Raw genomic sequence first — 72,089 nt, 5'->3', positions numbered from 1 at the left:
GCCTCCACATAGTCAGTTCCTTGTTATCATGGTACAGGCCATGAGCAGAATGTGAGGCCTTAGAAAGAACTAAATAGCTCACTTAAACAAGAGCGTTGTCTATTGATAATTGAAGGGGCCTAAAGGTAATGTTGAAAGTGTCCACATCTCAACTGAACTGATCACAGACCAGGGGAACGTATTATTTGAGTGAACTGGTCTTTCAGCTTTCCTTACTTGTTGTGGCATCTTTAATAACATCAAAGACAAAGAAAAATCTAAGTAGCAGAAAACTTCTGTTGAATAACAGGCTTTTTTTTCCAGATAATGAGAATGGATTGGCTGTTTCTCAAGAATTTTCAAGAAAACTTTGTCAGTGGGTCACTACAAAGGACATGAAATGTAGGAATCGAAAAGGCACAGTGGGAAAGAAAGTGCTTCTCTCTGTCTTAGTTGCACATATCGTCTGATTTCCCTGACTCAGAGCTTGCCTGCCAAGCCTGTGGGAGCCTTTTCTATATAGGTTGCCTGGGGACAAAGATCATGGCTAGTGACAGACTACTTGTGCCTAAGACATTTCCCAAGGAAGGACATGGGGATCATCCCACCTGCATTGTGCACTGCAGCAAGCAGCATGTCTCTATGACTTTCTACCTTGTGACTCAAATACCCAGTTCAGACTTGCCGTACGAGATCTGCTTCTTTTGCCTCTGTGATGCCTGGATCTGACACCCTGGGGGGGGCAGGAAACAGTGTGCTCCTAAAAAAGTTTTCATTATGTCACTGGCCACTGTTTTCATATGTTTACTATCCATCAGAAATTGCTGTCTTTCATCAGTGGAGTTTTATTCTCTGAGATACAAGCAAGACAAAGTGCTGTACTAACAGCCAGACAGCATTATTTTAAAGAGCAAAGGAAACATTAGGTCCAGGTGGTTCTTGTGCTGCTTGGGAAGCTGTACTAAAAGGGAACTAGCTTCCCTCACCAAACTCCTTTATATCATATCAGCAAGTGCACAGTAATTGCATGGTGCACGTTCTGGAGGTTGTGCTCTGTAAACCACAGATTAGAAATTTCATTGCAACTGCTAAGGATGAAGACCTATGCGTCGCATACATCTCTTGACCTGGTGAATGCTTGCTTCTATATGCATTTGGTCACATTCTGAATAGTACTTAAGGCTTGGATCTGTTCTTTCAGGTGAGAAGATGAGACAAATCTGTGGTGGGGAGAAAGGAGAAGAAAGGGCGTGAAGGAGGTTGGGACATAGGTCTGATGGGTACAGAGTGGGAAGGAAGAGACGTGGGGAGCTGGGTTCAGATCCAGATATTAAGATGGACAAGTTGGAAAGATAGTGGCAGAGGAGTTGTTTGGAAGCTTTCTGGAAAGGCAGTCAAGGTCCACTTCTTCCACTTAAAGCAATAGTTAGGAGTAAGCTTTTGAACTGTGCTTCAGGATCAGCAATATCTAAGGACACATCTGAGAAAGAAAAGAGATAAATAGCATGACGAATATTTATTATATTCAAGGTGGATAAGGTGCAGGAATTTGTGTCTACTCTTCTTGGCCTGGCAATAATAAGGAGCTAGAAGGTTTAGATGCCCTCTTCTTCTCCTCTTCTTCCTTACTGTTGAGAAGCGTAACTGGCCAGTGAGGCTGGATCAGGGAGCAGAGTTGGTAGTGCACACATGCATGTGTATGTGCACATGGGAACCAAGGAGGTGAGATGATCAGTGCTCAGCTATAATAATATATAAGCATTATTATATTAATTGTTGTTCAAAGTGGTGCCTGTGATGCCTAATGCAGAAAGAATTATTGTTTATACTGGATAGAAATTTAAAGCTATGTTGTCTCAAGGAGAAAGACAAACAAAAACCTGCAAATATAAATATTTTCCTACAGTGAGATCATTTTTCTTCTTCTTTCCATAAACATGTTATATAGGACTCCTCCTAGAATGTTTTTGTAAAGCATGACTTCAGGTTGTAGGTGGAGAGATAAAGTGCTTCAAAGACATTACAGCAATAGTATAGATTTTACTCTCACTTCTCTTCTATCTTCCACCCCTTGTGAATGATTAGTATAAGGGAATATAAGAGGAATAAGATCTCTCAAGGGTTCTCTGGATTACTGTTCAGGAGTCATGTTGGGCAGAAAGAGGTCTTCCTGTCTCAGGTAGATTTCTAAGGGTTCAAAATTTCTTTTCATCCTGAATCATGATGAAAAGTCAGTCTTGCTTAGTTGCTTAGTTTTTTTTTTTTTTTTTTTTTTTTAAGAGTAGTGATCTTTGGTAAAACAACGTTCACTGGTTTATTTCAGTAGTTGTAAAGTCCTTAGTTTATTAAAATATTTCTCCCACAAAAATATTCATATTCTGTTTTACATTCAGTTACATTTCTAAATGAAAACTCACAACAGAAATGCTGTGAAAACATAAGCTTTCTTTAACAACTGTAAAATCTGAAAAAAAGAGCAAGGTAATTTTAAAATCTGTTGAAATAAATCCTGTGAACAGACTGAGTCTTGGCCAAACAAGATTTCTCAGTCAGAACTATTTGCAGTCCAATTGACTGCATTTCCAACAAATATTAGTATGCTGGGAACAGAAAAAACTCCACCATTTTGAAGGTTAATTTTACGAATATTTATGTTAACACATCAGGTACAGTCCGTAGACCAAAATCAAACCAGGAAGTGTAATGACAGGATCTGCCTTACCTAGTGACCATCCATTTAACTCATTTCTATTGTAGTGGAATATAATTATTGCATTATTCAACTATTTCTTTTCTTTTTTCTTTTCTTTTCTTTTCTTTTCTTTTCTTTTCTTTTCTTTTCTTTTCTTTATTCTTTTATTTTCTTTTCTTTTTTCTTTTCTTTTCTTTTCTTTTCTTTTCTTTTCTTTTCTTTTCTTTTCTTTTCTTTTCTTTTCTTTTCTTTTCTATTTTCTCCTCTAAAATAGAGAAAAAACAATCCTTCATTAGAATACTTACTTTCTTAAGAAAATAGTCACTTGACATTCTAAGAAGAATAGATAAAATTATTATAACTGTCTAGTGTATACTTTAAGAAATTTCTACTGGTAGTAGAAAAGAAATCAACAGTAGCTAAAGAAACCAGTTTTGACATTTGAAATATGACACATAAAGCTGGCATATTTTTAGTATTGTGTTTGCTATTGCAGTAATATTTAACTCTTACTAATGGCTTGTAGTGTTCGGTACTTAGGATGTGCAGAAAAGGTTCCAAATAATATGTCACAGAGATATGAAGGAAGAAGCAGCTTTTAAAGGAAACTACTTTTTTTCTTTTTCACTGTGAGATTTCATGTGGGAGGGTTGCTTTTTTAAGTTCTCTAATGTGTGATGGGGGCTGATGGAACAACAGAAATGAAGCATAGTATATTTTGGGGCTGACAAAAATCTTTAATTTGACTTGTATTTCTTAGTAAATATATATTTTGTTTATGATTAATGTCTGCTTTCCACAAAGTTTTTTGACCCTTCCTTTAAAAAAATCAAAGAAAACTTGAAAGGAAAAAATTTAAATCCAGAAATGGGGATTAAATCTAGAAACATGAACATAGTTTTGATGTCTTCTGCTCCATTTCTCCTACTATCTGGCTGCTAAAGATACCATGTCTTTTAATTTGTCCTGTGACAAGGAAATGTTGCCGTTTTTTAGCAAAATAGGAGACGAGTTGGTCACATTTCCCAGGAGACAGAGCAGTGGGCACCGATGGTGTGATTTCTCTGGGGCATTTGTTTCCCAGTTCTATTTCTGGACGAGGTATGGAAAAATCCAATCCATGATAAAAATATACCAGGAAAAGATAATATGTAAATAAATGGAGAAGTAGGAAAATCAGAACCATAAGCCGTGGTACTGGCATCTTTTCTCTTCACTGACAAATGTTATTCCACATATATCAACTTTGCCTACTCTAAGAAAAGCTATACATATGTGTGTAATAACTTTCTGTAAATGCTGAGCTCTAGGTCTTCAGTGACGGAAAAAGGAAAATGGTGTTGCTATATAAAATAGTATCTATGGAGGAAAATGCAAAATCAAGGAGCCAAATAAAGAACAGATAGATGCATAGGAAAAAGTACATGTGAACAGACAAGTACATAAGTGTGTGCACATTTTCATTTCAAATGTAAAGAGGGATTAACTTCAGTTAACTCTGGACCACTAAGACATAAGAAACTATCTCAAAATTATTCACTGTAGACTGCTTTAATATATGACAGAGCAGGGAACTCCCACAGGGCAAGTAATTTCTTCTAAAACCAGAAGTTTAAGATGAATCTGTTAAACTGCCCTCCCTATCCTCTCTAGTCATTTCTATTTCTCTTTTCTACAACCTATAAAAGTCTCCTAATCTTTCCAGTTACCTCAGGAAAAGCAAACCCTAAAGGAATGATGTGCCATACCATCGGAGTTACAGAGGAAAAGTGCATGTAGCTCCTTTTCATAGTACAGGCCAGGATAAAGCCATATTAAGCCTTGTGGAATACATTTAATACTTAAAGACAGACTTTTTGCATAATATTTGCTCCTACTGTTTCTAAAAAATGAGCTGAATGTATAGTCTAATTGGCAGACTGAAATATTTGAATAAATTTTTGGCTGTATTAAAATATTTTGCTCTTATCAAAAGTTTTTTGTTACTGCCCTTAAAGTCTTCTACATATGTTAACTGAGAGTCATTTTCTACCCTGGAGATTAATTTATCAGTATCCAGAGAATAAATTTGCTTTTTTTTTCTTTTTTTTTTCTTGCATAACAATATTTCTTATAGTGAAAGACCTTCCAAGATCTCACATAATGGGAAAGATTGTACCTTCATTGTAGTTACTGCCATTCCTTAATTCTTGGGATGAATTTGTATTGGTGGCATGATAGTGTCCAGTAATCCACCAGATATATTAAATGAATTACTGCTGCATTCAGATAACGTGAGAGCTGTTCTGAAACAGCCCCAAATTAGCCTAAACTCAAATAAAAATTTTAGAAGAATCCAGTCTCTTTTAGCCAGCTTCTTCTTCATGAATATGTTCTCTGCATTTTCATTTTCCAGTAAAGATCACAGAAAAGCTATTTTTTGGTTTAGTGAGGGAGGAATTCTCAGAAATGGACAAGAGAACACTGGTTTTCTTAAGATTTGCAGCTCTCTGAACAGTTCTGTTCTCTGAATAGAATCACATAATCTTCAGGACGGGTGCTTATCCAAATCTATCTAGATAGCTGGAGATTTGCTCTGAGTTATTTTTTTCTCTGTTGGATTTATAGTTCTTTAAACTTTATTATTCTCTTAGTATCTCCATAAAAGCCAACTACACTTTGTTTTGCATTATACTTAAGCATATAGCCCTCCTATGAAAACACTTCTGCAGAGATTATTACAGATGTGTGATGCATGGTATGCCCTTATTCTGGTGTCTAACTGATGCCAATACTTCCTCTGATGTAGATGAGTATTGCCCGTTAAAAATGAGAGGAAGAAATGATATATGGATTTTAGATCTGAGGTGTTACCACTATTCAGTAGTGGAAGGCCTGCATTTCCAGATATTAAATTTTACTTTCTGAATGCAGTTACAAGGAATGTCACTTGTAATAGCAGTAATGGTATAACCATCCAACCGAAGTGTGCCTACAATTGTCATGAAGTGAGAAATTGCTTCCTTTACACTAAAGACAAGGTCCGTCTGGAAGCCAGGCCTTTTCATCTACATCCATGTTAAGATATTAAAAAGTACCATGGTCTATATTCCTTATAGCACTTAGTTATTAACACCATTTTGGCCTAAGCCAACTAGCAGTCTCCCAGGGACGTCAGTTCAGAAGGTAGCTCAGAGCTGGACCATTCCCAGTAGATAAGCTGGAGATGACTACCCTGTTTTGGAAGGTGAGACACTTTAATAGCATGCATGTGGCCATTCCCCCTCATGATAGCCGGACCTGGAAAGTGGGCCCTGACATGGTGTACTTTAATAGCGTAGATGAGGCTTTAGACTTTATGTAGTCTGTGACTATATAAAACACCAAAGAACAACACTGTAATGAAATAGAATACTGAATCTAAAACTTAAGGAATGTTTGGGGCTGTAAAAATAAAATTTTGGTGACAAAATGGAGACGGGAATTGTTAGCTTGTATTTGTACTTTCTATTCTTCTGCTCTAACTAGGAGCAGAAGGAAAAAGATTTGCAAGTCGCAATACTTAACCCATGATGAGGTCTCTGATGGGTTCTGGTTTAACCATACACAACCCTTTTGGCAAGGTTCATTTTGAAAGGAATCAGGAAGCCAAACCAAAGCCTTATTGGGGGGTATTTCTGCCCTTGCTGTAATGTGGTCTCATCATGTCGCTTAGGAATGAGGCACTTGCTGTTACATTAAACACAAAAATAACACAGGAAATTGATTTATGTTGGCACAGTTTTCTTATTTAAAATTATTTACCTGAAATCCAAACCAGAACTGCAGTTAAAGTACGGTTCAGAGCTCAGATTTCTTGGGCTCACATGTTAGAGAACTCAACATTTGTTCCAGATGGTCCATCTGCCTTAGATTACTATTTTCTGGTAAATAAAATGAAGAGGGTACGTAGATTCACTGCCATATTGGAAACAGATAAAATAATGTCAAGAGGTTTATAAAATAAATTAATGAAAGTAGCGAGGGAGTGAGAACAAATATTAGAAGGAAAATATGACTGCTTTAAGAATAGATCTTTAATATCCCCTTTTATCTGCTGATACTTGCGTTGGTATTTGGAGTCACGAGAAAACTGTGCAGAGACATTACTCATATTAGTGATAACAAATTCTACTGCGCAACAGTACAATTGCTGCAAATATGGACTGAAGTGAAAAATATTTTTTTCAATTATTAAGAATGTGCTTCACTGGAAGTAACAAAATAAAAACACCACATAGCGAAGAGGCAAGTGAAGGTCAGAGTGCACCTTACTTTTGAGGATGTCAAGATGGGGAACCTGTTAAGATGAGATAATATCACATTTTACTGAGTGTCTGCCAAACTGTGTTGCAAGTATTAGTAGAAGCTTTTTGAAATAGGAAGGATTTGGTTAACTTTATGATTATCGTTATTATTATTTTTTTCCTCATGCTTTTGCACTTTGGGTTCTAGCCAGAATCTGAAAAGGAAATACCTCTGTACCCTGAGAGAAACTGTTTGTGAAGAATTTCTGGCTTGACCTTAAACAGGAATTGTCTGAAATTACAGGAAAGACTTTTTACAAGATTTCCCTCCAAGCTTTGCAAATGCAGGCTGTTCAGACGCTTTGGGTGCTTATCAGCAGCCCCAGGAAGCATATAAGGTTTGTCCAGTTTATAGCTGTTAAAGAGAGGTCCTTGCAAAGAGCGAAGAATAGTGTCATTTTATATTAAAGTTATTAGCTTCCTGATTATGCCAAGGATTAGGACAGTTTAGAGATAGCAGTAAAGAAAGTACACAGGCAGAATATTTTAGTTTTCAACCTGGAGGTAGTTAGTGTGATCGTTCAGTGCTACTGTAGCCATGGTGTGGAAAGGACTGAAAAAGTTAAATATATGTGTGTTTTATTCAGCTAATACTAACTCTTTGCATTATAGTCCCAAATGGACTTTTCATACTGTGCGTGCAGAAGGTATTGCCTCTTCATAGCCAAACAACCTTACAGCAACTCTGTGTTAAGTGAAAAGGTTTATCTGGCAAAGCCTTCTGAAAAAGTAGAGAAACACCTCCATGAAGGAGAGGTTGCCAAATCCTCGGTTATAAATGCCCCAGCAATGAGCAAATAAGAGAAAAAATAAGACGCTCATCAGATGTATATGTAATTTGAAAACATTGCAGCAGAAGTGATGTGCTGACCTTAAAAGAACTATAGGAACATTGTGGTATGTCCCCACTTGTAATCTCATGCTTATCAGGAAGTTTCTGAAGCATTAGTATACCCATATGGCTGGGGCGTCCTGCACAGTCTGCCGGTGGCACTGCTCTTTGTTACTGAATATTTACTGTAGCTTTCTCTGAGGAGGGCTGTCTGCCATGTGATAAGAAGATGCTTTTACTGGATCAAGCTTTGGTCATTTCATCTGGACAAAAGTTGAAATGACTTGCTTCTTCAAATACATCAGCAGCAAGAGGAGGACTAGGGAAAATGTGGGCCTACTACTGAATGGGGCAGGGGCCCTGGTGACAAGGGATACAGAGAAGGCAGAATTACTGAACGCCTTCTTTGCTTGTCTTCACTGCTAAGGGCAGCTCCCAGGAATCCCAGAACCTGGGAGAAAGTCCAGAGAAAGGAAGATTTCCTTTGGTTGAGGAGGATAGGATTAGAGACCTTCTGGGCAGGCTTGACATCCACAAATCCATGGGCCCGGATGGGATGCACCCACGGGTACTGGGGGAGCTGGCAGATGTTGTTGCCAGGCAGCTCTCCATCATCTTTGAAAGGTCCTGGAGAACTGGAGGACCTTCGTGCCTGAGGACTGGAAGAAAGACAGTGTCACTCCAGTCTTCAAAAAGGGCAAGAAGGAGGACCTAGGCAACTATAGACTGATCAGCCTCACCTCCATCCCTGGAAAAGTGATGGAACAGCTCCTTCTGGATTTCATCTCCAGATATGTGGAGGAAAAGAAGATGATCAGGAGTAGCCAGAATGGATTCACCAAGGGGAAATCCGGCTTAACCAATCTGATAGCCTTCTCTGATGGAATGACTGGCTGGGTAGATGAGGGGAGAGCAGTCGACATTGTGTACCTTAACTTCAGCAAGGCTTTTGACACTGTATACCATAACATCCTCCTAGAGAAGCTCAGGAAGTATGGGTTAGATGAGTGGACAGTGAGGTGAATTGAGAACTGTCTGAAAGGCAGAGCTCAGAGGGTCATCATCAGTGGCATGGAGTCTAATTGGAGGCCTGTGGCTAGTGGAGTTCCGCAGGGCTCAGTCCTGGGTCCCATCCTGTTCAAGTTTTTCATCAATGACCTGGATGAGAGGACAGAGTGCCTCCTCAGCAAGTTTGCCGATGATACCAAACTGGGAGGACTGGTTGATACACCTGAGGGCTGTGCTGCCATTCAGAGAGACCTGGAGAGGCTGGAGAGCTGGGCGGAGAGTGACCTCCTGAGGTTCAACAAGAGCAAGTGCAGAGTCCTGCATCTAGGGAAAAACAACCCTTGGCACCAGTACAAGGAGGGGGCTGACCTTCTGGAGAGCAGCTCTGCAGAGAAGGGCCTGGGGGTGCTTGTAGATGACAGGCTGACCATGAGCCAGCAATGTGCCCTTGTAGCCAAGAACGCCAATGGTCTCCTGGGGTGCATTAGGTAGAGTGTTGCCAGCAGGTCGAGGGAGGTGATCCTGCCCCTCTACTCAGCCCTGGGGAGGCCTCATCTCGAGTCCTGTGTCCAGTTGTGGGCTCCCCAGGACAAGAGAGACATGGAGCTACTGGAGAGAGTCCAACGCAGGGCTACAAAGATGATCCGAGGGCTGGAGCATCTGCCCTGTGAGGAACGGCTGCGAGAGCTGGGCCTCTTCAGCCTGGGGAAGAGAAGACTGAGGAGGGATCTTATCAATGTGTACAAGTATCTGAAGGGAGGGTGTCAAGGGGACAGAGACAAACTCTTTTCAGTTGTCCCGTGTGACAGGACAAGAGGCAATGGGCAGAAATTGAAGCACAGGCAGTTCCGCCTGACCGAGAGGGGGAATTTCTTCCCTGTGAGAGTGATGGAGCACTGGCACAGGTTGCCCAGAGAGGTTTGGAGTCTCCTTCTCTGGAGATCTTCAAGGCCTGCCTGGATGCAACCCTGTCTAACATGCTCTGGGTGACCCTGCTGAGCAGGGAGGTTGGACTAGATGGTCTCCAGAGGTCCCTTCCAACCTTACTGATTCTATGATTCCATGACTTTCTCTGTTCGTTTTCACAAACTAAGCATTGTACTTCCCTAGGGAAGTCTCCAAATACTTCTCCGTTCTCCTTCAAGGACAGAGAACAGCCTTCCAGATTCAACTTTTTGGGAACCCATTTATTTCATATAATTTCAGGAGAGAGAAGGAGACATATCAGTTGTTTCTGATCAGGGACATGGAAGAAATGCATTCCTTCCTTTTCTTTTTATTTTTTTTAATGGGATGAATATTTGCTCTTGATAATTTATTGTTGGTAACTGCTGAAGTGAACTTACGTGTGTGCTACTGTGTTTTACTGGAAGTCTATTCATTTAAATCTAGATATTATGGGGAAACTCAGAATTTAACATATAAAAGCCAAAATAAATAAGTATTTAATGATTTTTCATCAGTTTGCTGGTTTTATGATTGCAGCTATCTGCAGGTCCTTTTCAGTTCCATCTGCTCTTCCTCTTTTGTCTTCAGATTAGTATTACTATGAACTAACTTTAATATTCATTATTCCTACTCATTCTCTGTTAAGTGCTAAGTGAATCCACAAGAGAAGTTTTTGCCCTGTGGAGGTTATAATGCAATTATCTCACATTCCAAGGAATCTACTATTATTTAATCACAGACTAAGATAATGCTAAACATGACTTTATTTCTGTTTCATTAATATAAGAATTGATTCTCCAAAGTTGACATGCAAAAGAATAAGCCATTTTTAGCAAATATTTATTCCTGAAAGTTAGGCCAGCTCTAGTTGATATCCTATTTTACTAAGGGGTTATACCACTAATGCAAACTAGGCCTAAGATGGGGGTAATGTTGCATTTTAAAGAAGCTAACAACTAATCTAAATGTTTAGACTACCCATAGGCACCATACTTATCTCTAATTCCCGCTAGAGTTTGTTTCCACCTTGGTAACATTGACTCATTTTTGACATTTTCTCTAGGTCCCTTCATTTTCTGAGAGCTCAGATCCTCCTGAAGGTCATCATCTTTTGATCGTCTGTGTGTTTGTCCTGTCCCCATAAGCATTTGTCATCGATTTATCCCACATTTGGGCTCTGAAACACTGAATTTTATTCAGCAGGGACTGTTCTCTCTGCTGTGCAGATCTATTCTGTTTTTGTTAGAGGAGCTTTAATACAAAACCGTATTTGGTAGACAGAAATGGGAAGGTGTCCCAGAGTGATAAAAGTGGAACGAATATGCAGGGACATTGCACTAGACAAAAAAAAAAAAAAAAAAGTGCTCTGTGTATGTTAGCTTCTGAAGCAGAAATAAACCAGACCAAACTATACACAGCTTTATTTGAAATAAATAGGAGCTCAGCTCCTACACTTGAAGACAGAGTATGGGCCAATGCTAACACCGTGTAGCTCTCTCACTGAGAAATCAATATTCCTAAAAATGAAGGAAAATCTATAGGCAGGACTATCGAGCACATTTACCAGAGGAGAAAAAGGACTTCCATCTTTTTCCCTTTTCCCACGGAGTTATTGTGTTACTCTGTTTGTGCCAGGAGGGGAGAGGGCAGCAGCCGCGTTGCACACCACGGTGCTACTGAGGCTGCAGGCGTTCACGAGCGTGTGACATCTCTGTCCACCTCACATGCACTCCAGCTGACACAAACACACTACAACAAGATCCTGTTTTTAACAACATCCTGACCTTATGTTAGCCTCATAAATGTATATATTTAAGTGATTAAAAATGGTTGATTTGAAGCACTGTTTCTTTAAGTACTAACCTGTAACATGCTGTAAAAGAGACTTTTTAGCAATTGATAGGTGACACCTCAGCCACTTGCTTGCTTGCCTTAAAGTATTTTCTTGCTTCTTTAGCTAAGCATTCAGTTTCCTACCCGGTGAAGAGAGATATTTTTAAACACACATTCAGAGCCAAATCCAGAATTTATGGACAGTAACTAAATGAACGCACTTTAATTAATTCTGTAGTAATTTTGTCTCAATGCTTTATATTTTTAAAACAAAATCTGTGAATAGCGGAAATGACTTCATTTTCGTATCTCAAGCAAGGCAATTAAAGTAATGATTTTTTTTTGTGGAAAAAATTAATGCCTTATTTGTTTCATGTGACTTTGAGTCTTCCACAGGCTCTGATTTCTGCTTCAGGAAAGTATGCGTTATCATCATTGTTCTGCTTTAGCAGAATCATACATTTGTACAGATTTGAATAAATTATGCCCCAGAAATCATTTTACACTTAATAACACAGCTGCATAAAATTTAATTATTTAAATCTACATAGCTTAAAAATACATAATATATAGTGAGGCAGAGTGGTCATCAGTCAAGTGATGACTTTTATATCTAATTGAATTGTAAGGTCTCAGAGTAAAGCCTATAGTAATGTAACATCTTTCCCAGCCCATGAAGAACAAGGCATTATATAAATCTTAGTCTTGCACCATACAAATGAAGCAAACACTCATGCTCACAACTGAAATAGAAACTCCCTGTCCCTTTAAATCTCCCAGAGGACTGGCAGGTATAATTCAGAGCCTATTATTTTGAATTTGTAAAACTTTTTTTTTCTTGGAAATACAATATAAAATGAGGACTTTTTCCCATGATGTTCACTGGAATTGTGTGTGTGTGCTTGTGTGTCTGTGCCTGTGCGTACGAGCATGCACTGTTTTGATTTCAGATTGTTTTGTTCTTCCTACTTTAAAAGGTTTGTGAAAGTCAGATATGATTCCTTCCATTCTGTTAGAGGATCTCCTAGACTACCATATACAATTTGTAGCTGAGATTCAGTTCTCAAAATATTCTAATAGCCTTTAATAAAAGTAAGGGAGTTTTTTGTCTTCTATGTGAAATTATGATGCCATAATTTCAGAAGTTCTCTGACTTCTCTAGAAGTTTCCAGTATAGTAGCTTAGAGCTTATGAGCTTAGTTTCTCATAGAAGGAAAACAAAGGAGAAATCAACTAATTATTTTATTTATCTGAATCTCTATGCAGTACGGGAAGGAAGAAAGGAAGGAAGGAAGGATCCAAATGTGTTTTTCTCCTCGGCTCACTTTAAGTACTTCATTTGAAAAAGAAGGTGCTTTTTAATGCTGTACTACAGCAGGATAAACAGCTGTATGAATATATAAGCCTGTATGACATTTTACACAACTTCATCTTTTAAGGGTTTAGCCTCTGAGGAAGACTATATCCTAACTTCATTATGCTAATCTTGCAGTTGCTCCTGTATCTATGAACAAGCTTGTAATCTATCAGCAATTGTCAGTAAAATGCTGCAACAAATAGGTATTCGTGGATTCACTACACTGGCTTATCTTGTACCTCATATGAAAACAATGGTTCACGTTGTGCAAATCTTCCTGAGTTATTCCTTAGTTATAGAGAACCGTAGAATTAACTATGAGTTATAAGACTTCTTTCCTTAATTTCATTGGAGAGATGATAACATTTCTTTGTGCTCCAAATACTACTCTGACCTGGGGAAACTGAAGAAAAGAGAAGGAAAGAAGAGAAGATTAATAGCAGCAGCAGCCCTGACTGAGAGCTGACTGGCATGGAAGTCTTTTGAGCAGAGATATGGTATGTCCACAGGAATATTTTACGTTGTACCTGCAGCAGGGTTTTGAGGGGAATCTCCTGATGATCCTTTTATTGTGCTTTGATTCACACAGTGCAGCTGTCCTGAGGCATGGAAACAGGATTTCTTTTGGACAGCACTCAACTGATACAAGTGCTGCAGTTGCTACTGAGCATTCAGTATGCAGGGCCACCTGCAGTGAATCCCACCAAAATATGCAGAGACTATGTCAAGTCATCAGCATTAGCTGCCTCCCTCTGCAGATCTGCTCCCATGGCACCGCACTACTTGCCAATGTGCATGTCTGCTCAGAAGAGCCTCTTTGAAGAGCTGAATTTTGGGAAATATCTTCCTTCTGAGGACCAAAGTGATGGTGTATGCTGCCAGCACCTGCAAGAAAAGGATGTCTGTATGCCTGAACTGCAGCATGAGGGAGGGAAACAATTGACTAGGCATCCACATGAATGCTTCTCTGAATGGGAGGCTGAAGGATATGACTGTAAGGCGAGAGGACATCATTCAGTGAGGAACAGAGGTCTTGGGAAAGGGCAAGAGGGAAAGACGAAGGTCTCTGTTGCAAGGAGTGCTGCTGGAGATTGCTGATGAGCCTCTAGCATGAAAGGAGAACAACGTGAGGCAGATGAGGCAGGTCCTTAGTCCGTCCTTTATATGGACTAGGGAAAAGATGTCTTAAAATTCACATGGGGACATAGATGATTGCAGAATTTCATTTATAAAGTGTGCTCTTGTACACAAACTCTACTGTGCTGATTAACACACATGAAAATGATGTGTCACTGGCAGAGTCCTGAGAAGAGAAGGTCAACTTCCCTCATAGAAGGAGTTTTTCCAGCTCGTTCCTTGTAAATCTTGAGTGAAAATTGCTCCAGCCTGCTGTACCGTGATGCTGACTGACAGAGAGCTTCTCCATGGCTGCTGCGCAGAGCAGGCTGCATACTGAGATGTAGTGACCACATTATTCTTGGCTTGCATCCCTGCAGTGGTCTTCTGTCAAAGACATTGGTGTTCACCTGGTTGGTTTTCAAAATCTTTAGTACTACAGGTCTTGCATGTATACAAGAGGTTTTCTGTCTAGTATCTCTGTTCTAGTAAGAACACTGGTGAGGTATTCCTCCATTTTTTCTGTATTACCAAGGAAGCCAAGATTTCCCATTATTGCCTACTGCCATCTAGACTTTTCCCTGTCTGGGCACCAGCTTCTAAATGAATATTCTCCATTTTTGACAAATTCTGAATGACATCTGTTAACTGAATTAATGGCATTTATATGGATACTATTTTGTCAATATATATTTTTATACAATCCATATTACCAAATAGCCATTTCAAAGTACCTCTGTCACTGGCAATGGTACAATGGTGCTGATGACAACTTCTTGATCTGTGCTAGTAACTAATACTTTGGAGTAGTATGTGTTCCACAGATTAAGAACTCCTGTATTATACCATATATTATATACATTGAAATATATACACACACACAGAAACACACACACATTAAATACATTTTATTCTATCATGTTAGAATTAAAATTTCTTCATCAGTTATATTTGAACACGGGCAAGCTACATAAACACCATGCTCTATGAAATGTATTAGCCAGAGGTAAAAGCTCAGACTGTGTATTCTGTGGGTATACATGATTTTAATTTTACTCACATGATCAAGCATATATCCTCATCCATAGATTCCAAATAAATTTTATAATCTTATTTTGTTTTCTTTCTCCTCCATGGATTCCACAGTCTTATTCCACTCACAGTAAAATTCATCTAATATTTCCATTAAAAGAATAATTTTTCCCCTACTAGATGATCCTCTGTTTTGAAATTTAACCTGCTTGAATGTGTAGGGAGAACATCGCAGTTTTCCAGCTCCGAAGTATGTACGTTTGTGCCAGAGTCAACAGGAAAAGAAGACTTACAGCATCCAACTGACTTAGTTTCATATTTCCCTGATGCCCAAATGACCGGAAAGCAGCAGGATCAAAACATTTCATAAATTTCTTCCTAGGTGGTGCAGACAGTGAGACAGGATGTCTTTGACCAATCCCTGCAGAAATATTACAGTACTGGGATATTTTGTGAATTCTACATACACATATGAGGTTCGTTTAAAACTTAGCTGGATGATGTATTAACAAGCATACTTTTGGGAACAGTCTTGACCTGCCATTCAATTGAATTACGTGACGTAGAGGACATTTACACTTTCTAATCTTGTTGTTGGATATATCGTTATTATGCAGTTCACTGGCCACACGGGTAGTGAATTTTTTCCCTCTACCAGTCTTTGCAGTTGCGTTACAGTATGAATCAGGTAACCCTGATTTCTTCCATCCCTTTCAATATGAGAATAATAAATGCTACAATAATAAAAGCTACTAAAATTTCTTAGCAAGTAAGAGAGGCAGTTAGTAGACAGAGAGGAAAAAAAAAAACCCACCAGTGGATGTTTTGTGCAGGTGTTCATCTGCACATCAGTGTCAGCAATTTCAATTCCACTTCTGAAGGAAGTTAGAGAAAAATTTATCTTGGTTTTGGTCTGGGTCTTGGTCAAGGTCATATATGTATGGTTAATAGAATTTTCATTTCTTTTTGTAATTACCAGCTATACAATACTCAGTGGTCTACTTCTGTTTTATACACTAAAAAGATCTTTCTTTAGTTGTTATTAAACCTTAAATTATTTTAGAGGCTTCTTTTTGCTAGGTATTATGCAGCACAATGTAAAAACACATTCTATCTTGAAGAGCTTGTGATCTAAGTGGCCAAGGTGAAACCAAAGACACAATGACTTTCCTGAAGTCACGCAACAAGCAGTGGCTAGAACCAGAAATGAAATTCAATCTTCTTGAATCTTAGTCTCCATGTTTGTTTCCTGAATTACACAAACTTTTTTTTTTTTTTTTGAAGTTATTTTTGGAATCTTATTTCTTTAGGTCTAAAAATAAATGCTGCATCATATCTTATTACTTTGTGCTGTTCATACCAGTGAGTCAAGGTGATTCTGCTCCTTTATTTATAAAGAGCCGTTTACTTTAGAAATAAAAACAGAAATGATTTTGCCTGGCATCAAAACCATATTTATTCTATCTGGAAATTCTCCACTAAAGAATATGTGTGAGGAAGGCTAAATTCCCAACATTTGAAATGTAATTCTGGGCAGTCCAGCTGGTGTCTCTTGAAAAAGACATCTGGCAATCTATTGATTTGAGATTCACTGAAAAGGCTTCCCTCTAAGCAAAACTACTTTGGATTTGTGGAAAAGAGCTGGCTGTCATGAAATATCCAAATGGGTGGAAACAGGGGACTCCTATATCCCACTTAATAAACTAAGAACAGTTTTGTCTAGCAGATCTGATTGCAGGCCAAGAGCTAACTTCTTAGCACATTTCTTTCTTTTTAGCTTTTGGGATAGATACATAAAAAGTGGGACTAATTGAAAAACAGGAGCTTAATGGAAGAACAAGATTTTACATTTTTAATGAGAAGTGACAATTTTCTGTGTAGAATTTCAGGTTTTTAATAAAAAATACAACTCCTCTTTTTTGCCATAAAATTTTTGCTGAGATCTGAGATTCGATGGTTTTTTTAATAAAGAAGATAAGTATTTTACCAAAATAAATTAATACTCACCTTAGTTACACTTTTGGTATGGAAAGAAAATAGCTTCTATCAGGCCAGATGACAAAATTTTTTTAAAAAGGAGAAGGGGATATTGTAGCATTATGAGGCACAGAAATTCTTTTATTATGCAAAAATCCTGATCAAATTGAGATTAGAAAATTTATTATAGTTCTCATGCGTTTTCAATTTGTATTATTTTTATGTAGAGTCATTAGCATGTTTTCTGTACAGATTGCTTAAAAGTATCATAACACATAGTCCAGTTGTTTATATATTGTACAGCCCAACAGAAGACGTTTATTACATAAGAACATTAAAAAACAGTCCATGGTTGCTTTGATTCATCTCTCTGAACTTTCACCATCTGCTTTCACCATCTGTTAGGTCTGCAGTCTAAGTTAGTCATTTAAGCAGTCTTCTTGGTCAACCAAGATTAGGCTCCTCCAGAGAACATGTTGCCTGAATTCCCTCCATAGACTTCTATCCTCTGTGGAGAGAATAAATCAATTAGCTCAGTCTAGATGACAATGTGAAGTTAGCTAAATTTAGTTGGGATTAATTCTTCCATGTGATAGGATAATGTCTTAACAATAATGACAAACAAGAACTGCAGTTCAGTGACCATATGGTAATCCATGACCATTCTCCATAAATTACTTTTAATTCTACCATAATGCCTTTAGTTTGACTGTGATATATGTCATTCTTCAGTGTATGTTAAAACTTCAAAATCTGTACAAATTCAGCTTTAAGCATTTAAATATGCCAAAAGGGCTCAGTTTAAGTTCCCTCAAGGAGGTCTGCTGAGTCAGGGCCCCTGTTCTTACCTGCGGAAGAAGACTATACTTTCACAGCAGTTTACTCTTCCTACTTTTCCTCCTTCTGTACTTAATATTTGTGAATATTGTACTGAATGAGTTTATTGACCATAGTTTTTGTGGGAATATTGAGTCTTAGGAGATATTAATTGAAAAATAGTTTTGGTTTAGTTAATGCTCCTCTTTAGAAGGAAATCTGGACTCTAAAAGCTATGTTCAAAAGCTGAGGAACAAAAGCAATGCTATGCAAACTCTGTCTCCCATCAGAAGTATCTAGAGTGGCTCAGATTTCATATATCTGGAAGGATCTTCTGGAGTGCAGTCTACAGACCACAGAGCATTTGCACAAAATAGGAAGCAATTTTGAATGACTAATATGTATGAGAAAATTGCAAACTGCTTATTGCAAAATCCTCAGAGAGGAAAAGGGGAACATTTATCAAATGACTTATTCAAATATTTCTATACATCCTCACTACTTCACACGTGAAGGGCAAGTGAGGACTAAAAATATTCCTTCTGAATTAAAAACTACCCAATGACAATTGACAATTGACTAAATGACAATCTCCTGTTTATATGTGTAAAACCAGCTGAAACCTTGGTTGTAAGCACTTGTGGAGTAGAGTAAATTATGTATGCATGAATGATGCTGGAATGTTAGGATTTCAGTTTAGAATAGCAAAATGAAGATTTATGAAGAGGGTTTTTTTTTGCAATGGGAAGTGACTGTACTATTCTGATGCTGAGGAAAAAATAGATATTGCAGTCCACAGGTGCTCAGAAATCATAAACTAAATTCCCAGCAATCTTGAGATTGGTTTAAATGTCAAGAAACATTTCAGACCATTCCCAAATATCACAAAATTTGTGATAAAATCTCACAAAGATGGCAACACGAAGTGTAAATTGGCCTTATTTTTTCTCTAACAACAAAAACACCTTTATTTTTTTGCTACAGATCAGTCCATACAGACTAGTGTGGTATTTCAGTGTCAAGCATTATGAAGATTTTACAGTGAATTCCTACTTCTATTATTTGAATATGTTCTCTAATTTTTTTCCCCATCAATTCATGGAAATGACCATCTTCATGAAGATTTTGACAAAAAAATTTATTTGGTTTCAGATCAGTTCAAATACCTAAAGATTTGTATTTGTCTTGATTACTTGGGTGAGCTTGAAATTGTCATTTCTAACCTATGGCAGAAGAGCAAAGCCTAGGTCATGTTTCGTATGGGCCCTTCTTTGTTCCTCCTGCGTGCTTTCCTAGATAAAACGCAGCTGATGGCACCAACACGAGACCTCTGTGGCTTTGTCACTATGGAGCAGTCAGCAGTGAGGTCTATAGGAAGTAAATGCATACAGAAATGTACTCGCATCGATCACTAACATTTTTCTTCTGTCAACAGCTGTATCCATTAGAAGCTGCTCTAACAGACTAGCTCCAAGCACTGTGATGGCTGTTAAATCGTGGTGATACTATCACAATCACACTGAAGAGGTGTAGCTATCTTCTCACACGCAGTTTTCTTTTCTAAATTGGAAAGTAAGCTCCCTCTGTTACGGCACATGCCAGCTCCAGAAGAAGACAGTGAATATGAGTTAGTAAAGCACATCAAAACTACCATAAGTGTTTTTGACAAAATACAATGCAAAACCGCAGGAGCAATTTTCTAGATGAAAAAGCAAAAAGTTCTTTTCCTGAAAATATAATCCTTGTTCATGGGTGGAAGGATAAATAGATTTCTTTACTAAATAAAAAAAGAAGAGATTAATAAAAACTAAGATGGTTGCTGTTAGTTCTGAAAAGCATGGGCTGATCTTTGATTCACTGACTAAAATGATTAAAAAAAAATCTTCTGGGTCAATCAAAACCAAAAGCATTTTCAATATCTTTGGTGAAATACAATTTTTTTTTTAAAAAATACAACCCATACTTGAGACTCACTTGAATGGATTAAAGCATTTCAATATGAAGAATGTTGTCATATTAGATTATCTGTGAACTTAAAATAATAAAAACTAGGCAAATGCAGAAAAAAAATAATCATTTCAAAACAGGAAAAATTTGAAATATTTTATTTTGAAAATGTTGAAATGAAATATATAAAGTTTTCAGCTTTTTGTTTATTAGCTTTATTTGACTTGCTTCCTTCCTGCATTTTCTCACTCTTCAGCAAATACTTGGCAATAGCTTAGGTCAGCTGAAGAATGCATTTTGGTTGAAGATGAAATTTAGCCCAGCAACAGTTTTCCTGTTTTGCTTTATACACCATTATTCCCAGCTATCATTTCTTCATAAAAACAAGAAATGCTATAAATCGATAATTGATGACAGATGAAGGAAATCGCTAAAACAAGTGTCACTGTAAGTCAAAAGAAACAGGAAGTGAGAAAAAAAAATCCTTGGAAGTTTTGTCTTTGTCATAAAGGCTTTTCTGCTAAGACTAATTAGGAAAAGAGGCACGAAGACTTCCTGCTTAGCACTTTGTTATAAAGGTATTATTATTTTCTCTTAAAAAATGTACTAAAAACAGTGCTTGTTAAATACTGTGAATATGATTTTAACATCAAGATATGTGTTTTGTCATGAAATTTGTTAGTAAAATATGCAGGCTTATATTCTTCTGGTATGGTATTCTGTTTTTTGTGAAGTCCAGTTGGAACAGATTAGATTACCTCTGTAGTGGTATGTGCACCAGAATACTGGAGTACGTACTCCAGAGTACATATGCTCATGCTGCTTAGCATGGTTAAACCAGCCCCTCATTCCTGATTTAGGATGAAACTTTGTCTCTCTTAATCTCAGTGGCAATATCACCACTGTCTTCACCAACGAGAGGGCATTTGCCTTTATTCTAGGATGCAGCTAAACTCCCTGGTCTTTCTAGGTCCCTTCTTAAATCAGAGAATGGCTAGAGATTAACAAAATCACATTTTAAATTCTTTCACATTTTAAAAATTAATGCTTCTAAACAAATTCCCAAATTGGAGAGTATGTTCAAATTATAAATAGAGTAGTGCGGTGGTTTCATTGGATGTATTTCTAAGCTCTGGCTTACCTTTTAATTCTCAGTGGAATCAGTATGACAAAAGTAACAGATGATAAGTCAATCAGTGAAAGGAATTGTAAAATACTATTAAAATATCTTGTCAATATAAAAACAGTTTTTTGGAGGGGAATGATAAAAGTACGTGTCTTTTTGGTACTGCAGCATTTCTTTTGGATCTCCGAATAGTAAAAAATACAGATTTGCAAATGTTGTTGGGTGTGATAGGCAATCTACTATGACAAAGGGAGTTACATTATTTGTTCTTAGGTAATGCATACGTAGCGGTTAATTAAATATTCAAGAATATTTTAGTGACTACTGAAGCTATAATGCATGTAACAACACAACAACAAGAATCATCCACAAATTTATGCCAGAACTATGCTATTCATTTTCTTACTATTGTATTTTTGGTGATCATGATTCTAGACTTACTATACCATTGCTTTAATTAGCTATTGCAATTTCTACATCTCTTGCAATTTCTAAGCTTATGATTACATTCCACTGAACACATAAAGGAATTATGATTGATTAAACAAGAGAATAAATGTTCTTTGGCAGAATTCTTTAACTGTCTTTAGTAGTGAAGTAGACCTGAGAAGGATCAAATTGCAGATCCATTTCATTTCTGCTGAAACAACTGTGACAGTTCATGCTGTGCTGGGGTCCTGGCATCATTTCCAATCTATTGGGTACTCAAAAAACATAGACTTTTTGATTTATGAGCAAAGAAAGGAATAGCTATAATGTCATCTGGGAAGCTCATAGTCAGAAGCAATAAGGAAAGTTGAAGAGAGTGATTGTCAGAAAGGCTATATATAAGTTGCAGCTTTCCTACTTGACTATCAGTATATCAATCTTAAGGTTTGGATCAGAATTTGATAGTTTGATAAAAGAAAAGAGTCATACTAGCTTTTTAAGCAAAATTTTTTTTTTTCACAGAAAGTAGGAAGAAATGTCACTATTTTCATAGGGAAAAATTTTCTTGGACTATCTTTGTTACAAGACAGAAGGAAAATAAGAAGTGCTAATTTTTACATGATTTTCTGTCTAGAGTGAATTATACTGTATTTGTAGTTTAATATAGCATTATTGTTAAGTACCAACATTAGTGGATGTCATTATTAGAATTACAAAATCAAATCTGAATTACAAATCAAATCAAAGTAACGGGTTTCAGCTTTGTGAAAACCATATACTTTGTTTATTAGCAAATTCAGAACAAAAGGACACAATGAAGAATCTATGCTAAGGCTTTCTAGTTACTAATTTTGCAATATTTCTTCTTTGCAATTATGTACCAAACATTTCATCTCCCTGAAGCTTGGTTTAGCAATATTATTGAATAATTATGTTACAGTTACATAGTCTGTCAGGAGAGAGAATATATTGCATTAGACTATCTGTTGAGCTTTCAAACACAGTCCTTTCATTAAGCCCAGTACAAGTTGCTACCTCCCCCTAACAAACTTGGAGATTGTATATTCCTAAACTAACAAACACCTTGTTTTTTTACAAGATTTAAATCCCACTATTAAAATCGTATGTTACAGTTGGAGGGGAAATTGAGAACTACTGTATACGTTACACAAATTTGAGTTAAGAAATCTAGGTTTTTAACCTGATTCAAGTAACGATGAGTAGCATGTTGCTCAGGAAGTCATCTTGTGTCTGTGTTATCTGTTTTTTTCATTTCACCTTTCATGTACATTGGTTATTTAAACTATAAGTTTGTGCGTGTCTGTATAATGCCACTCTCAAAGATCTATATGAGACTTGTTATAAGATATTTTAGTACTATGAATCTAAGTACCACAGTAATAGGGGACAGTCTGTCATCCAACCATTCTGAAATGAAATAACGATTTAAGGAATATTGAAATAATGATTTAAGGAATATATATATATATATGTATATATATGTGTACATATGTGTATATGTATAGGTATGTATATACACACACACACACACACAACATACATTTTTTATATAATATGTATAAAGTATATATATTATATAACACATAACTGTATTTGGAGTCCTTATATGAGAACGTTCAGGGCATTTAACGTACTTTTAGGTTTTGCAGGTAGATTTGGAGGTTTTTTGAGCATATTTCATCAGTGTTTTTGAAGATCCAGCGAACATTGGTAAACCAACAGAAGTCTTTCAACACTTTTCTGGTGAAAAGACTGCATTTTTTTTCTGAAATTTGGTGTTTTCCAGTGTTTGCGAACTGGATAAGCCCAGTATTCAAACTCCTATGCCATGCAGTGGAGACTGGCGCACTGACTGCCTGTGAACCCAGAGGGGGATGCATGCACTATCAGTGGAGCTTTCCCATGGGAGCTGCTAGGTCTTCTCCCTGTCTTCCATATGTTCCAAATCTATGATGAATGTTGTTCTCATCTTACAGATATGTGGAGCAGTCTGAGCAATTTCCAAGCATTTAACTTTTTGGAAAGAGCTGTACTGTTAAGTACTGTGTCAAGGACTCTGTAAAGTCAAATAGTACAAGATGGAAATTGTTTCCCTTTGAAGAAATGTCTTTTCAATGAAATTACTGGGAGGTGGAGTGGCAGAAGGAGGATTGTCCTGGGGTAACAGGCTGAACTAATGCTGCTTTTCATATTTCACTTAGTACAAAAAAATTAAAGGCTTAGTTGGGGTAGGGGTGGGGAAGGCTTTTTTTTTGTTAATGTTGTCCCAAAGTCAAGGTCACCCTGTATTCACACAACCAAGGTAGGATAAAAAATTGATTTTGTGATAACCATTCACACTGGATTTATATAACTATTCATACTTTCTACAGGCATTTAATCATTCAGGAATGAATTGCTTCTAATTAAAAAAGTATAGTTTTTTTTTTATTTAAGTCTATTTTTACCCCTGGTCTAAGGCTTAATCTTTCTTTTAAGTGCAGTCAGAGTATCCTTGCATGGAGGGTATCTGCTGAAGCCTTTGGGTTAGTCTCATTTCCATACTGAATGTGTGTAGTTAGACATCTTTCCACTTACTAGCCGTGTCAGTCTGAATCCACTTCTCAAGAAAATAGCCAATGTAAACTAATATCTGGTGATGTTGTGGGCATTTTTTCTCACAGTATATAACAGAACTATGCTTGCCGTTATTGACAGTTTTCTTCAATTGTTACTAAAAGCTATATGCATTTGGGCACAGATTTCCAGGAAAGACCAAATGTAATTGTATGATTTAAATAGCACATTTATTTCTGTGATTAATTTGTACACAAAGTTATCATAAACCTGAATGAACTTCCCACAGATGGATAGTATTTGGTAATTTTCATTAGAAAGTTCTGTGATATCTTGATTTTGGATTTTCCTCTTTTTTGTACACCTGCTTTCTGCTTAATTTAGTTGGGCATTTGATTATATTTCAGTAGAGATTGACAAAGGATGGGCATTCTGATCCAGTCCTAAACATCTCTGCAGTTAGAAAGTGTAAGATAGGGATTCCCAAATTGGAGATGGAACCCTGTGAGAATTATTTTACCACAGTAGCATCTCATGGAGAACAAGTACACTAAAATCTTTTTTTTTTTCTAAAAACTTATTTTAAAGTTCTTTTTAAAACACTATTTTTGCTATACTGCAGATTAGATGAAACTTTAGAAAAAGCTGGAGGTTATGATAAGTGCCTGTCTTTCAAGATAGCTACAGAAGCAGTTAAGCTTTTGTGGAATAGACAGCTGGAACAGTTCGAGTCACTGTCCAAAGCACGGTTTCTCTGAAACAGTGGTCAGAATTCAGATATACACTGTGTGAATTTCAGTAATCTGAATGCAAACTTGGTGAACTGAGTATTGGAAGACAGGAGTGTCTGTGTGAAGAAGTAGTGGAATCACTAAAGCAGCACTAGAGATGCACTGAAAGACATTTCTCTGCATCTAGGGGAAAACCAAAGAAAGAGGTCATGCAGGTCATTCAGGTCATACATTTGCTATTAAAAGTAATACCAACAGTACAGGTACTGTTGAAAGCCAGGGACTGCAGACAAATAAAGCACTGCTGGTGTTTGCTCTCTGTAGTGATCAGGGAATTAGAATTTTATGTGTATTGTTTGTATCCAGGATGCAATACAGAAATACATGAAAGATAGTTGATTCTATCATCACTTTTTTTCCTGATGAAAAAGAGAAACATCAAATACCTGAATACTAACTGCTGCTGTGGATCATAGTCTATCTTTGCCTTCCTACTATCTTTGGGAATAGTGAAAAAAATTTTGAAGATTCTTCCTCAAGAAGAAGAAAGAAACTAGATTAAGCAAAAATGGGAAGGCAGATGCTTTCAATCCAACACCAAAAGAAAGTTGCACCTACTTCTACTTCCTAATCATTAGCAGGCACTAAACAGAGTGAAAGCATCAGGTAAGCTAAAACTACTTTGAGTACAAACACAAATTTTATATTTGATATTAAAGCAAAACAGAATTTTGTAGCCTCTTTGATTGTGGACTCAGCCGTATGGGAAAAAACATCATTATTTCATCTGAAATCAGACTTCTGCTCCAAGAGCTCAACGAAAGGAATGTCGAGTCCCCTTTCTGAAGGAATTATAAAGCTTCTGCAGCTGTGCTATTCGGGCTCAAAGGGAAGCCCAGAGGCTGGAATCAGACTTTGATCATCTGTTTATACACTTTTTATACTTAAAACAAGAAAAAAAAATGGAAAAAAAAAAAGTGTGTATGTATTGGCCTACACAGCACAGAAAATACCTTCAAAGTTTAATAGGTTAGAGATCACAAACCTTTGGTAAAATGGAGAGAGAAGCCAAAAGGCTCTGTTTCTCATATAGTCCCATTTAATCCATATGGCTTTCACTGGGTAAAGTCAATTACTCTGAAGTATTTAGTGTTTTGGTTCTTCCTCAGCAGCAGCCTTTGGAGTTTGTCAATGCAAAGCTTTGTGGGAATAAATAGGGAGACAGAAAGGAAACTGGAAGATTGATCTTCTGCTAAAAAAGCTGAATAAATCAGTAATGGCTTGCAGATTTCATAGGGAGCACCAACATATTAAAGCTCTTACCGCATAGGTTTACATCCTGACCTTATGACAGCCTTTGTCCTGGCATTGGTAATTGTTTTGATGCAGGGGATCAGAGTAAGGTTATGTCATATGACTCCTCCTTTCGCAGCTGTTCAGATGGGTTAGCTAGGAGGGTCGCACAGATGCTCTTGACACTGAATTGTCTTGGGAGAGTGCCCGGCCTATGCAGGTCTAAATATCTCACAATCCAGATCCTCTTTCTCTTTCATTCCCTCTTTCTAAATATTCATTGTGAGAAAAGGGGGGAGAAGCTAGTCTTAAAATTTTTTCATGTATGTATGCTCTTACAAGCTACTGCTCTATACAGATCCTTTATCCTAAACTCCGTGGTAACCATCCACTCTATAGTGCCACTATGGTAAGACTAAACATTTCAAACTATTGCTTTAAGATCTCATAGTATTTTCTAAACATTAGACATATTAGTTAAAAAGATAGTCTTTTTTCAAATATACACAGCAGCCAATAGCCACCAGTAATTAATTAACACATAATTGAATCCTGATCTCAGGTCTCTCAACCTGTAAATACAGTCAGTAGTTGGTCTTTCATATTTACAATTTCTATTCATAGATTTATAAAATGCACTACTTTCACAGCTCTCAGAGCTGTAAAAAAATCTTCCAAGTAGTATGCAGCTGATAATTTAATTAAATTATTGTAATTTTTTAAACAGTTTGAAAGATATGTTACATATGTATATGCATGTGTATATTTATAAAATATATCTTTCAGTTATGTATTAAACTCAATAATAACTCTTTAATAATAATATATCCCCTTTATTAACCATCTTCTCTTCACAAATATGGAATATTAATGAAATGAGATATTTCTCTTTATAAATATGAAACGTAGTAATAGTCAATCACTATACTAATGGTTAATCCTCATTAAAAGACTGACCTTAGCAAGCTAAAGCTCATCACTGAGATCTGTATTAGGGCTGACCTTGTTCCCCAAATGGTTTCACTGATCTGAATATGGACAAGGTAATCAAACTTCAGCCATTAGTGTCCACTCGGAGATTGTTGTACTATGTGGTAGCTAGGGGCAACATTACACATTAGGATCCACCGTCAGACCCTCCTTTGGTCAAAGGGCCAAACAAAACAGTAGAACTGAAGGCTATTATGAAGGAGCACATCAGACTTGTTCCAGATGTTTAAGTTTTGGAAGTGTCAGTTAACTTGAGATGTTGCAGTAAGAGTAAGGAAAAATAAACTCTCAAGTAGGTGGGATGCAAATCTTTACAAGGATTTCATAAATAAGGTCAGCACCTTGCATGGCTCTCAGATCTTTATGGAAAATCAGTTGAGTTCTTGCTGAATGTAAGTATGCTCTCTGTAGCTAGCTCTGCCAAACAGTCTAGTTTTCATCAGCCACTAACATTGGTTAATTAAATATATGCACATGGAGGATGTTAAAAAAGAAGCAAAAGGTAGTATAAAGTACTATAAAAAGAATCAAAAAGTTAACAGGCTGAGTTTCTCTGTCTATTGTTCATTTTTGTTTCATGGAATAATCTAATTGAACTCAGTTGTTGCTGTCAGAAAAGTTCTTGAGTAGGGAGACCTGATTTTCGTCTCCCTTTTTCTTCTTTCAGGACTTCAAAAACATTTGTTAATTTATACCAAGTACCTTTAAGGCTCTTTATTCTTTTCAATATGAAAAAGAAAGTTTGGAAATTGGCTTTTCCCCTTTGCAGATGTGATTTGTAGTGTTATGCTTAAACAGGGGAGTGGAAAGTTCATCACATAATGGTAGCAAGTACGTGAAGAGGGGAATAGTTAATGTAGGTAAGGAAGGTGTCAGGCAGTCTGGGCAGATCTGTAGCCAGATGTAATCTGTGCAGAATTTAGGAAACAAAGTCCAAGTAGGTGATTCAGAAAGTACCCCTTTGAGATTACCTTGCCTTTTGTTGCTGATTTCCCAGGCATGACTATCACTAGTACATAGCACCCTGCTCATACCCATGCTCCACGGCAATGTGAGACAGGTCCCCAGCAGTGCCCTAACCTGACCTAATCAATTGCCCATGCCGTGGAGGAGCATGCTGAGTCGCTGAGCCAGTAAGCTAACTGTGTAGAGAACAAGTATGTTTAGTGGAAAGAGGGTACAGTTCTGAAAATATCACTCTATACCACACACACACACACACACACACACATATATATATATATATATATATATATATACACATATTTCTAAACCTGTTAATACCTCTATGCTATTTTATCCATTTCTAAAGGCTATTGTTGCCATACTTAACACGTAACTCACGGAAGCAGAAACCAATAATGAATAAAAAAATGCACATGACAGATGGAAATCTCCTTCAGAGCAAAAAATTCTCCAGGAAACAGTGCAGAAATTTGAAACAAGACATATGCATACTCTTATTAGTCTTCAGTGGTACCAAATAGTTCTTTCTGAGTTGCTGAATTCTCTAATGGAGAAACTGGTAAATAGTCAAAGCTGTCTACTAAGAAAAAGTATTTCTTAGTTTCAACTACATGTCAAATCTAGTCTCCTACCAGCCTCACATTGAACCTGATTTCAAGAAGAGTTAGGATATAAACATTTCGGAGTGTGTGCTCCTGTTTGTAATACTTGTGTGGAAGTAAAGTTGGAAGTAAAATAGCTTAGTCCATTTTGATTCTTTATTTTTTGTTCTAATTTGGATGATACTATGTATTTTTTATAGTTTCTTTTTCAAGATAAGACTATTTTATTCCTTTTTTTTTGAAAGTGCTGAAATAAGAACCTATGAAGTAAGAACAATTTATTGGTTTCATGACATTTAATGCAGACTTTTGAAAAAAGATTGTGTTTACCAACCCCTATCTCCTATCATTGTCACCATTTACTGTGTCCATTCATCTTGGAGCAACAGCCAGCAAAAAAGAAACGGATGCTTAAATACTTCATCTGTCACTGGAAAACCATGAAGTGTGAGACACAGTATATAAACTTCTGGATTCTCTCTCCTCTGAATTGTTTTCTTCATGCAGTACAAGGTGAAGCATAGCAGCTGCAAGAGAGATCAGTCTCAATGTTTGGGTTTCATCTGAACTCAGAACTCAAACTAAAGGTCAGGAGCCATGACCCTAAATAGATTAAACTAAATAGAAAGGTATAAAGAAACCCTGCCATACGAACTGTTAACCTTAAGGGAGGAATCACTTTGCATTCATCTCTGGACAGAGGTTAAACTGAGTTTGGAGACATGGTGATTAAGCTCCTCTCAGAATCAGCGAATATGCTGGCAAAAATGATTAAATGAGAAATAATAACATATGCGTCTTCATCTTTGGAATTAAAATATCCCTGAAACACAGCAGTTCTCACCACTTGTACTTACTTTTCTTTCCCTTCAACAGTCTCAGTAAGACAGTCTAGAGTCATTCCTCATTGAAAAGATTTTTCTTTGCAGACAGAAAGTTAGAATGAGATTACACAAAGCATTAGAATTCACCAAGCTTTGCAACTGGTTTTAGCTGGAGAATAACCGTTGCAGGCCCAAGGTTTTCTACTTCTTTTTTTTTCTTAAAGATTTTAAAAATTGCTTTTTAGATATAATGAAAGGTTGAATTTAGGGGGAATGGGGAAGACATTGGTTGATGGGCAGAAAATATTGTTACTTTATAGAAACTGGTTCTGTTTCAGTTTTGCCTTGACAGCTCTTCTTACAAAGGAAATCATGGTTGAAGTTGTTCCTCCATTGGGAACCTGACACTGTTAACAAATCGGTAAACACTGATTCTGAATTAAGAGCTTTGGCTTTTAATAAATACTTATTCCATGCAGTGCTAGCTATCATTTTTTATTCTACTTAGTTGCTTATTACTTGTCTTATATGAGACTGAGAAATAGTTTCAGTGGATGTATTTCAGGTATAAACGTTTCAGAAAGGTTGCTGAATAAATTATTGTTGTATCAATAGGTTTTATAGTAGCTCATTTGTCTTTAATTATCATGATAAATACATGCTGAAAATAAATAAATAAATTAGCTGCTGTGAGTATATCCTGCATCCTTGATTAATATACTAATACCACTAAGATGTAGCAAAGAGTTCTCAGTAGACCCTGATGAAGTTCTTCTTTTTTTGGGGGAAAGGGGAAACAGTCTTCCCCCCCCCCCCAAATTTACATTAATTCAGTTGTTTACAGCACCGTTTCTGGGCTCAGATATGTGAAAATCCTGCTGAACAGATTTTTTGAATGCATTTTTGAGTGTAGAGTTTCCTGTGCAGTCAGCTGTTCCATTGAGCTTTTATATGAAAATAACAATATTTGAAGCAAATTACAGCATTTGCCAGCTTTTCATATATTTGCACCATTGTATTCAATCATTACAACTTGGAAACAGCATGAATTGTGTGATCAATCACAGCAATAATATCATTCATATATTTAGCACTTTACACCCACAAAATTGATACTAGTCTGAAGACAGGAATAATTAAGATTTCTCCATTATACAAAGTGATGGTAGTGAATGGGAAAATAATTCATGTTTGTGACTAGATCTTCCTCAGGCTTTTCAAAAGGGACAAGATTTCTATTGAAAATTTTGAGTTGTGGATGTTTTGTAGATGCATATGTTGTGTGTACCAGATTTAGCAGAGAAGCTTTTTCAGGTTTTGTATGGAATTTCTGTTTAAAATCAGAGACATAGATATTGATAGGCGGGACTATTCATTTTAAATAACCAATAGCTCCAAGTAAGCCACATATCCATATCCATATGCAGGAGACTTTTCTGGAACTATTTTTTTATGTAGGATAGGGAAACCCTTTCCCATCCAACTCTATTTCTGACACCAAATTCTGAGCCCTCCCAGTCAAGCAGTATAATCTGAAGTTATGAGAATGATTTTTGGTAGCTAAAAATAATGATGTGAGATGAGCTTGTGGGGAGGGACAAGAAATTGTATCAGACCAAGTAGTAGAGTTGGAAAAAAATGAACACATTTTTGTGGAAAAAGCCCTCCTTGGTTTAAAATGTGATACATATGAACATCATTGAATCTGAACTCCGATAACTTAATTTCCAAACTAAAATGTTACACACATAACCAGCCTTTCAAATCTTTCATTACTGGGCACATGTACGTGTATCATTTGGTTTTCCAGTAAATTATGGGTCTTAGATAATCTGGGTTTTGAATGTTACTGACATTTTATCATACTTCTTATTAAAAGACAAGAAAAGTATGTATAAATTACTTCTTTTTCCTATTGATGTTACTTTGCAAATTAAATTCAGAAGGCAATTCCCCCTCCCCTCCCCTATTGGAAGTGTCTTGCCTGCAAGGGTAAAATTCCTGGCTGTTTTGAATTTGGAAGGCCTCCCATGATAATCGTATTCAGTATCAGAGTGTGGTCTGAATACTCAGTGTTGCCTTGTTTAGACCAGTCAGGCAGCGCTGACTAGCTGAACCCCGTTTAGCTTCCAGCAGCAGAAGAGTAACAGGAGCCTTGCACCACTCTATAAACCAGCAGGAACTCTGCAAGAAGCTCTTCCCGGATAAGCAAAAGAATCGTCCTACGGAGAGCTTGTCTCTGCTGAAAGACTGGAGACATGCATTGTTTTAATGAACTTGTTTTAAGCTGTTGAAATCATTTGAGGGAACAGCTTTGGGGGTTATGATTTTCCTAAATCTCTTTGATTTCAAAAATATGAAAAGTTTGATTTGTATCAAGATTATTTCTGTTCAACGCTTATTCTTACCACATGCATGTGCTCTGCAGGAGCGGCATATAGGAGTAAGGTTTTAAGCAGGCTTTTTACCACACTCAAGGGACTGGTACTGTGCCTAGTACTCCCACAGTACTCTTTGTCAGGCCACTGCTGATTTGATAAATCTGAAGATAGTTTGCTTTTTGCTGTTTGATAGCTATTTTTTGAAAAACGAGACTGCTTAGTGCAAGTGACCCAGCTGAAAAGGTACAAGTTTAGTATCAAAAAGCTATGAAGTAGGGAGGTGATGGCAGTCTGGTCGATGAGTTTACTAGCTCAGCCTTCTCACCACTGCATGGCATACTGTTCTGCTCTGCAAAGAAAGGGCAAAAGAAAGTAATTTTTTCCTGTGTCCTCACCTATTGACATATGGCTCAATATGTAAAAGAATCCTCATTTCTTAAAACCATGCCTATCAAGTCCACTTTGCTCAGCACCTCTCTCCTCTTCTCCTTCTTTAGGATGAAAGGCAAGTACTTCGGCAGGTTACAATCCAGACTTCATAACATTTAGAAAAAAAAAAATGATCTGATTTAGTGCTTTGTGATTAAAACCCCAGGTGTGCCCATGCAAAAGTTATCAAGTTCTGAGTGGTTTGAAGCTGAGATAGAGTCTCAGACAAGGCTTCTGCAATGAAAATTGACCTCAGGCCAAATTAAATGCTTGCTTCTCATGCTTATACCAAACCCACTCTGCACAGGCTGCCTATTCCTAATATAGATGCACATGAAATGTCCTCAAGATGCCCTCTGCACTTCCTAACACCTACTTCAATCTGGGGTACAGCTCTCAGATGGGGTAAGTCTGAAAAAGAACAAATAAATAAAACAAAAAAAACAAAAAAAAAAAAAAGAAAAAAACCCAAACCCTAAGGTGTTCCCGTCTCACAGACTGGCTATGGCTGCACAGTGGATTTAGCAACTGCTCTCAGAGTATGCCTAAGAGAACAGAGCCCGTAAAAAACTCAGAATACTCACTGCTTTGCTTGAATCCTTATAAACAATAAATTAATGCTATCATTCCAAAATTAATCATTTCCAAGGATATGCAAACTGGCCTGAAACTGGTTTCCTTAAAGAAGCCCTGTTGCATGGCAGAGCATTCTGCTTGCAGTGCTGCAACCCCTCTCACCATAGACATTTCTTTGGCACACAGTCATGCTCCAGGTCTGACTTTTGCTCTCTTACTCCTTGGTTATCCCTGAAAATAACTCCAGTCACAGGAGAGAGAGTAGCAGAAGCTTATTTCCCTCCTGTGCCCAAGGGGATTTGAACATCTCCCGCTGCCTATAAGGAGAATTCCCCAACATGTAAACTCAGGTGACTGTGTCTTGGGGGCTGAGGAGAGCTGAACTGACCCTTTTTCTCTATTATTGTTCTATTTGCAAAGTCATTGAGCTGGATAAAGGTGGAATTATGTCAAAACTCTTACCTGAGAAATTCATGGAGGCAGAGGGAAAGAGGAAATGATAGGGCATCCTGGTTCCTTGCTCATAGACTGTTCTTAACAAAATGAGATGATGGCACACTATCTATTTATACATATCCATTCACTGATAAAATATCTAGCTATACATTTAAATATGGATATTTATGTCTATATCATGTAACTATATAGTTGTAATAAAGATTATATAAATACATGTGTGTATCTATATCACAGTGTCCATTTATAGAGACTTCTACTCTGCCTGGCCAATTTAAGCCAAGTTTGAAAAGCAGAACTCTAAAAGACAACTTCCAACAAATTCCATAAAAATAAATGACTAAGCAGAAGACAGAGATGCAAATCAGTGATTGAATGATGGACAAGGCAGGCAGAGGTCAGGTGGTTTTATGTCTGGTTGAAGGTAGCTAGCTGGTTTACTGGCCAGTGCACACATAGTACATGTATATTACGTATTACAGATGATAGCTTTATCTTGCTAGGGGGGCTGAGAGAGGCAAGAAGCTTTGGGAACATGGGTGAGAGAGAAAGATATAAACTAGTAATAACATGGATTTATTATTTCCACCACTCAAGAATAATTTATACCAAAACAATCATTGTATAAAATACAATAGTTTCATCTAATGTGTATTACAGAGTAAATCTGTGGCTAGAAAGGAATTGTTATACATGGTATTTAAAGGCCATTATTCTCAGCCAGAAACTCCTGTATTAAACCTAATAACTTGAGTTCAGCAAAAAACATTTCTGTTTCATGTCTCAAAACTGTTATATACATATACTAGGAAAGGCTGAAGTGCCCTCACTGCCCAAAGCTCTGCAACAGCAGAAAAGTGATTAGATGAGGTATGCCCAGACTAGCCACACTTTATACAGCAAAGGCAAGCAAAACCCTGCAGAAAACTTCAAGGCTTATGATGATTTAAGGGGAAATCTGGTAATCAGCTTGACACACCAGACACATGAGAACAAGGTATCTACTTCCAACAGTGCTACTTGGGGGCTTCCTTGCCTAGTTCCCCTCCAACCCACTCCATGTTGCTGGTTCCCGAGGCTGTAGATTTCTATTTCAGGTGCCTTAGGGACCTTCTCTGGAGTCTCTTTCCCTTGACTATAAAAGGAATTTTTAGCTCCAAGCACAGGAGCTCTCGGTCTCAACCATAAACTTAAGACAGCTTTAAAATAGAGCGACTAGTCCCCTTGACTTAATGTAAAGTTGTAAATGTTATGAAAACTCCCAGGGCAATGCAGACTGTCCTGATCTCTCTAAGAACAGTGAAAAAAAAATTAAGTAGTGGGAGTCACAGCATCACAGATGTAGACTTTGTGGTCAGAAGTTAGTATTGACCTCTGATAATGTTCCTGTGTCTGAAAATTACTGAATAAATTGTTATCAGTGAGGCTTTAGTAGACACAGCACTGTAACAGACTTACTCTAGCTGCATGATTACAGGGACTTGTGTCTTCAGTCCTAAAAAATTTCTTTCCTGTTGAAGGAAAAAGAAATATGATACTGAGAATGCTGAAGGAAGATTACTTTACCATATCCTTTGCTATTTCTTTTGTACAGATAAGCCAGGTTTCATCTGCCAGAGTTGTCATTCCAGCACCTTTTCGAGAGCTACATTTACTATAAAAATGAAAATAAAATAAAAAGCGTTGGGGAAAATTGTATTATTGCCAAATACAGTATGTACAGGAAAACCTAGACACATATTAACAGGGTGGAAATGAACTTTAAAGCACGATAGGGATATATGGATATTAGCCCACTTACACTATGGAAAAAATTAAAGTAGCTGATCATGCCCTAAGCAGGAGATATGAAAAACAGATGGCTCTTAAAACTGAGTGGAAATCCACAGCATGTGTAACAAGAGCAACTGGTGAACTATGGAAACAAGAGTCATTGCAAAGCTTAATTAGCTCTGTTATATTTGATCCAGGATAAAACATTCTGGTAGATCCTTTGTGGAGGCCTCCTTCTTGTAAAGTAGACTCCTTCCTTGTTATTGCTGCAAAGGTCTCCTCTAGGTTTAATAACACTGGAAACTGAGATGAGAACTCAGCCAAATAGTTGTACTGAATATAGCTAAACTATAAGAAACCTACAGAAAGGAAAGACTTATCCAATCCATTTGCAAGCAATGTATTTTGCAAACAGTTAGAAATTATACTAGCTAATGTATAAAAATACAGGCTGTGCGAACAGGGAGATGAAAATTTATCAGCCTTACCATTCACACATGCTCCTGAACATGTAAACAGTAATCAGAAAAGTCTGTCTGGGTGGAAAACAATGTCAAGTACACAGCTGCAACCAGTAGCACTGGGATGAACAACAGACTGGTGACACTGGGATGATGAATATACCAAGATGAGAACTGAAACATGTTTCTTTGATACATACGTTCTGAATTACAGAATTCATATGACAGTTTTTCAACCAGCTTATTAAAATACATAGCTACCCTTTTTGTCATTTACAACCGGATTTAACTGGATACTTAAACCTCATTATTCTAAATGGATTTTTGTTATCAAATCTTTAGGTTCTGCTTCATAAATGTAGGAAGGACTTTCTGGAATATGGCCTCAAATGTGGTGCTGTCCCACAGAATTGTGAACAGTCATTTTATAGAAATTTTTCTCTACTTCAGCTACTTAAATAACACCCATACACTCAAAGCAACTGCAAAGGTTGCAAAGTCAAATAGCCCCGGAGAGGAAATATCAAAATGAGGGTTGCCCATGCAACCTGGAACAGCCTTCTTTGTGTGCATGCATCTGGGCACATAAATTATTTTTGGTATTATCTTTTCCAGAGGACGCTTGCCCCAGTCACTGCCCAGCATGACTGGGTCTCATTTAATGAGCAGCAATTCAGTGTTCTCTTTCCTCCTTGTTGTTGGATGTCAGGTCTAATGCCCAAGTTACTGAATGTTTTTGAAACTCTGCTTTGGAGACAGAATTAATGATTTCTTCCAAGCCTTTTATTTTTATAGCACTCATCACTGAATATCTAAGTGCTTTGTGAACAGGAATTACTTTATTTTCACAAAAATACTACTCAGAGGGGATAGGTTTTTTTGTTGTTTTTTTTTTTTTTTTTTAATTTTAGAGAAAACAGACAGAGGGGAAGAATTAGTGTCAAAACTTCTGAACAGATTATTTGTGTACAGCCTGAGACAGAGATGACCTTGATTTTTCAGCTTTCTTAGCAGTGTTTAACACTTTGTAAGTTCAAATCCCACTCCTCTCAGCTTCCATTACTGTCATGATTTCTTAAAATTTCTACAAATCAGAAGCAAACTCTCAGCTAGGGGTAACCAGTAAATGAGGAATACACTACTTAATGAAACCTTTTAAAATCTGGATTAAGTGACTCAACTGAGTACTGCACAGGGATTCCTGGCAACTCCTAATTATGATGTACATATGCATGAGGGCTGATGTAAGGCAGAGGACAGAGCAGAAGAGCCTAATGCTGCTATGCCGTAAGTGCTCTGATGCACATTCACCAGGGAAATATATGCATTAATTTTTAAAAAATTACCCTCCACAACTGTTGGTTACTGCTCCACTGTCAAATGTTACCATCAGAATTAGTAAAGTAAATTTTTTAGTATTGCTTTGGCTTCCTCATTTTCCAGGTTGACATGGTAGCGATGTTAGCACAAATCTACTTTATTCAGCATGATATCTGAGATAGCATTCTAGAAATGTGTTGAAAGACTTAAAAGTTTGACTTAGTGGTTTAATTATTAAGAGGATATTCTGAATCACCGGAAAAAAACCCCACACTAATCAGTACCTTACAATTGCATTATACTGTGATAGGTAGTTATTCTAAAAAGGTTTCCAAGAAAATTTTACATAAATGCTAAATTTAAAATTGAACATTGTAACCATAGAATAAATATTAAGCCAGTCAGTCAGTATAAAATTAAAAAGTACATTATAGTTCTGGCATTGCCCTTTTACTTGTGTATTCTACTGTGATATCCTTAACAGTGGCTCCAGCTATAGATTCTTTGGTTTCGTTCAAGTTTGTCAAGACAAGTAAGTCCAGTCAGTTGTATCCACACTGTAATTTGGTAGCAGAGAGCTGGGGCTAGCTTGCTACACTGTGCCTCTCTGCCTTCCATGATGACAGGTCTCCTTATGCTTGAACCAACTCATCTGCACCACAATATCCTGTGATATTCTGCTAATATCACAAATAAAGGAGGTTCCTCATTTTCTGGGTACTTCAGTTGGGAATCTGGTTGCTGCAGCTAGCGGATTCTTAGTATTAAATAAGGCATATATTATGTAGATTCTATGAGCCTTAATGCTCAAAGTCTGCTTCCCCACTCACCAACAAAACGGGTTTGCTTATTGAAGATCTTCTCCTGAGCTGGGGCGAAAAACTCTCAGAAATGTTTTCTTCCCACTACTCTATGCCAGCAGCATGTGTTGTTCCTACAGGACTCATGCTCTTGATCCTGCACTTCTAAAATGGTATTTACCTCACCCACCTGTCCAAAAAAGACACTAAGCATAGCAAATCCTAGAGAGTTCCCCAAAGTCTCCAGACTTTTGAAGTCTGAACTGAACCAGTGAATATTGGCTTTGAGTCTAGCTTTGAAGAGTGCTCTTCCCTCATATCCTCATGCTCTGAAACATCTGTGGTCCCTGACACCTGGGCTTCTCCTGGCACTCGTTGAGTGATAGCTAGTCCCTTGACCTGTGGTGCCTGGGAAGCACATGGAAACTTTGTAGCAAGTTCCCTGACCTATATTTCATATGTGTCCCAGTTTAAGGAATAGAAGAGCAGCAGAGATAATCTTGGGTCTTGATACACTCCGTCTTGAGTTTTTAAAACATATTCTGATACTTTTTCTGTTTTCACATATACCTATCTGATCTATGCCTGGTGGGATACTTTCTACTGCACACTAGAGCTGTCCTTTCCAGCAATGGATAAGTTTCCCCAAAGCCAGAGTTAGACCCTGCTTGGGGTGCAGACAGAGATCCCCGAGGGACTTCCTTGTAAAAAGAGGATTTTATGCCTGCACAGTAGCGGGAAACCAATTGGCATGAGGGCATTTGAGTCTGAAGTATGCGAGCATGCTAAGGTGCCAGGCAGGTTGGACAGCTGGGGGTTTGTGGTACACAATGCGTCAGCTTGGAGGGGAGGCTGAATGGGGAGTAGAGATACCTGTGCTTGGAGGTACTGGTATCATTGTATATGTTTTCTGCATGCTCCAGCATCCCTCCGCTGCCATTTGGTTATTCCCTGGCTGTAATGGTGGTGGTCCAGCCACATTTGATAGAAGGAACTACTAAAATTATATGTAGAACAAGCTTCATTCCTGGCTTATCCTGTTCCTCGCATGACAAATGAATTATGCTTGATTTATCCATGGCAAAAAACAACTTGATCATAAAGCTATTCCTAAGATGTGGGGGAAGTAGTTGTCACCATTTCCCTTTTTTTTTACTTCTACAATGACAGAAATTGAAAAATAAAAAGAGACTATAACAGAACATGTGCTTCAGTGCAGAAAAAAAAGGTGTGATTTCAGGCATAAATATTTTTGGGTCACAGATATGAAAAATCACCATTTTAAGTAGTTTAGAGAGTATTGTGGTCTACAAAAGGACACATACGCAACCTAGTAAGCATTACTTTACCACCATTGCTGCCCAGCTTATCACAGCTGAATTGTAAGGAAATCATTACACAGATGATAATCTAGGCTTGTCTATGAAATGAAATGTAACACGGTATCCCACGCCAATTGCGATAGTGTTGCTCTTTATACGAAGTGACAGTTCCAGTCAGTGCACATAATATATGAGTCCATGCGCTTATTTAAAGCCTTCTGTGGTGCTTATTACATTTGATATAAGAAGACTTTTTCAGGGTAAAGAAATGCCGCTTTGAGCATGCAGTAATTATGCTGATATACCATGGCATAAAGTACTATGAGGGTCACATTTAGTGTTCCCCTACAATCTTCTCTTTAGAAATACTCACAACAATCTGAAAAAATCTTAAAACATCAGGAAAGTTCTAGTTATTGTTACCAAAGATGGAGCAAACTCCATCTATTCAAATTTAAGGTGAAGAAAGTAGGAAACAAGAGAAAGGAAAGGATTATTCCACATAGATCTGGGATAAGTTAGTCTACTAATAGCCTAAGTAATAGATCATTTATAGGGTGCTTGTTCTTGGAATTGGTGACGAAGTACTGCACAGACACAGTTCAGAATTTCAAGAAGACTGTTCAAGAAGTTCGAGGAGACTGTATATATGTTTTCTGTCAAGGAGATTTCCTTGTGCTCAATATAGATGTTTTGAAAACTAAGAAGTTTAATTATTATAGTTTGTAATTAAATCAGTTAATTAGTAATTAAGGTCATGTTTACAAATTGCTTTAGAAATGTAACATCATAAATTCTAATTTCAAAGGTAAAGCACTCATTCATTTTCAAAGAACTGAGAAAATGCATATATGAACAATTTTCTAGTAATTCGTGCTTAGTAAAAAAAATCACCTAATCCGAGAGGTTCCTTTTTCTTAAGTGGCTATGTTATGTCTGATCTTAAGTATTAGCATTAAATGGGAGGGTGCTGAAATAATTAGTCCTCAAGCTATGGTTCTATGCACAGTTAGCAAATCATTGAATTACACCTAGAAATGAATAATTATTTTATAATTAATAAAAGAATTAATATATCATTAATTAATAAAAATAGAAACGAATGAAGAAAATTATCACATGAACCATAAAAAGCCTGAATCATAGTAACTACAATGCTGTGCAGTACTTTGATTTGTTTTCCAGTAGTGCCAAGTAATAAAGCAAACATGTTGATCATATTTGGAAATATGTCAAAAACTTGACTTCACATGTGGTTCTCTGTTCTCTAGTCAATGGCATGAAATCAGTCTTGTGGAAAGATGCAACTACATCAAATTTCGTTGTAATGTTCAACAAGAAGAGATTTTCTGCACCACGGAAAGCACATTCTCTATGCTCTGGCAGAACACACCTGACTTAAAAAAAAGACTTAAAGGTATGTTTGACTTTATAGAACTGCTTTATTTGGAATTGTAGGAAAGGATCTTATTTAGGATGAACCTGGTGAGTTGCTGCTGCTAAGAGAGGTATCTCTTCAGCAGCGGATCTTGGTACAACTGTGGCTGGCACCTTGCTTCCCTGAATGTCATTGCCAGGCCATTGCTATTGCTGGTGCCAGGCTAACTATCTTTACCCAGGCAGGATGGGAATGCCCTTCATGGCAGGTAACAGTTGAAGCATTTCTGCTATGCTGAGGGTGTAAGGGTAAGGCGGGCCACATTCAAACTCAAAATAAATTGCATTTGTAAAATACAGGGTACATTATGCTGTGCCATTTAAAAAGGAAAAATAAGTGACTATGGCCTATTTTTCCAGCTAAGCCTGAGAGTCTTCAGCAGCCTTCCTTCATTCTGCGAGCTCTGGCAACTTTCTGAGTTAAGGAACAGTGGGACAAAAACACAGGAGATAGCTATATATTTTCTCGGTGTACAAAGTAGTTGGTGACATGTTTGTAAAAAGGCGTGTGGAGCTGTGGACAGAAACCAGTAGCGCTAATGCATATCATCCTGACTCTAGCTGACTCCCTCCGGGAGATAAGGACAGCAGCAAGCAGCCTAACCCCCGTCTGCTCCCTGCCCGGGGCGCTGCCCAGCCGACGGCGGCGGCGAAGCCCCTTCCTCGGCTTTCCCGAGACACGAGGCAACTCAGTGTGGGAAGTGAGGGGGTGCAGCACCCCAGCATTTCAGACCAGTGGGGGAACATGAAGTGTCCCACATGGTGTTGCTTACATGCACAGCAGAGCAGGATGCAGCCTCATTCAAGCATCTTTTATAAATTATATGGGCCTGTATATTTGAATAAAAGTCGTTTTCTTTCTAATATGCCCCATTGTTCTGTTTTCCATTCAACACCCCGCACTACTTTTCAACCTTGAGCTCTTTACTAGCTGTCTGATAATAACGTCAAATGTTAGTCTCCTGCTGAGAGAAGCAGACATTTTCTCTGACTTTGTTTTGAAAATAATTCCTGTTACCTCAAAAGCAGCAATAGGAAAAGGTTTGACATAACTTGACCTAGTGAGAAAAAAAATATATGGTCTTGCAAACAAAAGCTGGAATTTCCTTGCAAGGAAAACTCCATGCACAGGAGAAACCTTATGTTCTGGTTTATGTTACTTTGAGCTTGTTTATACTAGCATTAAAAGGCAAGCTCTAAGAAGGAGATAAGTTTACACAATGTGGAATACGTATGGATTTTGCCTGCATGATGGAAACACCACCTGCTTAAAACTTTAATGCTTGCATATATTTTCCATGCAAAACTGTGCACTTACCTTGCTCCATCATCACAACTATTTTATTCATCACTTGCTCTACTTTGTTTCTGCGAACGAGGATTAAACGCACAGGTTGCCAATGGAAAATACAGTCTCCAAGTGTCTCCTATGTAAACATGAACTTTTAGCATTTACCCTAGGTAGACTTTTCAAATAAATACCATCTGAGGGCAGATTTTACTCAGCTTGTGTAAAGCTGGAGTCATTCCGTTATATATCCCCATCGTTAAGGACAATTAGTTCTGAGTGACTGCATTTGCTGATTACAAAATTTTATGTGAACAAACATCCTTCCTCTCTTTCTAGACCCCAAGCTTTCTTGTCCCTGAGTATATTATGATATCGGAGATGACATCTCACCTACTCAGAATAATCTCATTCAACCAGGAGAAGAAAGTTTTTTTTTTTTTGTTGTTTTGTTTTTTTTTTAAAAAGAAATATATATTATTACCCAAGCAAGTGAGCGGGAATCCCCAAGACTGATGCAGTTAGTTGTTCAAATTAAAGTTTCTTTGGACTGCATAATATTACACACCCCCCTTTTTATTCCTGTGGGCCGCCTGAATTACAGGCCAGTGTGAAAGTGGAGATTAGCTGCCACCGTTTTCCTAGCAGAAACTCTTAAAACTGGACTTTACCCTCTTAAAAATTGTAAAGTATGGCAAAGGACATGCTCAGAGCAGCAGACGCACAGAGCAGTTGCAGGAGGGAGGATCAGTCTTTAAAATGTCGCTTCGTCTTCAGTTCGGCTTGTCCCAGTCACTTAACCTTAACCTTGCCCCTTTTTATGTAATTAAAGGAGGTGTGGAAGTCAGTGATCTACAAAGATGCTTAAATTGCACAGAAATCCTGACCCATTAGTAATCATAGAAGGTCTTTTAAAGGTATTTCATAGTGGAGAAACTTTTCAGATATGTTATCACAGGTAGTTTGCTCCATGTCAGTGAATGTGCTGTGACCCCATAAACCCAAATGTATCGTGCGCTTGTGGGTTTTTTGCTGTTCTGTTAGTGAATAGGATTCATGTTTATATGCAAGAAGTGAATTTGACCTAGATTGCTGCCTTGCATACCTTCCTTCTCATGTTTGCACAGAGGAAGCAACTATTAATTTAGCAATGGAAAGACAATAGAAAAAAACATAGAATTATGTTTCAATTCAGACCTATGGGGAATATTCTTGAACTGATATTTGATACAAATTCAGATGTAACTGTCAATGCTTGACCTATTCATCTTCACAAACAACAGCAAAATAGCGAAGGAACTCACAGAGAATTTATTATTTCTTTGAAGATTACTTGGAAGATAAAAAAGATGCTAACAGAATAAGAAGCCGTAGACAAAGGAATAACTTTACTTACTGAAGTAAAATAGTATTATTTTAGTAAAGTATTCCTTCAGTAAAACAATACACTCTGTACAACCCTTAGTACAATTAACAACTTTTACTCAGTGATTCAGACATTTTTCAAGGTTTGCTGACCCTTGCTCCCCCAAAAAAGAAAGAGACTGGTTGTTTAAATTCAGATTAGTTTGGCATCTGATTAGGTATGTTAAAAGTCAGATGCTGACCAACTGAAGCCTTTTTATTTTGTTCTTACATACAGGTCCTGTTTGTAGATGGAGCCATTAGCATTTTGTTATAAATAGTGACCTGTCTGCAAGGCTTTGGAAACATGATCAAACACTAGTGGTTAAAATTCAATTATATTCAATTGTGTGTTCATGCCCTATGACTCAGGCCTGTAAAAATGAATTACTGATTTAGCTAAATTTCACAAAGTGACAAGAGGTTTAGTTATCTCAACGGTTTCACATAGCATTTCTATGACTTGAGAGGAATTTTTTCCTACTATTTGTTTTGACAAACTGATGGGATTTTTTTTTGCAATGCAGTGTATAAGGAAGATAGCCAGTGTATGTAACAAAACACAAAGGTCTGTGACACATTTCAGTGGAAGAATGATGCCTACAAAAAAATGAACCTATATAATCTCTCTCTATATAAAGGCATAGTTATATACATACATAGTTATTCCTGTAATTTAAGTAGTAAAAAATTTGAACATCCACTGACTACTGATCATCTGATGAGGTATTTCTAATCCCTTTGCCTTTCCCTTTGTCTCTGAGCAGAGCTTGCAGCATTTTGCCTGAGGGTGGGCTCTTCCTCATCAGACCCATCAGTCATTCCTTCTGTAAAAGATTAAGTTTTATTTGTTTTTCTAATTCTTAATTGGATTTAAAGTCCATAACACAGGGTTGATGATTGGCTCATCCTCTGACATCTCCTGGTAGGGCTAGCTGCTTTACTTCTACCTTATTCCAGGGTGTGGGTATTTCTATCTAATTTGGATCTTAATCTTAAATTAGAGTGGCCGGACAACTGCAGCATGAAGCTTCATACCTGCCATTCAGGATTTCTCCTTCCTAAAGCATTATCTTATTTATTTATTTATTTTTGCAATCCCAAAACATCAGTTTTCTCTAGGAAATTGAAAGGGTGCAGGCACTGAACTCTTATGGTGAGTAGGAGCTTTGGGACTAAAGTACTTATTCAGGCTTGCATTGTGCTGTATGTTAACACTACGATTTCCCTTAAACAGAAATGTAACAGTGAAAAAGGCAAGCATAAAACCCAAACCATTTCAAGCCTTGTTTGGGACTGTGACTGCAAATTTGTATTGCTGAAACACTGCAGTTTGGATTCTGATCAGAACTTAAATACCATGGTAATGAGCAATGTGAAAGCATGGAGATCTTGGTCACCAACAGCTTGCTGTTTCTGTTTGTTTGCTTTTGTAAAATTTGCCTTGAAAATCTGTTCAAAACTATTAACAGCAATGGGACTGAGTGGCTTTCACTGAGGCCATAATTTAAATACTATGGGTTTATTCAGATGTAGCAGTGGCCTAATTTGTTTGGAGACCCTGTATTGTTAGTGATGCAAGGAAAGAAAAGAGCTCAGAGTGCACATTGAGTCTGTTGATGGTAATTAGGAAAACAAAATCTTACCCTTTATAAAGAGAACATATGTGCCACAGAATCACTGAAAGAAAGTAAACACTGAATCTCATGGTGTTTTTAGATAAAGCATCTCATTTCAGTGAGGTATTAAGCTTCAAAATGTTTTTTTTCTCTCTTAGAAGATACAGACATCGTAAATACATTTTGACAGACAAAACTCCATTGCGTTTGGACCAAACCATGTAGCTCTAACCAGACCTAACATCTTTGATATGGTGCTGTTACAGCATGAGAAAAATTGAAATAGTAGGTGTAATAACCACTCTGTTGTGCAGATAAATGTGAAAAAGGTCAACAATTAAGCTCCTTCATAAAAACCAGATGGCTGAAGCAATAGCAACCTCCGCACAAAATTTGGGCACACATCTTCATCCAGAATCAAATGATATGTAGATCCCTGTGGTTGTAAGACTTTTGTTGCATTCTAGCTAAATCTATGTAAAAAAGTTCAGTAGCTTGCTTGAAGACAAGGGTTGTTCAAGATGAAGTAAAAGCAATTTTTCTAATGTTTCTCCTTTAAACAAAGGTCAAACAAATTCCCTGTCTTCAGCAAAAAACCACTGTTCAACCTGAAGGAAAGCACTTTTGGTACTTGCAAGAAAAACAAACAAAAGATTCACAAAATCTCAAAAGAGAGGCTATTTATACACCACACAATATGGTCAGACCACTCACCTGGGATGCATGAGAGCTGGGCTTAATTCTATGTGTGTTCCTGCAGAACGTAGAAAAGCCAACCCTACTTTCTGCAATGAAATATCTAAAACTACTAAATAAGAAAACTATTCTCACTCTTTTGCTCCCTGGTCAGAAAATTGTTACTGAAAAAAGGCCAAAAAGTGGGGAAAAAAAGTAAAATAAATAACTACAAGAATTGAAAACATCTCATCTAAACTATCTCAGGCAGCCAAGAATTTTTTTTCTTAGAAATACAAGATTTAAGTTCAGATTTGCTTTTTGTCTCATACAAGGTAGGCATCTGACTTAGACTTTCTGACTTTTGGCTGAAACGTAACACTTCTTCCAGAGATCTTGGTACTCTAATTTTATCCACCTAAAACTATTCCACCTTCTTGGTCTGTATCCTAACATTCAGTGAAAATGATCTTCTGACTTGCAGGCTAGAACACTTTTCTCAAGTGTAGCATAAGAGATTTTTAGGCAATTATTAAACTAATTACAGATAATTATACAAGCACAATGCAACAGCATCGCAGAGTGCTGTCTTACCCATATGCCTGGTGTTCAGGTACTCTCCTCAGAGGTGTCTGAACCCCCTGATAGACCGTGAGAGTCTCTGGGTGCTACATCTTTGCTGAGAGCCCTAAGTACGGATGCTCACTGTGAAAGGGGATTGACATTCTTCCTATTCAACTAACCCTTCTCCAGGTGAAAGCAATTCACAGGGATCAATCTGAAGTCAGGATATCTATTTTTGGTTGTCAAAACCAAATTCTTTGGTGAGTTTACTCTTTTTCTTTTTTTCAGTGAGTTTACCACAATTCCCCTTGGAATATCCTTGACCCTTCAGTCTCATCTTCCACTCTGAAGTGGGCCAGACTAGGACCTCTACTTGAGGGAATGAATTATCTTTGCCATACTATCTTGCAAAAAGAAAGAGCATTTAGGTCAGAGGAGGCTTTGCGCTACTCTAATTTGCTGTTAGGGATCAGACAAAAATTCGGAAGCCTGAGAGCACAGAGGATAAATTAAGCTATGTGTCACACTTAGGCTAAGTGCTTCTGGGTCATAGCTGAAGACCTGCCCTGTGGACTAAGCAGACTGAGCAAGGTAAATGTATTCTGCACCAAGCTATGGAAAAGAGGTAACACTATGTAATGCATGTGACTGAGCATGTATAGAGCAGCTTCAGCATGCACACACACACGCACACACACACACACACACACACACACACACACACACTAAAAATAGTATTTTTAATGGAAAATTTAAGTGAGATACTACTAAAACTGAAGTGATTTTCTCCTAAAGATAAAGAAATCATGAGAAGAAAGGCTTAGCAAGGCGGAATTGATGCTTATTGAAGGGATGCACCCATGGGTACTGAGGGAGCAGGTGGATGTTGCTGCCAGGCAGCTCTCCATCATCTTTGAAAGGTCCTGGAGAACTGGAGAGGTGCCTGAGGACTGGAAGAAAGACAGTGTCACTCCAGTCTTCAAAAAGGGCAAGAAGGAGGACCCAGGCAACCATAGGCTGGTCAGCCTCACCTCCATCCCTGGAAAAGTGATGGAACAGCTCCTTCTGGATTTCATCTCCAGACATGTGGAGGAAAAGAAAGTGATCAGGAGTAGCCAGCATGGATTTACCAAGGGGAAATCCGGCTTAACCAATCTGATAGCCTTCTCTGATGGAATGACTGGCTGGGTAGATGAGGGGAGAGCAGTGAACGTTGCGTACCTTAACTTCAGCAAGGCTTTTGACACTGTATACCATAACATCCTCCTAGAGAAGCTCAGGAAGTATGTGTTAGACTAGTGGACAGTGAGGTGAATTTAGAACTGGCTGAAAGGCAGAGCTCAGAGGGTCATCATCATGGCGTGGAGTCTAGCTGGAGGCCTGTGGCTAGTGGTATCCCCCAGGGCTCAGTACTTGGGGGTCCCATCCTGTTCAACTTCTTCATCAATGACCTGGATGAGGGGACAGAGTGCCTCCTCAGCAAGTTTGCCGATGATACCAAGCTGGGAGGAGTGGCTGATATACCACTGGCTGAGCCACCACCATGGCTGTGCTGTCATTCAGAGAGACCTGGACAGGTTGGAGAGCTGGGCAGAGAGGAACCTCATGAGATTTAACAAGGGCAAGTGCAAAGTCTTGCACCTAGGGAAAAATAATCCTGGGCACCAGTACAAGGAGGGGGCTGACCTTCTGGAGAGCAGCTCTGCAGAGAAGGGCCTGGGAGTGCTGATGGATGACAAGTTGACCATGAGCCAGCAATGTGCCCTTGTAGCCAAGAACGCCAAGGGTCTCCTGGGGTGCATTGGGAAGAGTGTTGCCAGCAGGTCGAGGGAGGTGATCCTGCCCCTCTACTCAGCCCTGGGGAGGCCTCATCTTGAGTCCTGCATCCAGTTCTGGGCTCCCCAGGACAAGAGAGACATGGAGCTACTGGAGAGAGTCCAACGCAGGGCTACAAAGATGATCCGAGGGCTGGAGCATCTGCCCTGTGAGGAACGGCTGTGAGAGCTGGGCCTCTTCAGCCTGGGGAAGAGAAGACTGAGGGGGGATCTGATCAATGTGTACAAGTACCTGAAGGGAGGGTGTCAAGGGGACGGGGACAAACTCTTTTCAGTTGTCCCGTGTGACAGGACAAAAGGCAATGGGCAGAAATTGAAGCACAGGCAGTTCCGCCTGACCGAGAGGGGGAATTTCTTCCCTGTGAGAGTGATGGAGCACTGGCACAGGTTGCCCAGAGAGGTTGTGGAGTCTCCTTCTCTGGAAATCTTCAAGGCCTGCCTGTATGCAGCCCTGTCTAACATGCTCTGGGTGACCCTGCTGAGCAGGGAGGTTGGACTAGGTGATCTCCAGAGGCCCCTTCCAACCTTACCCATTCTATTATGATTCCATGATTCTTATTTACCATGGCTGTTTAAACAGGTAAGTATGTTGAATGTGACTCTAATAAAGTTTTCATGTCTTGATATGGAAAACCAATTCTTAATTGGCTTATTTTATATGAGAAACATTTTTCTATGGACACAGAAAAGTTTAATTTCTTATTTTGGTGAAGACATATAGTAAAACCTTAAGGAAAAAGATGTATATGGAGGTACCTTGTTGTTATTGCAGTTTAAAGACTCAAGTTACAATATATAAGCAGTGCTAACAGCTTTCAGTATCATAAGCATCCATTTGAAATGATCCCATTAGAAAGCAGGATGTCCAGTTGGAAACTTTTGTAAGACTGAATCTTAATATAGACACTGTAGTCAGCAGGTTATGTACTCATGGCTGAGCATCTGTAAATATTCATTAATGACACCAAAAATACATGGAAAATGACTGATGTAAGAGGTATTAATTTAAAATCAGATGCATTCCTTATTTTAATCAGAGATCAAACTGTCTGCTAGTGCAAAACTTCATGCAATCAGGCATAATGTATTGAGAGTTTTTTCCCTTTAAATTGTAATGGAACGATGGAGCAAAGCAAGAATTTTCTTACTTTTAATTATTCTACAGCCCTGTCATCCTGTCTGAGAAAGCTTGGGCACCAGCAACATGTCTGAGGCAATTCTGAATTAGTACCTTGTCTGCTGTTAATGAAGATATTAGCCTTTGGTCTGAATAATTACTGAAAGATCATTTCCTTTCTAGTTTTCTAGTGATTTGAACTCTACATGTAATTGAAACCATCAAGTCTTTTTATAATTAAAACACAGAGTGATTTTTCCCTGTGTTTTTAAATATAGTGTGAATTTGAAGTCATTATATGAGGAACATCTTTTGCATCTCGTATGATGTGTAACCCAGCCTGTTATAATATCAAGGCAACATTGTTGCCTTTCTTATTTAGCAAATAGGCTTTTTTCCCCTTACGTTACTTATAATTGCTTCTAATACTTATTACAGAAAGATCCAATAAAGGAGAATCTCTCTGCAATTACTCAAACAGAAGACTAATTTTCTAATTAACAACAAAAGTCATGATATCATAATTGTCCCAATTCCATAGCACATAAGCTATGCACAAAAAGAAGTCCTGAAGATATAATTGCTTCACATATGTTTTATAGTGCCATGAATGAATTTCTTTTCTACTATCAATTTAAAAAGTTCTATATAATTAGAAGTTATTTCCTTCTTCCTTTTTCATATTCATATAATTAGAAAACAGAAAATATATTATTGAGAAAATAATAAAAAAGCTCTCTCTACGTTCTTATACACTGCATAATATATCTCAAGTTGGAAACCTTTCAACTAAAACACCCATGATATTAAAGAATAATCAAAAATCTAATTTAACTTCTTTTTAATGACATTTTACCAGGATTTTTTATTAAATTGGAAATTTTAATGAGGAGTGGGTTTACATTATATAGATATTCATATGCAAGTGCACACACACATGCATAAATACACATTTTTATAGACATACAAGCATGCAGTGAATGGCTAATAAAGTAGAAAACTGAAAAATATATTGTTTATCCAGTAATTTTTCATAGATCTGTTGTTAACAAATTTCTTAAAAATCTGAAAGATATGTGTGAGGACAAAACTAGTCTTTTCCTTTGTTCCTAATGTCTCCCATGAGAAATGCATATGTTTTCCTGATGAATAAGAATTGTAAGTCCTATTCTCAAGGACACAGGAATAAACTGTTACTAATAAGCTCAAAGTCTGTATAATATCAGAGATACAGAAGTCCTAACATGCCTCTATTTTCCTAGGGAAAAGGTCATATGGGGTGTCGGGTGCAGACCGCACGCCTGGCTATTTTAAAGATACCGTGACTAGGAGGTCTGGGTTAAGCCCCTATGCAACACCCGCTTCGGCAGGATGAGGGCCTTCTCTGCTGTCCACGTTGCCCCTGCAAGGGTACAGCTGTGCACATCACGAGGAGCCACGGCCGTGCGCTCCCAGGCAGGCTCCCCGCTTTCCTCACCCTGTTCAGAAGGTATCGCAGTTCTCTGCGTGGAGGAGCATGCTGCTGATGGATGCCCATCCCCAGGCTGGAGCTGGGGTGGCTGTGAAGGTGCTTGTGCTCTGCTGGGCCAGACCACCACTGGGGCTCCCCAGAGCTCTTTTCCAGGAAAGCCTGGTGTCGTCAAGAGAAGGAGCAGTTTTTACCCTGATCAGGGAATGTGAGAGTGGTGGAGGAAGGGAAGAGAAGTCATAGTATGCTTGTTATTTTGTATTTCGCCTTTGAGGCAACAGGATTCAATTCTGCTTACACAGCCTAAAACAGATTCCAGCTCTGCTTTTGTTAACATAGCAGTGCCAAGTTGTTCACAGTGGCTGGATTTGCTGAACTTGGGATAAATATTTTGATGCACAGTATAGAAGATTCTCAAGCAAAATTAATTGCTATTTTTACAGGGAAGAATAGAGAATAGACAGTTTCTTCAGGAAGAGTCTCTTCAGAATGACATCTCTAAGGTACTGCTTGCTGGCCTTTAGGAACAGACTATCAGCACAGTTTGTTCACCTCCAGTGGGAAACACTGGCAGGGGTTTGGTCAACTTCCTCTCTCATGCACAGTTCAACATAGAAACTGCAGAAAGAGCGTTAGTCAGCTGTTTCCACTTCCACAGAATCATAGACTCACAGAATCAGTAAGGTTGGAAGGGGCCTCTGGAGATCATCTAGTCCAAACTCCCTGCTCAGCATGGTTAGACATGTTAGACAGGGTTGCATCCAGGCGGGCCTTGAATATCGCCAGAGAAGGAGACTCCACAACCTCTCTGGGCAACCTGTGCCGGTGCTCCGTCACTCTCACAGGGAAGAAATTCCCCCTCACGGTCAGGCGGAACTTCCTGTGCTTCAATTTCTGCCCATAGCCTCTTGTCCTGTCACACAGGACAACTGAAAAGAGTTTGTTACCATCCCATTTTTGTTACTATGTGAAGGTCATGTGCTTCAGTACCCCCAAAAGTCCTTTCCCCAGCATCTGGAGCCCCATTTGCTTCATGGAGGAACAACAGAGAAGTTAGGGAAGGCTTTGGGAAGTTGTACTGAATGAGGCGAAGCTGGAGTCTTCCCAGCTGCAGCCTCCTTTGCTCTGTGGCCACCCACTGCAGTGTTTGTAATATACAGCAGACAGATCCTGCAGCAACTAACAGGATTCCTCCTTCCTTTCGTGTTTTATGGTCAGGGATGCCCATAAATGAAAGATGCCAACATACAGGACAACTGAAATCTTCTGGTGCTGCAGTATGTATACCTGGTGTGTGGGTGTAACCTGCTGCTGAGTCATTTTGGGAGTGCACAAGCTGGAGCAGAGCCTCAGTCAGATGCAGGAATGGTGACTTAGAGGCAAAGCCACTTTTGACTTGTGGTGCTCCTTGAAAAGATACAGCTCATTCCACACTGCCAAACTTGTGCCTGGTCCTCTGCCTGTCTTGAAGCATAGGGCAGGGAAGCCCACGAAGTTTCACTTCTTTTGCTTTCTTGTCACAAAGACAGCAGCTGGGCTCCGATCTGACGTGAGAGAAGATAGTTTAAAGCAGAAAAGACCAAATCTTTTACACCATTGTCCCAATTTAGCTCAAAAGCAGCTACATATAGCCATGACTCAGAATTTTTATCTTGGGAATATCAGAACTTAGTATTGCCAGTTTATGAATGAATCCTTTCAGCATTGCCATGCTGCCGTCCAGCTGCAGCAGCATTTCTGAAGGATGTTTTTCAGCCTGGTGTGTCTGTAACAGTCCAATATGAATTCTTGATGTTTGCTTTTGGGCTTTGCTGCTGTGAGCACACTAATTGAATATGCCTTAGTGCAGAAATGCTCTGATTCACCTAAGGCTGGTGCCTCGCCCATTCGTGTTGTGCTCCAAGTCTCACCTACTTCCTTTCACCTGCATAGTTCCTGCCTCAATGACAAGTAACACTGCCATGATCAGTGAGTGTGTTTTAGACTGCGCGTCACTGAACTCTCACTCCCCACCAATTCTAAATTCCTCCTAATCAATAATACTTCTAGAAACAGCCACAGCAACAATGCCCCTCAGAAATTTAGAAAAATGTGGTTTAAAATGAAAATGTCTGCTGCAGCAGACATCACAGGGATCCTCTGGGCCTCCTTAAAGTGCACACACTTTTGTTCATTTCCTCTGTTGAAGCCTGACCTCCTAGCAAGAAATCATTTCCCATCATTTTCTCCTTATGGAAAATATCACCTGGTAAGGGATAATAGTTGTCTGCTCGATATGGCAGGGTCTCAGAGCATCCTGGAGTTTTTGCCAGCTATAAAATGAGTGTGTGTGTGTGCTCCTTCTGCTTAATATGTTACCAAAGTTGGTGTTGAGAAAGTTTTTTTTTTCCCTCTGTCTTTGTTTTTGTGACCTATCTGCAGCTGAAATTGCCAAAAATGACAGTTGTGGTACATCTATGCTAGATTAGCTGGTAAAAAAAAAAATGACTACATGAAATTCAAAGCTAGAAAAGGGCTTCTCAGAAATTCTGATGAGAGAAAACTAGGGCATGAAATAGACTACAAAGCTGCATATCTCCATTTTCCCCAAAATATTTGATTTTCAGGGTCCTTCTCCAGGACATCATTTATCCAGTGCTAGTATTACTATTCATAACGAAGCCACCATAAGAAAGTATGACATAGTTGACTACAGTATTTGCTTGTAATATTAATTAACTCCAGTCCTGTTTGACAGTTCAATTCCTGCACTCTCTTAATGGATAAATGTATATCTGCACAGGAGGAATGCAATTTGGAAAGAGCTAACTGAGTTAAGTTTAAATACTATTCCCTTCCCTCAGGCTCCTTGCCATTAAAGACCTAGGTTCCCTGCAACAAAAGAGGTTATTTGTTATAGCATTTAAAACTTTCTCGCTTTATTTCAACAGTTTCCACCAAGCCATAGTGCTACTTTTGCTCCTGTTTGAAAGCCATAGACAAGGGTGAGATATACAGGCATGCTTAGCTGAGCCAAGGAAAAGGCTTACAGCACCAGAACGTAGTTTAAGGTCCATCTCTGCACTGGCTCTGCACTGACTGAGGAATAAGGATTTTTCTAATGTCCCTTTGCTCTACTCCTGCCAAATCCTGTGCACACGATGCTTGTGTGGTTTGTGGTCTGTTGAAACACCATCATTTAACTACAAAGAGCGAGTTTGCTGCTGTGTACCTAAGAAAGTCGAATTGTTTCCTGTGGCAATGCTCCTTGCAGGGTGGCAGAGTCTGCACATGCACACATGCTGATTCTTTATTTGTTCTGTTGATGCTGTGAAGTTTCTTTTTTTTTTTTTTTTTTTTTTTTTTTTTTTTTTTTTGTACTCTGAGTTTAACAAACAGCATAGCAATAAGCAGACCTCCAATGTTAGTTCCAGATCCTCAGCTCAGTTTTTGGCCTGGCAAGCCTTCTGTCCTCCCAGTATTAGGTCCAAATTCAGAGGACAGCTCATCTATGTCAGAGGAGGAAGGACAACAAACAGCTTGGAGGAAAAATGTAGGTTTCCCAGTGCCTGGCTACATGAGTGGTTGTCCTCCACTCCAAGGGAAAGTCAAGTAGGTGAAAATAAACTACTGTACTGCTGGCTTGATTTAATGTTGCAGCTGCCCAGCACTTCCCTCATACTACAGCTCTGTCTTGTTGATCTTTCCTTAAAAGAGACTCAAATACTGAAATTATAATTATATTATGGTTTATGAAGGTCCTACCAGATGTGAACTTCTTCCTGACTTTCAGGAGGGCTTGATGGCACTTTCTTTGACCTGCCCATAGACTCATTAATGAGTATGGCTTTTCTATGATACTAGGAGCTCAAAGCATTTCAAGTTCAGGAGAAAAATGAATCAGACTTGGGGATGTTGACAGTTTGGTGATTCAATTATTTCAGGATATGTAGATGTTAGTCAAGTAGCCACGTAACTGTTTCCAAAGGAATGATATTGGATACAAACAAGATTCAAAATGAGAAAAATTTATGCCAAGAGTAAAAGGTTTGGAGGGAATTCAAATACTCAGCTATAAATTGCTTCCATTTTGGTTTCTGCAGGCACTGAAGGGGTGTTGGGTGTTTTTGCTTGCTGAAAGAAATCTCCTGAAAGAACTGAAAAGTATCCCATTATCAAAAAGACTGTGTGCACTAAGAAACACAAAAATTGGATACTCCTGTTTCCATGTGCATGCTTCAGAGATACAGAAGTACTGGATCACATCGAATGCTTAGGGTTTTAAAGTATTTCTTTTCTTGACAGGGTTAACAGTTATGAAAACATTGCTACTACTGTTCAGAAAATAGTATTTAAAATAATTAAAATGTGAAATATTCAACACCTTTATAAGAAATTATTGTTTCAGATTTTTGAAAACTGGCTTTGTAAAGTGGTTCTACAATTTACTTTCCTTTAATAAATGTTACTTTGACACTTGCTTTAAAACAGTTTTTGTGACCAGTCCATTCTATCAGATATGGCAGAGGTGGCCAGACTATGGTTTTTGAGCTGTGTGCAGTTTGTCACCAGTTTAACTCTTTCTCCCACACTGCATCTACATCAAGTAATAGGCTCTCCAGGGTGAGCTGAACTCACGCTTGTGAAAGGTAATGCTTTCATACGGGCTGCAGAGGCCGCGTCGTGAGGGGCAGTCCCTCAACCTGCCCCATGGGGAAGTGAAGTGCAGTGAAGCTGTGGGAGTTGTCATATCCCATCCACGAACTGTTTCAGTCCAAGAAAAAAAGGGCTAATTACATGCCAATATTTTTTGCCTAAAATAAAGTCTGCTGATAAGCAGAAGGAAACTAGTACTGGATATTTCACATTTGATAAACATTCTTACCTTCCCATCCACATTCTGTGACCTCTTGTATTTCTTACCTCTCTTCTCACAAGATGGAGTTTCTATAGCAAAGGGAAAAAGCAAGGATTTGTGTCAGGGAAAAGTGGCCTTTGAGCCCAAAAAGCAACGGATCCCTTCTAAGGGAAAGATCTTATGGTAAAATGTCTAGCAATTGTGGGGGAGAGACTGGAGGCATGTGAGATTGAGCTGTGTCTATTCACCACCAACAACTACATACACGCATTCTTGCATACACACACACACACATACACACACACATGCACACACACACACACAGAATCACTTCAGTCTCCTACCATTTTGGCACTTTTCTTAAAGATAATAAATTAGGCAACATGACAGTAAATGCATAAGAAATCAGTATTTTTCTTCAATCCCTTTTGTAAAACAGATGGATCCTATCCAAGGACTCTGGAATTGTAATAAGCCAAAATTCAAGGTCTTTTCCAATCTTCAAGAGCAATATGATAAAAGGACACATTCAGAATAGGGAGATAGATATAAAAATACAGGCCCAATCCAGTATCCAGGCTCCTAACTCTCATTTTTTGAGAAATTCAGCACTCATGGAAGAATTAGGAGCCTAAATTCTTTATTTCAGTCTGATCAAAGACATTTGGGACTGGTTTTAGGGCTACAAGAGAAGTAAGCTTTCTTCCTGGAAGTTCAGCAGGTGCACTTGAAAAACTTAAAAAGAGAATAAATTCAGAACCCGTTTTCCAGGTCGGTGTTTATGTTATAGCTATAGGCTGAGGCACTTCATATGCAATTTTTCATCCTCTGTGTTGCAAGCTGAATTCAGATTCTCAACGGAACCAGTTTTATCTCTGTCTATCCTCCCCAAAATACAATAAAAATGCTCTTTGCCTTATCTCCCATGGGTGATCACTGCATAGCTCACATATTTCCAGTAGAGAGTGAACAGACCATTCTACAATCTTAGCTGTAAAGGTTTTAGTTTACCATTTTTTTCCAAATGATAGTTTAATGTTCAGCCAATTTCTGAGTCAAATCTAATTACCAGTGACGTGAGTCTAGTGAAATACTGTTGAGGCCAGCATAGCAGGTCTGCTGTTATACTGTCAAGGCCAATTAGGTAAAAAGTTCACCTATCCCCACCATTCCCAAAAGAGAAAAGGAATACTTAACTTCATTTGATAAATACTAGTAACTGCTGGGAATCACTGAATATGATGTTTTTTAATTGCAGTTAAGCTGGACAAAATCAGGAAATGAAATCTGGTGTTTTTGTTAAGGCAGGCTATATATTCCCTATATGTGTGTGTGGTGAGACTAGGAGGTCTCTGATCAGCCCTCAGAATTGGTAAACAAGGCAGGTTTTAGTAAGAAAAGGATATAAAAGAATAAAATAAATTAAGCTAAAAAAGAACAAAATAAAATAAAAAATACAAAAATATAAAACAAAACAAAAAATAAAAGGACAATCTTATTCTATCTAGTCTCTAAAAAGTTATGCTAAGAAAAAGCCCAGGTTCATTCTAGATTTGGCAACATTTTCAGGCCAACAGTTTGTGATGCGAGAGTCAGAGATTATTAGTCTCATGGTAGCCGGCCCAGAAGCTGAGAACGTGGTGCTTCTCTCCTCCCCATGGCAGATGTGTGCTGCTGCCTCACACAGCCTTTTGCCACCCGTCTGCCTCCTCCAGGCTACGACCCAGGGCTGCTCACCTCTCATACTGCTTCAGAATGTTGATGTTTTAGTTCCAGAAACAAAAGAGGAGAAAAGCTATACAGGAAACAGGAGAAAAGACCTTCAAAATTCCTTAAGAAAGTTAGTCAATTACTTTCAGTTAAATTTAAGCTTCTAAATGCTGAAACATGCTTTTGAAAAATAAATCTTATGCTTGACTATCAATTCACTAGGAATATTGTAAACATTTGCATATTACCAGTCAAAGCATGGTAATAGTTTTGGCCACACTGGAGTGTGTCCAGAAAATTCAGATCATTCCAGCTGAAGTGTGATTGCAATTATATATTTCTCTGGTTGATATTAAGCGGATAGGTACAATGAGTAGTTAACTTCAAAATACATTTGCAATAATTTTACGTACATTAAAGAAAAGATAGACCCTTGCACTCTGTGGATAATGCAGTATCTTAATATTTAAGAATACACCTAGTGAAGAAAGCTAGATGAAGATCAATGTCCATGTAATATGGTGCCTAACCTAAGCTAGTAAATATGTATTAAGTATTGTATCCTTCATTATCTATAGAATGCAGGTTCTGCTGTTCTTTATTAGGTTTAACATTTTACACAATTGAAAGCACTAAATCATTTGATAAAAGAAGCAGAGCATGCCTCAGGCTTTGCAGTAAATTTAGTTGGCTAAAGGTTTCTATATAGCTTGATTTATTGTATTGTAAAATAGAATGTAAACTTACAAAATTTTGTTTATTCACTACATATTTGTTTTTGTTTTCCTCTCCAATTATCTGTAGAACTAGTAGATTAAGTTAGGAGTTATCGAATGAGATATGATTGATGTTTTCCACCTTGTGAAAAATTTTCAGGACAAATAAAATCCTTTTAATCATTATAGTTTCTATTTTTACTTCTAGCAGTATGCACACAAAATACAATTGTCTTCATTCACCATGCTCAGATTAATTAAAAAAATAGTTTATCTAGTTCAGCGACCTTTCAAATATTCTTCTTTTTAAGAGGAATGACATCCCTAAGACTGTTTATCCTCACAATACATTGAAGTGAGGTGTGATGAACTGTATTCCTTAGAGTGATCACGAGATGCAGATTTAAAACTAAAACAGTCAGTGAGGTACCAAGGAAAAAAGATGGAGAGAATTCCCAGATCCTTTTCTGTCCTTTCAAAGCTAGATGAAAACTGCTTTATAGCACTATACACTACAAACAGAAATTTACTTTTGCTTGCAGAGGTACTTTTTTGTTCATTCCTATGTCATCAGCTTTGTTAACAAACATAATGTCAGCTATCAACAGAGGCAGTTTTATTCAGGGTCTGATTTTGCAGAAGACATTTGATTTTCCCAGCATGATGGAGGAAACGTTCCTCTAAAGCACAAGTAGATGTTAGAATAGTTGATAATATACAAGAAGAAGAAAAAGATAATAGAACAGGATGAAGAGATGGGGCAATAGCCTATTTCTCCCTCAGCCCTAAGGTATCTCACAGTAGGAATCAAACCTGTTGATATTCCCAGGGCAGCTGAGACTAAGGACACAGCTGCTTCCATGTTATGCCTATTCTAGGGAAAGAGCTGATCATGGCAAAACCCAGCCTTATAAGGCCTGAGTATATATCATCTCCCCTTACGCCTCTCACATCCAGGTTTCATAGGAGGCAAACCTTCAGGTAAGAAGGTACACTGCAGTAGGTCCTTAAATGGGCAATGGGTGGATCAAGGCTGTAGGGTGCTAACTGCGGTATTAGTGACATACAGTCCTGCCAACTACAACATACACAATATTATAATTTTAAATTTTCAGAAAGACTTCTCTTAGCTTATTTTTTTAATGGACTGATTTTTAATTTTTTGGAAGTCTAATAATTTGAGAATTATTTATATATCATTGTTGCATATCACCATAGGTTACTTTATTCTATTATGAAAAAAAGAAACTCAGCATAGGATTCAAAATAATCACTGAGAACTGGCCATGTTTCTTCCTCTAGCTTAAAATTGAATACTGAAGAATAATGAGAGATGGACAAAGGAGAGGAATAAAGAGAAGCATTCATCTGTATGCTGGCAAATAAAAAGTGTAGACAATAAAAAACAATGAAAGAAGATCAAAACAAGCTGAAGAGAAATAACAGAGTGATGGAAGTCTTGGGAGTATTGCAATGACCTGCACTGCCAAGATGCCTGCAGCTTAAGCTTATGAAATCTGAAAAAAATAACCACTCTGCTGCTAATGGAAGTCATCAACAGCAGTTTAGAGCTGTGAATCTGCCAGTCTCTCTGAAGAAAGCATTATTTTACCAGTACTAAAATTTCGTACATTTGTCAGATATCACCATTTCAGCCACTACTCTCCATCTGATCTTTCATTTCTAGACAAGTCACCGAGAGAGTAATTATAGTAGCTCCATTATGCATAGAAACCACTCCTGAGTGAAAGAGGTTGACATCAACATTCATTTTGGTGTTGTAATCCCTAGATATGGAACCATTTCTTTAAAGACTGTGTGCCCAGTCCTCAAGGCCATCAATGACTTAAAGAAACTGCAGCACTGATTGCATTTCAAAATAGTAGAGAAAAAATAGATCTATCATTTTGGACCAAACAGCTGACAATCACATAGAAAAGTACTGAAGAACTGAAGAAAAAAAATGTCACGAATAGATTCGAAAATAGGCTCAAGAAAAAAACAAATAATCAGGAATGCACTCATTATCTACCTGTAATAAACCCACATACATAGTCAAAATTTCCCTGTCATAAAAAAAAAGGGGGAATGAAACAAAGAAATCCCCAGGAAAAAAAATGTAATTAGAAAAGAAAATGAAAAAAAGGTTTCACAGAATCACAGAATGGGTGAGGTTGGGACGGACCTCTGGAGATCATCTAGTCCAACCTCCCTGCTCAGCAGGGTCACCTAGAGCATGTTAGACAGGGTTGCATCCAGGTGGGCCTTGAAGATCTCTAGAGAAGGAGACTCCACAACCTCTCTGGGCAACCTGTGCCAGTGCTCTGTTACTCCCACAGGGAAGAAGTTCTTCCTTATATTCAGTTGGAGCTTCCTGTGGTTCAGATTGTGCCCATTGCCTCTTGACCTGTTGCATTTCAGCTGCAGCACCTTAATGTGAGATAAATCATTACAGATCCAGGCATATTCTGATGTTTTATACCAGAAAAACATTAAGAATTTGAAATACGTCAGTGAAAAGAAACTGAGATATTTAGGTATAATGTAGACAAGTACTATACATATATATATAAGAGTATATATACGTGTGTGTGTGTATGCCATGTGTGTCTAAAACCTCTGAAATACTTAGAGATTATTAAAATTGGACTGGACAGGTATTCAACTTTTAGTCAGCTTTCTCAGTCACATCATGAACCATAAAGAGAAAAAAATTAAAGAAAGTTGCAAAATAGCGAAAACTTGATGTTGCCTTAGGATGTTTTCCTTTAAAGCAATTTTTCTGTTATTTTGTATTCTGTTCATTTTGGTTCAGTGAAATGGTTTACTTAATTGTACAGCCACCTAAAAAAAATATTTTATTTCTCCATTAGTGAATGTTGGTTGCTCTGAATTTTATTCTATCATACTTTGGCTGTTGCACTCACTTCAGTATTTGATCTTGTGGCATGAAAGCAGCATTATCAGGGAACATTGAAATATTCTGGCTCTCCCAGATGCCTTATTCTCTCATTATGATAATCTCAAGACACAACTTGATTAAATTATTGCTCCCCTTTGGGCTTTCAACTTCTTTTGTTTCTCCTTGCACATCCTAGCTACTGAAGAGCAATGAAACGCTCCATTTGCTCACAGACACCATTCTACTGCTGGTATTTTAACTAAACAATTAATCTTTTGATAATCACATTTCCTTTTTCCAAATGAGAAGGGGAAAAGATGGCTATAAATTTTTTTGCCAAAAGAAAATTCTCAGAAAAGGAAAAGGAGAATTGCAGACCACACATTCAGTTGTATACAACTTACCCACACATTTAACCAGCTTCTCTGCAGCCAAAGCAAAGACTTTTCTGCCCAAGTGATGGAGAGAGCAAGAGACAACATGAAACCCACTAGGGAACTCTTTATCCAATTAACTTGAAAAGCTCTTAGATACCATGGGAATGGGAGCCCTAGATAGCTCTATGCTAGATACATAAATCGCAGCAACTACCTATTATGCCATCTGTTTTTCTAAAGGTCTGTGGAAACTGGTCTTCATGATAAGTTATAGTATATAGTTAGAGGCTGCAAAAAAGCCTTAAAAATCATCTCTTATTTTTAGTGTTATATGAATCTAAGTAATACCAATTGATAGCTTGTTTTGTGTACTGTATATGATCCCTGCAAATAACATGTTCAGAAGACAATGCTCCTATGGCTAATTTGAGCTCTTTTCAATATTGCAGCAGACATTTTAGTGCTGAGGCACTTTTTCAGCAAAGAGTAGCCCTCACAGTGTTACTTTCTATAAGAACATGACAATACTCTATTTCCCTTGACATCCTTGCCCTTACAACATGGATATTTTTGCCCATCATTGTATGTATGGAAGTGACTGAGTGACTTGTGTCTTTGAGCTCTCTGTTCCTCTGATAACTGTTCCTGAAATTTGGATGTTAAGCAAAAATAGTTTCTTCAAGCACCAGTAACAGTTAGGGAAGAGCAGCTCATTCCACTACAATCTGAAGAAAGATCAAAAGTGTAATTACTAATGAAAATGCTGACAGAGTATCTCTCTACAATAAATCTTCTATGAAGGCTATTTGTATCCTTTCAGGGCTTCTCCTTACTTTAACAAATGCAATGATTACAGTTTAACAAGGCAAATGCTTATTGACATCTCACACTTTGGTCTTCATCCTTTTCACACCCACCTGAATGTTTTTTTTTGCAGTGTCTTTTTTTTTTTTTTTTTTTTTCTTTTCTCCAGGAAGAACTGCAGCAGGAAATGCAGAGCTAAGGTCACTCAATACGGAATATCTACACAGTACTTTTGTTATCAGACAAGAATGCATTTGAAAATTAGCTCATCTTCTCCTTTTCAAAACAAACAACTAAACAACAATAAAAAAGAAACCTACTATGAAATGTTCTTAATGTGAGCCTTCTCTGTGTACAGTGCGTAATTACTACCATTTCATTTAGGAGGTCACATTCATCAATCTGTTTAAATCAACAGTGCCAACTGTGTCATGTAAAACTGTGGGCAGCTGGCACTGGTGTCTGCATTCTAGCAGCTAATACCAATTACTCATAGGCTTAGAGAACAGCTTCATGCCGGTCTCAGACTTGCCTGTTCCCCTCTCTTCCTCCTAACATCAGCCCCTTCTGTCCCTGAGGCTTTCTCAGGGCTACTCCTTATACAGTAATAGAATTTCATTTCCTATTAGTCACGTAAGAGTTCATAACCAGTTTGGAGAGTGTTCACAGGTGAAATAAAAGGGAGTTATTGCATTAAGAAAACTTTGTTTGGAAAGAGTCGGATGTTATCTGAACAGATAAAATTATCTGAGTTCATTAAACGGATATGAATCAGTAAGGTAACACCATTTGGGATTTTCACTGAGATAATTTTGGTCAGGTTCCACATTTAAAACAGGAAAAGAAAGAAAAAGCCCTAATGTCAGGGAATCTTAATTGGAGGCTGATTGCTCAGCCAAGGCAATGATTTCACTAGAAACTTTTAGCTTTTTGCCTGAAAAGTGAAGAAGCAGTAATCAGAATGTAGATGGGTAAAAAGTAGTTACCTACTGTAACTATTTTTTATTTTTTCCCAAGGTGTTTAGATGCATCTACAGCCATTATATTTTAACATATATTTGTGCTTTTCGGCATAATTTCCTTTTTCTCTATAAAGAGAACAAATCTTAAAAGGTGGCATTGGTTATTAAGGCAGGTTTTGAACTCCTTGTTCATGCTGAAAATCTTTCTTGTTCTTGCAGTTTTTCATTGACTTTACCATAAGTGAAGTGGAGTGAGGCACTCATGGAGTGAAGCAGATAATTGAAGATACTGAAATAAGGACCAAACTCCTTGTATACACCCAACTTTCAGTAATGTAGAAGAGAGCCTTTCTTCAGTAATGCTCAGGAAAGCCTTCAGGCTTTGTCTCAGTATTTTTAGCTTGCTTTCCAGTTTGCTTCAAAAGAGCTTTCTTTCTTTAATGTTGGTACTCAGTTGGGGGGGGGAAGCTGTTCTGAAAGAACGTTTTCTGTTGCAATGAAGTTAGAGCAGCCTAGAGACCTTTCTTGAAATTTAGCGGATTTGTTTCCTCTTCTGAGTAATAGTAACAGAGACACACAGCCGACTTTTCCTGTGATGTATCCCACACTGAGGCCACTGTTGTAAGCCAAAGGATCAGATGTGACTCACGATTTACCAATAAACACTTTTCATCATGTTGTTTTGTGCCACAAAAGAATGTGACTCTCTAACATTTGAAAATGCTAAAACAACAGTGGCTGTTTTCTGAAATTCCCTTGAGCTAAATGTTACCTTCGTGTATCTTGAATGGTTTCACTGGACATTGAGTGAATCTCCAGATACGCTCTCTTACCAATAAGCATATGTGCATAAGCTTACTTACAGGGAAATAAATTGCAAATCAAAGTACTTGAGAAATAATTGTATGCAATCAGATTGTGCTCTAAAGCACTACAGCTCTGAGAGGACAAGAGTCTGGGTGCTGGGTGCTTTCCTTGGTGCTTAGAACAGCATATTTGAAAAGGGACAAATGTTTTCAAACACTGTCCTCTATTTTGCTGTATTTTCATATATGATATTAAGTAAGAGTTTCAATTAAAAACAGCAGGCTAAATTATCTATACAAATTATTTATATAAAATCTCTATATAATATGTATTCCATATATGGAGTATACATTAAATAAAGATACATATATTTTTATTTTCAAGTCATAACATTTGGATTTTACTTAACAAAACAAGCTGATAACCCATCTCTGTGCTGAGCAGCCTCCTTATGACACCAGTTTGACTCCTGACAGCCTCCCAGCTGCTGCCAATTTTCCTTCTCTAATTGGTTCCCGAACATCCAGCCATTTTGTTTACAAATCAGCTTTGTCTGTTTGTTAATTTAACGTGCTTCAAAAGTCCTGTAGCATAACTGGCTAATTGCTTACCAATTAGCAAGTAGTGATCATGATTTTTCTTCCATAAAAAAAAAAAAACAAAACCAAAAACAAAACAAGTGTGCTACCATGAGCAGGTTTCATTTTTATTTAGAGTCATTCGTAGCTAGATTTAAATGCAGTTTGAATACCAGGGAGGGAATCTGTTTCTGTAACATTCAATGCCAAAGTCTACCCAAGAGCGGTTCTATACAAAGAACATCTTTTTGTAATGTAAACGGCAAAGTTTCCTCAACTTCAGTGAGACAAATGCAGAGCAGTAACACAAACCATGAATATTGTGATTTCCGAGCTCCTGACAGGTACTGGTGCCTGTTGCCATGGTATTGGCTTAGATTCCTGCCAGTTCTGAACTGCAGACTGTAACTCTTCCTGCATCCAGCTGTCACTGTGTTGCAGAACATTTTCCTTTGATATCAAAGTACTCAGATTTTTCACTAAAACTCTCCATGCCTGGCAAAACAGGTAGGAGTATAATGTATATATTTTCCCAAAATATTTGTGCACCTGACCAGTTGTTTTAATCTATGTGCAAGTGTGCAGGGAAATATCCACTGCTGTAGGAATGGTTTGTGCAAATAAGGCCAAATGATTTGTATTCACTAAACTGTCGCAAATCTTCATGGCATCTCGTCCCACCCACTGGAAGAGGGTGTGAGGACAGCATTATAGTGCAGAACAAAACACCATTCGGTAAGTGTACAGTCAGGGAGTTAAAGAACTGTACTTTACCCATTAAGCAGAAGACATTACACAGAGATTATCTATCTATTTCTATATTATCCTTGAGTTTCAGGATATTTCCTGGGAATTAAGTTTTTGAGATAATATGAATCGTGGCATCTTTGGTAGGCAGCTCATGTGCTTACTCTGCAGTGCTGGGGAGACTGCTGAGTCCAAGGAAGGAAGATACAGACCTTTCGTGAGCCTCTGTCTCTGCTCATGTGAAAGGAATAGGACACTTAGGAAGTCTCAGAGGTGTCTAGAGGAGAGGTGGAGGATAACAGTTCTTGGAAATATGCAGGAGCAGTCTCTGAAAGTGTGCAGGGCTTATCCTTTGAGGCCAAGCAGTCTTGTAGCTTCCATGTACCCACTATCCAAGAGCTAGGCCAAACATAAAAAAGTGTGTAGGAAGGTTATAACTTAGCAAGAGGGCTACAGCCCTGTGTATTTCATACCTCAATAAGCCAGTGTTAAGATATGTCTGAAGTGAGAGCTGTAACAGCTGCAATCAGGATGGGTAAAATGCTAAGGAAACCATATTGCTCTTCCAGATGCATACTATATTAAATTAAATTTAAATCCAGCCAAGCCTGGATTTGCTTCTTTGCCTGTTTGCTTGGTGCTCAGCAGCAGGGATGTGAAGAGCTAGAAGCAGGTCTCTCTTCTCCCTTTCCCTCTTGCGCTATTCCTATCTACAGTGATCCTCCATGCAGTGGTGGTGTGCTGCAATAGGAGGCCCTCAGCAAAGGGGAGGGAGGAGCAGAAGAGAGTCCTCATCTTGTGCTGAAGCATGAAGTGCTGAAGCATGAAGTCCCAAAGGAATAGAACCCAGCTGCTGAAGCAAGGTCACATGGGCTCAGGAGAAGGAGCTAATGAGAAGAGAGAGTATTTGTCTCCTGCTACTCACAGAATATTTATACATATATATGCATACATTTAAATGTATGATATATCTTCTGAGGAAATTATATGACTCTGACTTTTGAAAATTTAACTCTTCATTATAGGCTGAGGGGAGGACAGACCAAAGGAGATGGGTATCATGTTCACATTCTGAAAAACCTAAGCTCTGGCCAGAGCTAGAAATGAGAAGAATGACTTTTGTAGTGTTTCTTAACCCCTTTCATTTAGACATTCATGATCTTACACAGTTTTTTTCTTTTTCTTTTTCTTTTCTTCTTCCCCCTCGCCCCGCCTTTGGCTGTTCTTTCCCATACTTTTCCAGTTGTGCAGCATGTTGTAGGACACCTCTGCCTGCCTATATGCCTCTGCAATAAGTTTACCAGCAGGTTTTTTTGGGGGGGTTGCAAAGTGTACCAGAAGTACCAGCAGTGTGTGGAGAGAAATAAATAGCACTTATTATTTTAGAGATTGTAAACTGAGGCAGAGAAGTTTTCAGATCGGAAAAGTTTTCAGAAAAGAAGCCAGGCTTTTTGAATCCCACTTCCCTGCTTTAACCTCTAGACTGCAACCAGGAACAATATAATGTATTCTTGAACTGAACAATGAGTTTTTCTGGCACGTTATATAAATCTCATGCTTTCTGTATTCACTAAAGCCTAAGCTAATGGCTTCCTTGAGCTTTGTGTGCACACTCCTCAGGGGTGTGTGCACAAGCCAAAAAGGAGGGAAAGGAGATTGCTGTAAATACTTGGCTCTAATATGTGCATTACATCTGTCACAAGGGAAACAGTGAGAAAGGTTTAAAAAATGCAAGCCAGTGCAATTAATGTTGGCCAGGGGTAAAGAAACATTTCCAAACCTCCTTTTTGTGATACGTCTGCAAGAAATCGTTTTGTCCACATAGAATATAAACCTGCAGTTATCATCAGCAGGACAAAAAAAAAAAAAAAAAAAAAAAAGTTGGCCAAATATGCCAATTCATCCTCTATATAACTCAGCTGGAGTTATCTGAGATGAATGTGAACCTAGAAATCACCAGTGGGCCCACAGAAAAATGGCATAAATTTATATTTTCCAAACTAATTATCATAATAACAATTTCATTATGTTCCAGAACAAAATAGCCACACTAGAGAACAAAAATAAGGATGGAAATGAGGGCAGGAATCATCCATCCAAAAGGGAAAGGAAAGGAAAAAAAGGCCACGAGGACACTTTACTAAAATTTTGTGTAGTCTGTCTAATTTCAACCTAATGACTTTCAGGAAGGCTTCTTTCTCGAAGTGACATTTTAAGGGAGCTTCTCATGGGCTGAGTCCAACTCCTTGCCTACCACAGCGAAACAAAAAAAGTAGACAGTGCAGTCCTCAAAAGATTTCGCATCACAGATTTTATGACTAATCTCTTACTTGCTGGCAGCTTTGATCTCATCTGGGAGCCAGCCACCTGACTTGAGAGACATGGGGACTGAGTACATTACAATCTCCTGCTATATTATTTTAAAGAGCTGCATATGGAGAATCTCTGTTCTAAGGCCTGGTCCAGCCCACCTCTACGCTCTGTGCACTGTCGTTGATTTTGGGTATGAACTTGAAAGAAACTTTTACTGTTGTGTTTCATTTTTAAGAGCAGCAGCTGGATTTAGCTAGAGTCCTTTATGGGATATTTAGCTGCTGATCTGCATGGGCAACTCATTACTGGAGACTAATTGACATACCTTCTGCTCCCAGCAAAGACTTGTCTCCAGTAGATTTGATTGACAGGAACTATGGGAGCATGATAACCCTAAAGCATGAGATTTTCAGGCTAACAGATCTCAAATGGCTGGCCTTTTTACAGTGGCAAGGTCTTTTGTGAAACTTTTAAGGAAGCAGGGAGAATTTCATGAGGTGTCAGAGAAATAGCTGGCTCTGATTCCAAGGAGATGTTGTATCTTGAGGGCTCTGTAAAGTAAAAGCTAGAGACATAAAAGAGGTCCATGCTTTAGCAAGGCACATATAAAGTATTTTCTATCTGTAAAGAAGTAAGATGGGGCCACAATCTCATATCCAGCACACTGAAAGCACTACTGCAAGCCCAAACTGGCGCAGTGTGTTCATACCTGATTCAGAAGAAGGAATCCCAGTTACTCATGGGTGTGTTCCCATCCTGCAGAAATGCACAGAATAGCCAAGTAGGGCTCTGAGGGGAATGACTGGAATATAAACGAATTTTTAAAAAATTAATATAGGATGTTTTTGAGAAAATAAAGAAAACTTAAAAATGCAGCCGCAGCCCTTTAACAAGGGCAACCATATCACATCATTACTCATGTAATCCATGTATATAATGCCACTGTGCATATTGTTGAACTCAGATTTGCCCTAAATCATACGCACTTACTCACAAAAGCGGAGCAGAAATGGTGAGAAGAACCTTGTGCTCAGAAAAACTAGGAAGATTATGTTCCTTCCCTTCCTTTCACAAGAAGGAATGTCAGATCTTTGATACTCCCATTTCCTGCCTCTTTAGGTTGGGCAAAGAGCCAAAAATGAGTCCTATGAAAACAAGAGGCAAAAATACAATGAGTTTTGAGATCATATCATCAGCATTTCATATGAAAGAGCATATTGCACATGACCACCATTCAGACTTCAGCCAAAACTCTCAGATGGGTAGAAGAACTGGTCGTGGAAGAGCAGTACTTTACAAAACATGAATGTTGTCATCTGTTTCTTTGAGGAGGCATGACATACACACTTGTTGTAAGCAAGTCAGAGCAAGTGTCTAAATGGAGTATACGTGAAAGTCTCCAGAAAGGACTGATTCAGCTGGTGTATTCCCTCATCAGTCAGTATTGAAGATGCATAAAGTGATGGTACATGTGGGATAATTTCTATTTGTTTCTGATAAGATGCTCGGATCTACTTGCTACTTGTTATTAATCATTTTGTTATAAGTATTTGTCAGTTCCTGTTAACACTACAAAATGCTTGGAATCTCCCTACATAATGTTATTTCTTGCTGTACTTTCACATTGCTATTCTTCTTTCTGGTAGTGGTTCGCTCTTTTAGCTTAGATGTGAGAAAGGAGGGGGAAAAGGATCAAGGTTGAATCTGAGATAAAATTGTTTTGAACAAATCATGGATGAAGGTGGCAATCTGTAAAGAAAAGCTGATGTTGGTAGTCCGCATTCCCTTTGTTTCAGCAGTAGTATAATAGAGTGCTCTTGCCATACTTTAAAATAAGGGACAGGTTTTTTCTGTTTTGAGGACAAAATTATAGGTTAAACAATTGTTTGATGTTTTTAACACTGTTGGCATCTAAGAACTACATACAAAGGTGGTGTATTGTAACTGAATTACTGATCTTTGAAAGACAAAAATTTTGTTTTGAAATGTTTCTTTTTACTATTTTCATTATTTTCCCTTTTACATCACATTCATTTTCTTGTATAGAGAAAGTGCAATAAAAATGATAGTCACCTATACTTACAGTAAATCACCGGAAAACACCGGAAAACACTGTGACACCATTAGCAATTTCTTTCTTTGTCTTTTAGGGCAAAGAAGAATATAATTGTTCTCTTTTTTTTTTTTTTTTTTTTAATATTTACTTATAGGAAGTGTGTTTTTTCCACTTTTCCATCAGACAAATTGTGATTAGGAAGTCTAGAGATATCTCCTTTTCACTCAGCCCCTCTGGTGAAAGCTAGTTTCATAAATTTGTCTGGTAAAAGGTAAAAGACAGATGGTGTCACCATCTCTATCTCTCCGGCAGAAGCTATTCCTGCTGCTCTAACGCTACCACTGACTTTTGTTTCCATGTGCTGGTTCCCCATAAATTACCTAATTCCTCAAAAGTTAAAAATTCCCCTCATTTCCCTTCTTTGTGCTTATGTACAGCAAGGGCCACTGAGTACTCGTAAATGCAGGATGAGGACAATCCTTTTGAGTGCAAGAATGTTCCCAAGGAAATGGATTGCTCCCGGGCCCAAGGGAGATAGGGAGCAGAGCAGGAAGTGCTGCAGCGCACAAAGCAAAGGCTCTCCAGCAAGCATCGTGCCACCTGCGACGGAGAGATGGACAGGATGCGAATGATGCACAGGAAGTGATGCAAGCAGGAAACGTGACAGCCAAGGGCTGAGATTTCCAAAGTAAAACAGGAAAATGGTTGAAAGCCCAGAAAAATGAAATGACGTGGAAAAAGATGAGAGAGACCTGAGGTTTTGCTGTGTTTTGTTTTCATTTGGACTAATAGTAAGGCTTGGCAAAACAAGCAAGATGTGTTTCCTAAACTGATGTACTGTGGAGGCCTTTTCAGTTTAGCTGTGGTGTCCTGGAGTGGTCATCAGAAAAGCTCTGTCATGTATAAATGGCTTGTGTTCATTTGTATGCAGTATATCTTGCAACTGTACATGCACAAAGCATAACAAAGCCTCTGTGTGCTTCAAAAGAATCATTTAAAATAGACAGTAATCTCACATTTCTTTTCCCTACCATAAAATCCCTTCTGTGATAAACTCTGAAAATGGAAAACAAGATTCTATCTCACATCAGTGACTTCAGCAAGTTTATGTCCAAATTACACCAGTATCTATGCGATTGGAGTCAGACTCAATCTGTTTTTCTAGGACATGCTTTAATTTTGACAGGATGTAGACTGGATCTTGACATATGCTATGTTGCATTTCTGGAGTTTAAAGTAGCTCAGGAGTCTATTTTTTTTTCCTTTCAGTTTATTTCCAGTGTCACTAATATGCTCCATTAATTATGTAGTTATTCTATCCCCACAAGGAAGATAAACAAATCCAATATATTTCTGGAATTATACAATACTGTAGTTTTCAGGAAATTACACATACTAGTTAATAATACACACTACTACTTTTACTACCTTAGAAATATGACATCATCATTTGCTTCACTTTCCTTTCCCTCCAGTTTGCAAAAATACATTATACTAAAACTATGACAATACTAATGTCTCAGAAGTACTGTTTATGAAATTTTGGTCAGTCAAATTAAGATGTTCTGAGCCTTCACGTAAGAATGTTGTTATTTCATTTTTATTGTAATTATTGCTATTATTAAAAATATTTATGTTGTACTATTAGTGTTCATAATACTTCAGAAAAAAAGTGGTCCAGATCCATTTCTTACTTATTTTGAGATAAATCCAAGAGGGCTATGCTTATGCTGCTGGAGTTTTCTCTGCTTTCACAGTTTTTCTGTATCAGAGCAGAAACACAAAACTGGCTCAGGGTGCAGGTAGTAAAAAGTAACTTTCTGGATTTTTGGGTTTTTTTTTGGTTTGTTCGTTTTGTTTTGTTTTTACCATAATACTTTCTAAGACAGCAAGAAGTAGGTGGCAATTACAATATATAGACTGTAATACCCACATATCACAAGATGGAGCCAAAGAGACTGGAGAGAAGAACCTGGTTGAAAAGTATAAAGAAGAGAACATTTCTTTTCTATCTGGTAACTGGCAAGAGCTCCGTGGTCTTCAAAGGAGCTATATTCCAGTAGTACTTAATTCAGAGGCCCATTGGATAAAACAACCACTTCAAGAAAAACAGAGCTGAAAAGCAGTGTGGCTTACTCACCTGGAACAAAGACTATTAAACTTCGGAATCTATCTTGAAAATAAAATAAATCTCAATTACATCCCACTAAATAGTCCACTGAAAAATGCTTATTCAGAAGAGAATAGACTAGAACCTAGAAAAGGAAGGAAGGAAAAAAGGACTTCTTAACCCCAATATACCTTGGGGTCTCTTCATCTACCTACTAAGTTCATGTTCATGTACTTTTGCAAAGTATGGGGTAATATAAACTGCCATTCTCAATTTGTGATTAGTTGACAGTACAGCTTCTCCCTTTGTGAGTTCAACCCTCTGTGTACTTCTACAATGAAATACGAAGTTGCTTTCAGTGTTTACACAGCCTATTCCTGAAGTTACCCTGTTTCACTAACATAACAATTGCATTTGACCTCATTTCTGCACTAGACCCCATTCTGACTTAAAACAACTCTTCCTGGGGTTCATGTGACCTGCATTTTTTGAAAGAGCCTAGGAACTTTCCAGAAGAGAGGGAAATGAGAGGGAGACATGGCATTTCCAGTGGAAGAGGTCCTGTTTGCAAAGTGCACATTTTAGCTGCGTGTTTGCTTTGTTTGCTTTGGTTTTGTTAGCTATATGATAAGCCTGAGGTGAAGACAGACTTTACATATTACTATCTGATAACACTATTAGGATGAAGAAAAAAGTAGTGGGTGTTCCTGAGGAAAAGGATATTTTTGCCATTCATGAATGATGCCTCTCAGCTACAACAGTGGCAAAGCACAGCAGTCTCAGCAATGGCAACGTTAATCTGAAGCCTCTGAAGCTCTGAAGTTAATCTGAAGTGCTGAAGTTTC

This window comes from Rhea pennata, chromosome 3 (assembly GCF_028389875.1).
Source record: "Rhea pennata isolate bPtePen1 chromosome 3, bPtePen1.pri, whole genome shotgun sequence".
NCBI classification, from domain to species: Eukaryota; Metazoa; Chordata; class Aves; order Rheiformes; family Rheidae; genus Rhea; species Rhea pennata.
The sequence above is the reverse complement of the archived record's forward strand: the minus strand, read 5'-3'. Positions refer to the sequence as shown.